At 43.4% G+C, this 72,089-nt stretch overlaps 1 protein-coding gene across 1 annotated transcript; it reads right to left on the reverse strand.

Annotated features, from left to right (window-relative positions):
• Positions 1 to 20,561: 20,561 nt before the first annotated feature.
• On the reverse strand, positions 20,562 to 38,221 carry ZC3H12A (zinc finger CCCH-type containing 12A). Its single transcript, XM_075850534.1, has 6 exons — positions 38,137 to 38,221; positions 36,248 to 36,783; positions 26,568 to 26,707; positions 25,468 to 25,702; positions 24,449 to 24,555; positions 20,562 to 23,399 (listed from the first exon to the last, which is right to left on the reverse strand). The coding sequence occupies exons 2-6, from the start codon at positions 36,736 to 36,738 to the stop codon at positions 22,459 to 22,461; spliced, it is 1,914 nt and encodes a 637-aa protein (XP_075706649.1). The 5' UTR covers positions 36,739 to 36,783; positions 38,137 to 38,221; the 3' UTR covers positions 20,562 to 22,458.
• Positions 38,222 to 72,089: the final 33,868 nt, after the last annotated feature.

The following is a 72,089-nucleotide window of genomic DNA, read 5'->3' on the forward strand; positions in this document are numbered from 1 at the left end:
AGATATCCGGCGCCCTGTCCAAACCTGCATAAAATTGTACGTCTGGTAACAGCCTACACCACAGCATTCCCCGCAGGCCCAACCATCTGACCTGCACTTCTGCGTGATCCATGCCCAACTGCCGTCCGGCCGGACGAACATCAGCACGCACACCTCCCCAGTGTACGTAGGAGTGCCCCATGATCCAAATCAAGCAGGGACCTGCACCTAAAACAACACAAAACAACAACGTAACTACTCCATATCCACCTCCAGCACATCTTATCTCCACCGCCTCAAAGCAAGTGAGGCCGCACATACAACCTATATCTGTCTGACTCCCACCTGCCGATCTTCTTAACCATCGCCGGGGATAAACCCCACCGAGCTGCTTCCGTAGCTGCGCCAATTCTAAATGAATGAGAGCTAAAACCTGCTCCACCTCTGCCTGACAACAGGATACATTTTTTGAACACCTGTGAAAACTGGAATTTTGACAGAGACAGCCCGTCTGCATGAACCAACAAGGATGCCGAGCCCTCAGGCCTCACCGCAACAAACTCCCGAAAACAGCGGACCGGGCACACCCGCGACCCTGGTAACTCATACAAGCGCACCACAAAACCTCTCCCTTCCTGATCTGTCTTAGATCTACGGAGCAAACAAGAAAGGCAGGAGCCATCCAAATCCACATCAGCGTACAATAAACCCCCTGCCACACCCTTACTGGCCGACACCAACTCCGATATCCGGAACGCCCCAAAGAAAGCCAAAGAAAAGGCCAGTGTAAATAGCCGTACTTCAAACGCCGAAACACAAACCTCCCTCAACAAATCACAAATCGCTACCAACAGCTCAAATGACACCGGCTTCCTGAGATCCCTAACTGCGGAACCCCTCCTGAAACCCTTCATTGCCTGCCGCACCAGAAAGGACTTAGTCACGTCCTCCTCACCTTTCTTCTTGAACCAAAAAGCCAAGGCCGACAAACTCCGAGCGACCGTTGCTGCAGACGCCCCTTCACTGTACGCATTTCCTATAAAATACAGCAAACACGCCTGCCGATCTGCAATACCTGCCTGCGCATTTTCCAACAACGCCTCCCATACCTGCCATACCGCACTGTACCTCTGCCACGTGACCGCACTAACCGACCTTTCCACAAGCGACATCGCCATTGTCACACCACCTTCCACAGATGCTCTGGACAAGGCAGGCCATGAGACTCCGCCCCCGGCGCCAGCAGACGAAACCTGTCCCACTGTTGACGAGAAAGGGAATCAGCCACAGAATTCAGCACCCCAGGAATATGCACTGCCACAAAATGCGCATTCAACATCAAACCTCTCAAAACTAAATGTCGCAATAGCCGCACGACTGGCGGAGAATTAGCTGTCTGCGCATTAACAGCCTGAACGACACCCAGATTGTCACATACGAAACGCACTCTCCGGTCCCGCAGACAATCCCCCCACAACTCCGCAGCCACCACAATCGGGAACAATTCCAGCAGAGCCAAGTTACGGACAAAACCACATTCATGCCATGTATCAGGCCAAACTCCTGCACACCACTGCCCTTGGAAATAAGCCCCAAATCCACAAGCACCTGACGCATCAGTATACAGCTCCAAGTCCACACTAGACACCGGCTGATACATGAGCACCGACCGCCCATTATAGGTCTGCAAAAACTCCCCCCACACCCACAAGTCAGCTTTCAACTCCGCCGACAACCTAATGAAATGATGAGGGGAATGCACCCCCGCGGTAGCACTCGCCAATCGCCTGCAAAACACCCGCCCCATGGGCATAATCCTACAAGCAAAATTCAAATGCCCCAACAAGGATTGCAAGTCCCGCAACTGTATCTTCTTCCTGCGCAGCGCACTCGCCACCAACCCTCTCATCTCCAGCAACTTATCATCAGGCAAGCGACACTCCATATTATCTGAATCAATCATGATTCCCAAAAACTTAATGACCGTCGTGGGTCCCTCAGTTTTTTCAGGCGCCAGAGGTACCCCAAAATCCATTGCCACTCTCTCCATAGTGTGTAGCAATCCTGCACACACATAGGTACCCGGCGGACCGATAAACAGGAAATCATCCAGATAATGCAGGGCAGATTGCACCTGCGCCTCCCGACGGACCACCCACTCCAAAAACGTGCTAAACATCTCAAAATAAGCGCATGAAATGGAGCAGCCCATCGGGAGGCAACAATCTACAAAATATTCCTCCTGCCAATAACATCCCAGCAAACAAAAACTATCCGGATGCACCGGCAATAAACGAAAAGCGGCCTCAATGTCAGTTTTCGCTAACAGAGAGCCCTTCCCGTATTTCCGAACCCAAACAACCGCCGCATCAAAGTTAGTGTAACTAACCGCGCACAATGCCGGATCAATGCCGTCATTCACCGACTCGCCTTCCGGATAAGACAAGTGATGAATAAGGCGGAATTTATTCACCTCCTTTTTTGGAACCAAACCTAACGGGGAAACACGCAAATTCTGAACAGGCGGGGAGGAAAACGGCCCCGCCATGCGGCCCAAAGCCACCTCCTTCAGCAGCTTATCCGTAACCAGATCAGGCCGCGCCAAAGCAGACGACAAATTACGGACTACCCCGTCACGTCCAACCGAAAACCTTCTGAAAATCCTAACCACAACAAATCCGCCACTTTCTTATTTGGATAGCCCCTTAAAAACGGGAGCATCCTTTCCACCTTCACCGGCGTCGCCCCTCTTCTGCTCAGCATCTCCCTGCCTGCCCCTATGCTTCTTGAAGCATCTGGACAAACCATGGGCGCCTCCGCAACCGGAGCACTCGTGCTTGTACCTACAATCTGGGCCGAACTTGCAATGCCCCTCATTATACTGCCAGCAACACCCCTTTCCTGAGGATCCTGACCGACCCGCTGCTGACCCCTGACCGCCGGCCGCATCACGAAAGGGCTGCTGCCCCTGTTTTGGCGCAGACATCAGACGCATCCATAAACTGATATCCTTGTGATCCCATCGCAACGACGGGCGCACCGACTTCCGCTGACGAAACTGTTCGTCATACCGCAACCACGCATTACCACCGTATACACGATACGCCTCCCCTACCGAATCCATATAACAGAACAACGCCGAACAGTTCTCCGGCGCCTTCTCACCCACCACACTAGCCAAGATAGCGAAGGCCTGCAGCCAATTCGCAAAAGTCCGTGGAATCAAACGATACCGCCGCCGCTCCTCCTCCTCCTTCTTACTTTCATCCGGTTTCCACCGGTCCAAATTAAACTTCTCTAACGGCAGCAAAGAAAAAATCTCAACATATTCATCTTTCCATATCTTTTCCCTAATCTCCACCTTCAAATGCGCCCCCAGCGGGCCCTCAAAACACACATAAACCTCACCTTTAGCGGCGTCAGCCAAACGCACATCCTCCACCACCTTCTTAGCTGTACTAGCCGCCTCGTCAACCGCTTTTCCCACAGCCACTACGGCACCCACAACCGGCGCCACTTCACTAACACCCGCAATCACTGCCGCAGCTGCACCAGAAATCGCCTCATTAGCAACCGCACTCCCTGCCGCACTAGCAGACGCCTCACTAGCAGCGCCCCATACCCTCGCTGGCGACTGCTCTACGCCTGGCACATTTCTCATAAAATACTCCTGCATCCCTCTAAACAACAATTGCATCTGTGACATTGACAATATCCCCCCCACATCCCCCCCACACATCCCCGGCACCACATCCGTGGTAGACTCACCCGTACGTCCCTGAGGTGACCTCCCAGCGGACGCGTCCATCACTCCAGATAATCCAGGCGTCGGTCGTGACGATCCTAGGGAGTGGTGCTCCTGCACCCCACGCTCCCCGTTGCTCCCCGCACTTCCAGTCGCTGCTGCTCTAGGCTCCGCGGAATGCGGCCCGTCCACGATCCTGCCACCCCCTGGTGGCGTGGCATATTCAGAACGACAGCCCTGCCGATCCAGTCCTTCTGCAGGGCTGTCAAAATAAAATCTTCTTGTAGTCGTCGCTGCCTGTATAGCAGACCGCTGCCCCCCCTCGTCCGGATGGGGCCCGGCGTCACTCCAAGAAGTTGCCCGGGTACCTCCGGTCGCTGTCGCCGCCGCACGCCTCCCTGCTCCTGCAGGAGGCGATCTCGCTCCCCATCTAGATGCCGCCCGCCTCTTCCTGCGGGTCGGCGCTGGTGTCCTGATGTCTGTCCGCTGAGCTCCTCCGGCACCTGGAGCATCGGCGCCGGAGAAAGCCGTCACTTCCGGACCTGCGCGCGCATCCGGCCCCGCACGCACATCCGGTCCTGTGTGCGCATCCGGTCTTGCGCGCGCATCCGGTCCCGCCTCCACTTCCGGCGTTGTTGTTGAAGACAGGAGGGAGGAAGATGGCCGCCGCGGCCCCCCCCCTCCTGTCACCTCCGGTCTCGCCCGCCTGATGGGATTCCTCCCAGACCTCCGTGGACCGTCTCCAGGGTGCAGCTCCGGACCAGCAGGAGGAGGAGGGTCCCTGGAGGGGCTCCCTCGGCGCCGACCAGACCGAGGCGTCTCTGCAGATGAAGGCCTCTCCTGAGGCCTGGAACGCCTGCTGCTGCGTCCCTCACTCTCCTCTCCAGCCGCTGGAACCGGAGGAAGAGCCCCGGCAATCAGCGCATCCAGCCATCCCACGCCGTGCTGCATCGCTGCATCCCGGATCCTGGCCATCGTTGTCTCCATCGCCGCTTCCATCAGGTAAGTAAAATTATTTATCTGTATATTTTTCTTTTTCACTATAATAACAGGACAAAACTTTCTCCTGTTGTCCAGCGGGAAAGAGGGCTGCCTCTTCCCCGCATGGACTTATATACTTTATTCTCCACCCACCACATATAGATACATTTTGCCCCATGCCCCTTTCACATAACCCTCCAATCCCTATAAATATAGCCTAAAGCATAATACCTAGAACATGATAGCCTAGAACTCCCAAACACCTAGTCATGCGCTTCCTTCATTACGGCTGCGCCTACATTACGCTGGGCTTACTGAACCCATGAACGGAAAGTGAACGCTGATGTGAACACAGCCTTAATCTAATTTACGTCTGTGGGAAATGTGCCAAATATATTAAGTGCACACTAAATGGATGGCAACCGGCAGATAAAACCTATTTCCCAACTACCATTAAATGATTGATATCTTTATTAAAGGGAACCTGTCACCAGCATTTCACCTATTAACCCCTTAATGACCAGCCTATTTTAAACCTGAATGACCAAGCCTTTTTTAAGTTTTTCCATCGTCGCATTCCAAGAGCTATAACCTTTTTATTTTTGCGTCGACATAGCTGTATAAGGTCTTGTTTTTTGCGGGACAAGTTGTATTTTTTAATAGCACCATTTTGGGGGACATATTATTTATTGATTGACTTTTATTAACTTTTTTGGGGGGAAATAGAAAAAAACCTGAAATTTTGCCACTATTTTTCGCGTCTTAAATCTACGCCGTTTACCGTGTGATATAAATAACACAATAACTTTATTCAGCGGGTTGTTACGATTGCAACGATACCAAATTTGTATAGTTTTTGTATGTTTTACTACTTTTAGGCTATGTTCACACGGGGTCTTTTGCCGAGTTTTTTGACGCGGAAACCGCGTCGCAAAACTCGGCAGAAACGGCCCGAGAACGCCTCCCATTGATTTCATTGGGAGGCGTCGGCGTCTTTTTCCCGCGAGCAGTAAAACTGCCTCGCGGGAAAAAGAAGCGACATGCCCTATCTTCGGGCGCTTCCGCGTCCGACCTCCCATTGACTTCAATGGGAGGCAGGAGAAAGCGTGTTTTATGCCCGCGGCGCTCAATGGCCGCGGGCGAAAAACGGCGCGATAATTGCTATTCACACGGAGTATTTTGGGGGAGGAATATCTGCCTCAAAATTCCGTTTGGAGCTTTGAGGCAGATATTCCTCCCCCAAAATACTCCGTGTGAACATAGCCTTACACAGTAAAAACGCTTTTTTTTCAAAATTATTTTTTTGTGTCTCCATATTTGAAGAGCCGTAACGTTTTTATTTTTTTGCCGATGTGGTTGTATGAGGGCTTTTTTTTTTTGCGGGAAGACTTGTAGTTTTTATTGGTACCATTTTGGAGTAGATGCGACTTTTTGATCACTTTTTATTACATTTTTTTTAAGTCAGGATTCACAGAAAACAGCAATTTTTCCATAGTTTTTTATTAATTTTTTTACGCCATTCACCGTGCGGGTTAAATAATGTAATAGATTTATAGTCGGGGTCGTTACGGACGCGGCGATACCAAATATGTGTAACTTTTTTACTTTATTTAGTTTTTTTAATAGTAAAGCATTTTGTAAGGGGAAAAGCTGGGTTTTTCATTTTTTTTTCACATTTTTTTTTTAATTAACTTTATTAAACTTTTTTTTTACTTTTTTACTAGTCCCACTAGGGGACTTGAATATGCGATTCTCCGATCGCTATTATAATACACTGCAATACTTTTATATAGCAGTGTATTACTGCCTGTCCGTTTAAAATGGACAGGCATCTGCTAGGTCATGCCTCCGGCATGATCTAGCAGGCATTCGCTCCAGGCAGACCTGGGGGCCTTTATTAGGCTCCCGGCTGCCATTGGAGACACAGACACTCGGCGATCGTATCGCTGGGTGTCGGTGGGAGAGAGAGGGAGCTCCCTCCCTCTCTCCAAAACCACTCAGATGCGGTGCACGCTATTGCGCACCGCATCTGAAGGGTTACACGGGTGAGATCGATACAAATATCGATCTCACACGGCAGAGCAGGGACGCCCCCGTCCCTCAGCTGCCTCCGGCAGCTGAGAGCAGGGAGATTTGACGCTCCCTGCTCTGTTTACTTTATCCTGATGCAGTGCCGTAAAAAGGCATATGCATCAGAATAAAGCCCGTTAGTGGCCGCCGTTAAAAGGCGTATTGGCGGTCACTAACGGGTTAAACCAGCAATACCTGGTGGTAGTGGGTGAAAAATAATTTCTATATAACCTATAATTGTCTTCTTAGTCGGCTCTGTAGCTTTAGCATTCAGCTTTTTAGTGTTCCCACACCGTATGCTAATGAGCATAAAAGAGTCATATCTTCATTTCAAAAGAGTCCAAAATTTGTTTGAAAAAAGTCATATCTTCATTCCTCAAGTCTTTCCGAGTTTACTCCGCCTCCTTACTTCTGATTGACAGCTCCTCGCATTCCCCCAGAACACAAAATCCCGCGCTTGTGCGTGGATGTCCTCTTCTGGTGTGCGCGCACAAAGGGACACTGGATTATTACGATAAAAGGCGCAAAATGTTTGCAGACCGTTATTTACAGTCTGAGGAGGAATTTAGCAGAGGGGATAACGGCAATGAACTTTTGATAGCAGCGGCCAGTGAGGGATAAGTAAAGTTCAATAGGTGAAATGCTGGTGACAGGTTCCCTTTAAGCTATAAAAGCAAACAGACGAACCACATACATGTTTAAAAATAAACATGCATGCTGCAGGATGAGTAATACCATAGGGCAATGCCTATACAGTATACGATGCAAAGTACTAATGAAATGCCGGCGGCTGCAGGACACCGAACTATATCAATAAATGAATCAGGAAATGAATCCAGCAACAAAGCACGTTGTTTAAAAAGTTCCAAAGAGCCTCCCCCCCCACATGTTTCTTCAGGGGTACTGGGGCTATCGACGTGTGTTAAGTACTTGGAACTTTTTAAACAACGCGTTTTGTTGCTGGATCTTTATTAAAGACATAAATCATTTAATGGTAGTTGGGAAATAGGGTTTATCTGTCGGTTGGAATCCATTTAGTGTTGTGTTGTTCTAGTGCCCACCAACTACCAGGGTCATCTCTTCATTATTGTGCAAATATATTAAGTGCACACCTCTTAAGATATTTTGCCAACTTTGGCTGCTTGTGCGACAGAAATACAAATCTAACCCTGCTATGAACTGGTGTACATTTGTGCCATAACTTATCCCTGTTCTTCAGTGAATTATAATAAATCTGTTGTTCTGGCAGAGACCCCACCCCTTTGGCTAATCCTGACCCCTCTCGGCGCCGCTTTCAAAATCTGCAACTTTTTTACACCAGATAACTGACATAAACCTTTTGATATATTTCCCCCATTAAGTGTTGCACCAATTTTCCCTAATGTTGCGTATCTCTTCCAAGCTCTGCACATTAGTCCTTCTTTTTAGTCTCATTTTCCACACTGGAATGAGTAAAAATCAAACACATAGAACCATACAACATGGCCCTATCTCGCGAGCACCTACCAGCCTTGTCGTCTTTTTAGAGCGGTAGGCGGACTGATGATGAGGCATACTTCCCTCTCTCCTACCTTTGCTGACATCAGTGGTATATTCAGCTATAGACCCACTCTACCACTTCACCCCGGTAGTGCCGCTACTTCATTCAGCCTTCCGACAGACAACATGCACACCCAGCAGGAGAAGGTGCCACTCCTTGACACAGAGAATCTGGCTCCATTCATAGCTCCTCTTATACCAGCCAGGAACCCTGAGGAGAAGGTATGGTACCGATCCTCCAGCTACACTCATGCTGCAGCCCATGTCTCAAATATAGAGGGTGATTCTACTAGCCCCATCTCTTTGGCTGATGACTCTGGAGGTGAGGAGGTACTGCAAGCATTTTCTTCTACCACCAGCAGGCACATGCACAGCTGTATTACCTTTCTTCAATTTCTATTCTCACTTTTTCACGATCTCCACCTACTGAACAAGGAGGTGAAGATCGATTCTTCCATAGTTAATGTCTCTGTTCCATTTTAAAGGTGGGTTGGAATCTCTTGCCCAATGCCTTGAGGCCTCAGGAAAATATGAAATGACTAACCTCCACACAAAAGTGTTGGACTTACAAGCTAAAATCACCTCTGTGGAGGAGTCCCCAACCAGGGATGTCAATATTCTAAAAGACTCACTCCAGCACCATACATTCCCCGTCTCTGGCTGTGGATCATTTGGCACCACAACTAAGGAGAAGCAATAGTAAAGAGAGAGGGCTCCCAGACTCTGCAGTCAACTTATCTCTATCTAAATCCTTACAGAATGTATTCAAACATATCTTGAGGGCCTCTGCTTCCCCAAGTTATAAATCAGGACCCTTTTCGTATACCCAGACCTCGCAATGTGACCTCTAAAAGGCCACAAGATATTATTTGCAAGCTGCAGAGTAGTAAACTCTACAATGAGCTGTTGGCCACTGCCATTTCTACTGAGGCTATTGGGTTTCAGGGGGCCACTATTTCCCTGTTCCTAGATCTGTCCAGGAAGATTCTACAACTTCACCCTGCTCTCAAGCCTTTACTTGTCAATCTATAAGAGTAGGGAGGCCACTGCATATTACCTTGCATATGGCTGCTTTGCCTCTACGTAGTATTCATAAGTATTGTTGGTGAGATTTTACCTGTTAAAGGGGTTTTCCAATCCTTTTTTTTTTTTTTTAAATCAATGCAATGTTCCTCTATTAAGATATTAGTGCACTCTGACTATCTTTTTCTTGATGATAAATGGTTTTAGTAACATTACTCCCTATTGTTTACCTTGAGAGGTTTGTTTTGCTCAGTAAGTTCATTCCTCTTCTCTTCCTGTGTTTCTCCTCCCTGCATGCACTGCTCTAGTCCCAGCATGCAATGTGCATGCAGCAGTGCACTTGCTCCGACTACTACACCCAGCTCTACTAACTTCTGCAATCTCAGTCTTCATTTTGGTGCTCTCATTCTATTACTGACAGCACAAGCTGAAATCACTCGATATCTGCGTTTTTAACCTCTTAACGCCGAAGGGCAGATATATCCGTCCTCAGCAGCTGCTAGTTCGCGCAGGAGGACGGATATATCCGTCCTGTAATCGTGCGGGTACTGTCACTGTACCCACGCAATCAGCGGCAGGAGCACGGCTGTTATACACAGCCTGGCTCCTGCTGCAACTGCCGGAATCGAAGCGCGCTCCGATTCCGGCAGTTTAACCCATTAAATGCCGCTGTCAATAGTGACAGCGGCATCTAATGTGTTTGACAGAGGGAGGGAGCTCCCTCTGTCACCCCATCGGCGCCCCCGCAAAGAAATCGCGGGTCGCCGTCAGGTTTCCATGGCAGCGGGGGTCTAACAAAGACCCCCAGGTCTGTCTTCAGCATCTGCCTGTTAGGCGATGCCGGAGGCATGACCTAACAGATTGCCTGTCAGTTTTACACTGACAGGCAATAATGCTTTGGTATACTAAGTATACCAAAGCATTATATATGCGATCAGCACATCGCATAGTGAAGTCCCCTGGTGGGACTAAAAAAAAAAATGTCAATCCGTTAAATAAAGTTGGTGAAAAAAATAAAATAAAATTACAGTGAAAATCAAATAAAACTACTTTTTTTGCCCAAAAAGTGGTTTTATTTTGTAAAAGTGTCAAAACAAATCACACATACACATATATGGTATCCCCGCGATCGTAACAACTTGAACAATAAAATTAACACATTAATTAAACCGCCGAAAGAACGGCGTCCAAAAAAAACGCAAAAAAACAACGGCAAAATTCGCTCTTTTCTCCCATTCCCCCCATAAAAAATTAAATAAAAATTAATCTATAAGTCCTATGTACCCCAAAATAGTACTAATGAAAACTACACATTGTCCCGCAAAAATCAAGCCCACATACGGCCACATCTACGGAAAAATAAAAACGTTACGGCTCTTGGAATGCGGCGATGCAAAAACAAGTAATTTTTTTCTAAAAGGCTTTTTATTGTGCAAACGTAGGAAAACATAAAACCTTTACATATTTGGTATCCCCGTAATCGTGCTGACCCATAGAATAAAGTTAACATGTTATTTACGCTGCATAGTAAACGGCGTAAACTTATAACGTGAAAATCAATGCTGGAATAGCTGCTTATTTTCAATACTCTCCGAAAATAAAGTTAATAAAAGTTAATCAATATATTATAAGCATCTAAAAATGGTACAATTACAAAATACAACTCGTCCCGCAAAAAACAAGCCCTTATACGGCTATGTCGACGGAATAATTTTTTTTTTACGACTCTTGGAATGTGACCGTGAAGAAACAAAAAATAATCCAAAGGTCATTAACGCGCAAAATGGCCTTGTCATTAAGGGGTTAAACGGTTTGAAGAGGTCTTGTGGTACCAAAACAGTGGAAACCCCCAAAAGGTGACCCCATTTTGGAAACTAGACCCCTTGAGGAATTCATTGTAGTTTTCTTGGGGTGCATGCGGCTTTTTGATCAGTTTTTATTCTGTTTTTAGGTGGCGTAGTGACTAAAAAACAGCAATTCTACTATTGTTTTTTATTCTATTTTTGTTACAGCGTTCACCGTGCGCTATAAATGACATATTCACTTTATTCTATGGGGCGATTAGGGCTCATTTACACGAGCGTGTTATACGTCCGTGCAACGCGCGTCGCAGGGACCTATGTTAGTCTATGGGGCCGTGCAGACAGGTGCGTGATTTTCACGCAGTGTATGTCCGCTCCGTGAAACGCACAACGTCCTATATTTGTGCGCTGTTCGCGCATCACACACCAATTGAAGTCAATGGGTGTATGAAAACCACGCATGTCGCACGGAAGCAATTCCGTGGGACAAGCGTGGTTCGCGCAACAGCACTGTAAAGGATGAATGAAAACAGAAAAGCACCACGTTCTTTTCTGTTTACAAACATCCAAACGGAGTGTCATAATGATGGCGGCTGCGCGAAAACCACGCAGCCGCGCATCATAAAGGGCTGACACACGGAGCTGTTAAGTGCCTTTTGCGCACGCAAAGCACCGCGTTTTTTGCTTGCGCAAAACGCACACGCTCGTGTAAACCCGGCCTTACGGTGACACCAGATGTTTATAGGTTTTTTTTATGTCTTATGGCGTTTGCACAATAAAATACGTTTTGTAAAAAATAATTTACTTTTTGTTTTACCTTATTCTAAGAGCCAGAACTTTATTATTTTTCCATCAATAAAGCCGTGCGAGGACTTATTTTTTGCGTAACGAACTGTAGTTTCCATCATTACCATTTTTAGGTAGATGCGACTTTTTGATCTCTTTTTATTCCATTTTTTGGGAGGTGAAGTGACCAAACAATTGTGATTTTGGTACGGTTTATTATTACTTTCTTTTACGGCGTTCACCGCGCGGGATAAATAACTAAACAATTTTGTAGTTCAGGCCGTTACGGACGCGGCGATACCAAATATGTATAGTTTATTTATTTATATATTTTTATTAATAATAAATGACTGATAAGGGAAAAAAAAAGGGGATTTTTTCACTTTTAAAACTTTTATTTTCTTATTTTTACACCTTTTTTTAAACTTTTTTTTAACTTTATTACTTTGTCCCACTAGGGGACTTGAGGGCAGGAGGCCCTGATCGCTATTCTAATACACTGCACTACATGCGTAGTGCAGTGTATTAGAACTGTCAGCTACTCACTGACAGCAAGCATAGTGGGTCCTGACGTTGGGACGCCATTGTTTGGTGTCCGGTTGCCATAGTAACCATCGCCGCCCGGAGATGGTAACTTAACCCCTAAAAAGCCGCGATCTCTATTGAACGCGGCTTTTAAGGGGTTAAACAGCGGGGACACAGCGATCGGTCCCCGCTGTAGGAGCTGCGGCAGCTGCTGTACGAGACAGCAGCTGTCACAGCTCCTGCATCTGTCGGGAAGACGGCCGAAACGGCCGTTATTCCCACAACTTCATATTCCATTGCTAATTTCACAGAGCATGCGCGGCGGAGTGTGTTAACCACGCATGCTCTAATCAGATAAAGAAGCACGTGGTACGGTTACGTCATTTGTGACGTAACCGTACAGTGTGAAAGCCGGAAACCGGAAGTAAGGTAGCAGACCAAATGGACGGGTCTGCACAGGAAGTGCAGATTTTGCTTTACTAAGGGGGCGGTGACGGAAGAGGATATACGATGCTACAGCCATCTGATGAAACGTAAGTACATTGTAAAGTTGTATATTTTTCATTGTTTAATTTAAATGAATGTAATTTTTACTACTGGAAACCCCCTTTAAGTTGCATGGTTCGCGTATATTGCTTGCATACAAGTCTCTCTTTTTGTTTACTTTTTCACTTGACTTAAAACGTGGGTAAATTATTTTTCCTGCTTAAAAATCTTAATAAAAACAGTCTAATTCTCAATATCTTTTTTTTAAAAAAATACTATGTGCCATTAAATTTGATCAACACACGCAAGCTTCAACAATAATGATTGGTAAAAGAGACGCCAAACTAATATAGGTGAGTTCCTTCCCATTGTCTTTGATGTAACTCTCAACAGGCCAATGTGATCACAATGTCACCTTGACGTGGTATCCTCCTATAGTGCTGGTAGGGGAGAACTTGGTCTCCTCGCAGTATTCTTAGCTATAGTCTCTCCTTTTGTTTTCTTTTTCAAATATTTTTCAAATATTTGTAAATATTTTTGTCACGCTTAAAAATCTATATAACAAAAACCTAATTCTCAATTTTTATTTTTATTTTTATTTTAAATTCTTTGTGCCATTAAATTTGTTTAAGACACGCATGCTTTGGCAATGATAAAAAGCCACATGTGGATAATAGGGACGCCAAGCTAATATACTGTAGGTGAGTCCACACCCATTGTCCATGACGTAACTCTCAACTGGCCAATGTGATCACAACCTTACCTTGACGTGACATCCTCCTATAGTGCTTGTAGGGGAGAACTTGGTCTGATATACAGCATTTAATATATTATGGATCCAAAATACTGTTGTGTGCACAAGGCCTAAATCAGTTTTTTTTCCCCTTAATGTTTCAGTATTTAAAGTGACTTTATTGAAATATTCTGTATATTGTTAGACATTGTTTAAAAATGCATTAGCACTAACAGTCCAGTCTACACTCCAACCCTTAATCTTTGTTTTATAGCAGATTGTATAAACAGTTATGCGGATAAGACAAGGCGTTAACATATATTCACATTAGTTAGCAGTTTGTATTTATTATTAAGCGCATTACTGTTTTTACATTTTAAAAATTTTTAGTCGCAATACACGTAAAACAATAACCAAATAGCATAAAACAATGCAAAGGTACAGTAGTAAGAAGTTGTGATATTTAAAATGGCAAATTCTCTCAATAGGCATATTGTTCCTGTCATACTCATAGTAAAGGGATAGCCCATAGGTTACTAGGACTTAATAAGGTTTTCCAGTTTTGGCTTATTGAAATTTTTAATGCTTTGCCACCTTTCTACTGAATATAGGAAACATTATTCATGCTCAGGAATTGACACGATCTGTGGGTATGTGGACCCACTAGGCTGCACAGCCGTAGTGGAGTAGCAGCTTGGCGAACAACCGTGTACCAAACCTATACAAAGTCCAAGCACAAGGGTACCTGTAATAGTCCAGACAATAGCAGAGACTTAGGCACAGATGGTAATTTGACGGCAGGTGATTCAAAATGTGGCAGGAGGTACCAGGCGTAGGCAGATGACACCAGACGTGGTGTATGACAGCAGACATAGCAGACGGCACAACACAACTCCAACACTAGAGAGGGCACAGGAACAAATACAGCACGGGATACAGGATACATGTAGCAGGGCACGGGAACACTGGGAACAGGATACGACTAAGGGACCATTTGCAAAACTAACATAGGAATACAAACAATGCTCAGGCAAGGAGTGAAAGGACAGAGCCCTTTTTATAGTCCAAAGTAATTAGGGCTAGTTAGTAACATTTTTCATGTGCGCACGCTGGCCCTTAAAGGCCGGGCACGAGCGTGCGTGCGCACCCTAGAGGCCACAGCAGAGCAGAGCGGAAGTGAGTGTTGGCGTCTCCTAGGAAGAGATGCTGGCCTGCACTCAGGAGTCTGCGGTCACAGCCTTCATGGGGTGAGTAGGAACGACGGGCCGCGGTCGTTACAGTATCCCCCCTCTTGCGCACCCTCTTCTTGAGACCAGAGCGAGAAAGGAATTTCTTAATGAGGGTAGAGGCATTAAGGTTCTCTTCTGGCTCCCAGGACCTCTCCTCAGGACCAAACCCTCTCCAATCTACTAAATAAAAAGTCCTTCCTCCTACTTTCTTGCAGTCCAGGATCTCTTTTACTTCGAACACATCTGAAGAACCGCTGGGAGCAACTGCAGGACTAAGAGTCTTATTGTAGCGGTTCAGAACCCAGGTTTCAGGAGGGACACATTAAAGGAGTTGGGGATTTTGAGGATAGGAGGCAGCCAAAGCTTATAGGCGACAGGATTAATCTGTTGAAGGATCTCAAAAGGACTGAGGAACCTGGGAGCATATTTGTACGAAGGAACATTCAGGTGAAAATATTTCTTAAAGACAGACAGACTTTGGTACCCAGGAAAAAACTGAGGTGGCTCTCTTCTTCTTGTATCCGCTTTTCGCTTCATGCGATCGACTGCCAGCAGAATAGAGGACCGGGTCTGCTGCCAGATTTGTAGAAAGTCCCCAAATGCAGAGTCAGCTCCGGGTACCTGGGATGTAGCTGAAACAGGAAGAGGGATTTGTGGATGTTGGCCGTAGACAATGAAGAACGGTGCGGAAGCAGTGTATTCACTTGTGTGTTTGTTATATGAGAACTCGGCCCATGGAAAAAGCTTTACCCAGTCATCATGCTGCATGGAGATGAAATGACAAAGATAATTCTCCATGATTTGATTAATCCTCTCGACTTGCCCATTGGACTGGGGATGGTAGGCTGAGGAAAAGTCCAATTTCACATCCAGGAGTCTACAGAGGGCTCTCCAGAATCTTGAGGTGAACTGAACCCTACGATCAGACACGATATGGAGGGCCAAGCCATGCAAGCGGAAGATGTACTGGATGAAAAGATTTGCCAGACGAGGAGCAGAAGGTAGGCCGGTCAGTGGGATAAAGTGTGTCATCTTTGAGAACCAGTCCACCGCCACGCAAATGGTATTGCATCCTGCTGAGAGGGGAAGATAAGTCAGAAAGTCCATTGCAATATGCTGCCAGGGAACATTGGGCATAGGCAGAGGTTGGAGTAGACCGGCAGGTTTGGAGTGAGCAACCTTGTTAGATGCACAGACAGTGCAGGAAGAGACAAAGTCCACAATATCTTTGGGCAGCGTGGGCCACCAGAAATGACGAGTAATCAGATCACGAGTCTTATGAACACCCAAGTGCCCCGCCAGTTTGGAGATGTGTCCCCAGCGAAGAATTCTTCTCCTGTCTGCCAACCGCACAAAAGTCCTCCCCGGAGGGATATCTCTAACTTGCAGAGGAATAGCAGAAACAATGCAGGACGGGCATATGATACATTGAGGGATCTCCACAGTGTCCTCTGTTTCAAACGACCTGGACAGGGCATCGGCCCTCACATTTTTGTCAGCGAGCGCGCGCACATTAGAGGCCACAGCAGAGTGGAGTGGAAGTGAGTACTGGCGTCTCCTAGTGTCTCACGGGAGTCTGCGGTCGCGGCCGTCAGGGGGTGAGTAGGAGCGGTCGCCTGTTACAGGTTTGATGAGGGTAGCAGCTGCTCCACCCCCATTGATCCCTCTGCTATGACATGTATAAATGACATGTCCTAAAAATCCTATAAACCTCTTTATTTCCTATTCTGAGCAGTCAATGTACTTAAAAATATTGTAAGATAGTTGTATTGGTGTAAAGAATAAAGATAATCCAAAGTTTTACTCATTGTCGCACTGGGGTTTCTTCTGCCCACCAGAAAATATTATTCTGAAGGCCCACCCTCCATCTATACAGAACATCTGAACCTCCACTTTCAATTTAATTGTAAACTTTGCTGTTTTCATTGCACACACAGGACCTTTCATCAATTAGGTCCAATAGGTTATGTCTGAGTCAATTCATAAGAAATAGACCATAATGGAAAGTGATTGGTTTCAAAGTCACTTAAAATCGGGTTGTCTTCTGCTGGACCCTTGGGGCCCTGTTATATTAGGGGCTTATTATAGTGTCAGATCCTGGGTCGACTGGAGAATTTTCTGGTACTCTGGTGGGCCAGGCCAACCCTGACTTTACCCCACGTTTAAACTATGAATTAATGTCAAATGATGGCTTATTACTGAAAAGGGCAAAATCTCATCAGCGCACATTTTGTATGGAATAAATAGTAAAAGTAGCATAAAAAGGTTACTTATGATGACAAAGATATGGTGAAGGTCAGTCAATTACAAAAAAAGATTTAAGAAGTAGGGAGAGGCACCAAAAATAGAATAAAACATTGAAGAGGAGGTGTACTATAATTAGGAGCCTTATGCAACTCAGCAAAAACAACGTTAACAGTTGCTTGTAAATAAATAGTACTGAATTGACCTTTATCTCCGGGCACAATAATTTCATAAGTTAAAATATTAATTTTTAGTATGCCACTTACACCAATGATGAAAATTATAGGTAGAGAAGGTTGATAAAGATGGATACATCCACCCAGCCAATACAACCATAGAATCAGCGCAAAAAATAAGCAGACACTACTTAAGTTGCACATCATATCAGGGGTTCTGCCCCTGTTATTTTTTATTTTTTTTATCATATGTATGCTTGGCTCCCTGGCTGTATAACTAAGGACGGGCTGACTAATATAGTGGCACTTAAAAGGTGGGGGGGGGGGGACCCTTTTTCTTGCAGTTGTTATTCGCTGTTGGGCATTGTTGGACAGCTTATAAGGGCGCTGTGGAGGTAGTCTTATGAAAGCATCTCATGTTTTCCAGTACCTGAAATTAACAGCGCAGATCTTCAACTGTTTACAGATGCCGCTGGCTTCATTGGTTATGGTGCCATATTTGTTCTTAAATGGTGCTCTGAGCGATGGCCGAGAGCCTGGAATCATCGTAGTTTTCAAAAAAAATTCAAGTTATAGAATTTCAAACTGTTCAAAAAAATATATATTTTTTTGGTCGAATAATGAGAGTGCAATGGCTGTCTTTAATAATCTAACTTCCTGCTCACTTCTAGTTACAACTTAACATAGTTTTTAGGGCAAACCAAATGCCCACAATATGAGTGTTGTGGCTGACGCTCTTTCTCGTTTACAGTTTCAAAGTTTCAGGGACTTTCATCCTCGAGTGGACCTGGAGGAATACCCTTGCCCTCCTTCCCTGTGAGACTTTGCAACACTCAGTAAATGTCCGTGCCTCAGAAGTCGTTGGCTGCCTCTACATGGTTTTGTCATGGTAAGGCATAAATTCGATGGTTGAAATGTGCTCAGCCTTGTGACATCCTAGACACCAACACCACTAGACATATGACTTTGACATATTTAACATTTCAGCTGCGGCTCTTGTTTTAAAGCTATGAGGTTTTGTGGATGTTACAGAAGACTTTCTGTTTAGTTTGATTTTAAAAGGCTGGAAAAAGTTGCAGACTAAGGTGAACAATAGACAACCTTTATCATTCACCCCTTCTATGCCTTATGTTAGCGGCAGTTAATACAGTATATGCACTTCCAAGGTACTTTTATTACCATGTTCCTTCACTACTTTCTTCTGCGCCCTGCAAGTAAGTGAATTGGTGGCCTTCTCGCGGTCAAAATTGCTCAGCTTACTGTCTGATAATGTAGTTGTCCTCTTAGACGAAATTTAAGTTTGAGTTATTTACAGCATGAATTATGGTTCCTTTTATGTTTTTTTTCAGGTTTGTGTCTACCAAAAGTGTGGTTGATACTCATATGTCTATTGGGCAGCTCACCGGGCGTCTAACCGTCCTGGTGGATTGAACCTTAGTTTTAACAATGCTGACCTCTCATCGAGAGGAAAAAGGGGTTTGAAATTATAACAAGTCCTTCTTAAAATAGTGGCTGTTAGCAAAGTTACTCACACCCCGGCTGTACTACTGATACATGCTGGCAACAACAATATATATTCGGTTAGGCTGGTTGATCTGATTTCTATCATACGTTCTGATATTGATACTTTGCTGCTTTCTTTCATAACTTCATTGTAGTTTGGTCCGGGGTTGTTCCCAGGGTGATTTAGAACAGGGCACATAACCATGCTTCCATAGAGAGAGATAGACATCTTCTCAATATGCGTGTCACATAACGGGTTCATGGGTTGGGTACTTATACGGCACCGGCAGTTAGAAAGGGACAATAGAAGTCTCATGTAACAGGACAACGTGCATCTAAACATTATTGGTCTTGATATCTTTCTCTCTGGCCTTCTGGATGCCATTGAGAGGGCCATTTTCCTGTTGTTAAGTGGGAGTCAGAGCTGAGTGCAGGCTGTAATTTACCTACAGAAGTAGCCGTCTTTACCTTAACTTTTAATGCATTAAATAAACAGTGGATAAATCCCTTATCTTGACTTTTTCAATGACTTTTGAATGGCTTTTGCTGTGTGATATTACACTACAGCAAGTTATCAGAGTCAAGTTAAAGATGGCTACATCTGTAAAACCCTTGCTACTGGACAACAGTTAACCAAATTACCTACCCTACCCATCAGGGATTATTATCTAAATCTTTCTCCACTGGGCATAAAATAATGTAATCTACCCAATCTCCACACTGGGTGAAGAGGAGATAAAGTTTTACTCTCCCTATCAGATACCACGGAACATAACCTATAAGATGTGAAATATTTAAACGACCAATAGTGACCATTCACTTATTATGTTAAAAGATTGTGTCAGTTGGCTTTACGGGAGTAACCTGCCAGTACCTAGGAAGTTGTCCTATTAGGGAGAGCTATATCCCTAATATTATGATACTATTTTATTTGATTTTATTTAATATCTCCCTCTGTTGATACGGGAATAGGATTGCTGCCTCACTAGATGAAAACTTCTATTTGTATAAGACCCAATATTTCATGAAATTAAAACTGGGTAACATATGTATGAAAATATGGTATGACTCCATACATATGTGAGCCAATGTAGAATGTGATCCAATGTAGAATTCTCTATATAAAATTGGAGGCATACAGGGGTACAGTAGAGACCCCATGCACTTAAATGGGAGCTCTATTACAGCTCCATGCAAAATGAAGCCATAATACAGCTGTGTGCATGAGGCCTTAGGGTCCTTTTACACGGGCCAATATGGGCCGTGAAAACGAGCACCGATCCACGAGATATCTCGTTGATCGGTGCTCGTTTGCTCCTTTCACATGGAGGTATGTTTGGGGATGAGCGATCGTTGCAGGATTTGTTCGTCCCCATACACTTCCATCATGTTGGAAGCAAATCTTTCTGTTTACACAGGGAGATGTGCTGCCGACAACGATAATATTTAGTGGTGCATAAAAGAGGCAATCAGCAGATGAACGAGCATTTGCTCATACATCGGCTGATCGTTGCACTGTCTACACAGGGCAATGATGGGGACCGAGCGTTCATGCGAATGTTCGTTTGCCCGATCATTGGCACATGTAAAAGGGCCTTTAGTCTACCTCTGGGCTCAACTTACTAAACCTTCCAATTTTAATTGTAACTCTGTCCTTCTCCACCCCCAGGCTATTTACTAGGTATTACACTGTGTATAAGTTTTGCCAGGCTAGTTTATTAAATAAGGAGAAGGGCACAATTTTTGTGAAAATCAAAATATTTATTCATGCAATCTGTACACAAACAACTGCAGTGCCACCTGCGGGTACACTCTTCCGCAGAATGAAACCTATCAAAGTGATTTCACCCTATATCATATTATTACATAGGTACATAGGTACTAGTATATTATTAAACATTTTATATTACAACAAATAATTAAGAAAGCATTTTGCTTACAATATTGAAACATTACCGCTCATGTAATATTGATAATCAGATAATAAAAGATTTGCATTCCTTGATGGTGAAATGGCACATAGTGTCATTTCAAGAGGTTATACGTATTACCAAGTGCAAGGGTCAACACAGTAACAAATTAAAACAAAGGTCTTCTATGTAGAAAATAACACAGTGGGCCTCATTTATCAAAACTGTCTAACAGAAAATCTGTTCTTGTTAACCATAGCGGCCAATCATAATGAAGCTTTCATTTTTGCAGATCAGTTTATGAAATAAAATCTGGACTGTGATTGGTTGCTATTGATAACAAGAACAATTTTTCTGTTAGACAGTTTTCACAATGTCCACTTAACCTCATACATTTTCAAGTAGACACATTTAGCTAAATGCAAACTGCTCTACCGAAACAACTTCACAGGCTAGAAGTGGCCTTGCCTTTGCCGCCAACTTTAATGATCATTTGCACGCAATTGAGCAAGTTTAAAAAAAAAAGGATGTGTCAACCCCTTAACTCTGTAATTATAAACCAACCACTGGCTTTGTACTCAGGTTATGATACAATATGTATCAACGTGTCAATTGCGCTGTGGCAATTGTTTTGGTTGTTTCTCCATCACAACTATGTTATTATGTTTGCCATACCTATATATAGCTATTTAGCCTTACATTGTGATGTCACTGGTGATGTGCTAGCTTGCTTTGTGCATATAAACTATGGATGCTAAATGTAATGAATCCACAAATAAAGGATTCCACAAAAAGAAAAGCAAGTCAAATCCAAACCCTAAATAACATATTAGAATTAAACAGAAGAGTAATAAATTGTAAAATATTCCCTTATATTAGTTCCTGGAAGCCATAACTCCGTCTTGTGCAATTACATCACACAAAAATCAGGATTCAGGAAGACCTTTGGACGTGAACAAATCCTGAATTGGATCCTGGATTCAGTGCATATAAATAAAACACACTGATACATCTGCACAAGACAAACATATAGGTAAAGAGCGGCTCTATAGTTAAAGAAATACTCCAGCTAAAACAGAAAACAGAAATGTTATGCCTAGTCTGAAGATTGTCTTCTTGGTGTTCTTTAAATTCCTGTGTTATGCACCACCCACTCAGGCCCCGCACTAGACATAACACATTGCATCAGATTTGACAATGTGTTCCTTTAAGAAAGGGATGATGATACCACAGCCCAGTATACATGTGAAAGAAACATACAACGTTTCATTTCAGCTGAAATATTTCTGAATATAAAAACTAAAAATTATACAAACTTTTTTTAGATGACAAAAATAATTAAGAATTAAATCTACCTATATTCTATAAAAACAAGGGTCAAAAATACCTTGTAAAGTACTTCTGCAATGATCAATTCACAGTATTATGAACATACTGTATATTTAAAACTAGAATTACAATGGTGCATAGCCCTTTTACGTAAATTAAGACTGAAATTTGTTACTCAATAATTTCTCAAAAATGAGAACAATTCATTAGTTTATCACTTAAAGCAGAACTTCAGCAGACTTGAGACTGTTCCACACACTCTGCCCTAAGAACAATAATGTATGGTTTGTTGGACGGAACCACTACATAAGTTGGTTAGTTCAAGTACTAGTAATAAACAGTGTGGCTGTACATCCCACATTAATCATGGCTTATTTTAAAAGATTAGGTTATTTTCATTACCTGTTTTGAGCCCTGTAATTTAAAATTTCAGCTGCCAGACTTTGTGGATCCAGCAAATGTGGAAACATGTTCATCACAGAATCTACTAATGAGGGATTAAAGATGGCACAAAGATTGGTGCGCACCCTCAATCTCTCTGTTGTGTGCCGGTCAGAGTTTCCCCATTGTTGAAAATCACTGCTAGGAGGTGGGACAGGGCTGTATAATGGATAGTTAGATTGAGGTCTTCTGGATGAATGAACAATGGGTCCTGGTTCTGACCAATACTCAAGCGAGTGGGTAGGTTTGGGTATATAGTCAGATGGAAGGCTATGACGTGCTGCTGCAGACTCCTCAGACATTTCTCGTCCGTAAATTTGATGTGATGTGTTTTGGGAAGACCATGGAGAAGATGGGTTATATGGGAAATAAGGTGTTGAGTGGCAACTGTGTGGAACCAATTTTTGAGAACTATAGTGTTTACGCGGATCATTTTCCAAATCATTTCTATGTTGACAGCATGGGATCCGTTGATTACAACTGCAATATGTTGCTTGCTTGTGAGAATGGTCACAGAAACTATTTGGAACACTTGCCCATACCTCCACACCAGAATCATAAGAGCTTTGACTATGAGAGTCTTTTGGGCAGACAGCTTGAGAATACCATTCAGATGCTCCATTCCATTGATTTAATTTATTCTTGTCCGATGTCCTAGATTTCTGAGAAGATCCAGTTCTCTCTAAAGGAGGTTTCTGCATAGAAGTGAAGTCTGAATCAACTGTGGATATCTCAGCTACTGACATTTTTCTTGTCTTTTTATCTTCTAAATAAGTATTTCCATTGGTAGGGGACAGCCTGGCATTATCACGCAATTCATCAGCAACCGAACGCTGAGTTTGATTTATTCTCTCTGGGTGATAAAACTTACATTTCATTCCATAGGTGCATTTTTTACCTTCAATAAAAATATGAAGTTAGCTAATATTTTAATAAATTAATTGAAATGGACCTTTGAGTATACATAAACGTTTAGACAACATGTTTACAGAAATGTTCTGTTAATTTGTATTGTTCATAGTTACCATTAAACAAACATTATTTTTTTTACCCCAGAATAGTTAGTCCAGAATTTTAGCTTTCAGAAGGTCCAGACTGCTATCTTATTTCTGAATGACATGATACAGCGTATGTTCAGGCTGAAAAATACGAGGCCGATTTCAAGAATAAACAGACGCTGAAATCCAGGTGTTTTGGAGCTGATTTTCAAAGAATTTTTATTTTTACAAGCATTTATAAAGCTTATTTTGAGGTGTATTTTCAAAGCATTTTTTAGAGTGTCAATAGGAAATGGCATAATCAGCTTGTAAAACACTTCAAGAAGTTAAATATCACCTCTTTTTTACGAAGCATATTTCCACGAGGCATTTTTTTAATCAGCAGTCCTGAAATAAGACTCGTATAAACGACACAGCATATTTCCCATTAAAATCAATGAGAAGCTGTTTGTAGGCGTATTTGTAGTGTATTTTGGAGCGTAATATGAGCATTTTACTCTCCAAAATATGCCTGAGAATATGCCATGTAAACATGGCCTCACAAAATCAGGATGGAGCTGGGAGTGAGGTTTTAAAGCTGTTATAGGAGAATCTGGGTGGATGATGGATGTGCTAGAGTAGCTAGAGTAACTAAACTGTGGGAAACAGTAGATCTATGCACTTGGGCCTAGACTGTGGACCCGTGAGTCAATGTAGCTGATGCACCAATCTGGATTACCTGTTCTTCTAAAAGCTTTTAACATCAAGTGATATAATATCTATTTTTTTTTTTATATAATTTTTTTTAATCAACTGCAGCATTTCAGAAAATCTAAAATCTGCTGATACAGAGGTACTGGTTGCACTTGACAGTTTAATTGTTATATAAAGAACTGTACCAGTACTGTACAAGTCATGATATATGATAATTGATGGTAGAGAGAAAAAAAAAAGAACAATTTTATCTTACCATAAGGACATTGTACTTTTTTGTATTCTGGTCCAATGGGCCGCTTTCTCAGGAAATCATCCAGGTTTGGTCCTTTCCGACCCATAGGATCATCCGGAGGCATAAATCTAATTGAAAAAAAATAAAAGTTCAAAGGTACAGTAAAATGTTTAAAAAAAAATCTTTAACAACTCAAACAACTTGTAAATAACCTGTACATAATTGAAGTAACGATATGTATTAAATAATAAATATATTAAAAATTAATTATGTGAAATAAAACCACTAAGTAAAGAGGGTTTTACACTGAACGATTATCGGGCAGACGAGCGTTCTAGGAACGCTTGTTGCCGATAATTGCCCAGTGTAAAAAGGGGAACGATCAGCAGATAAACGAGCAAACGCTGCTCGATCATCTGCTGGTTGTATCGTTTTAAGAAAGTGAAATATTATCGTTGTCGGCAGCACATCTCCCTGTGTAAACAGGGGAACGATCAGCGGATGAACGAGCAAACACTCATTCATCTGCTGGTCGTATCGTTTTAAAAAAGTGAAATATTGTCTATATTGTGTAAACAGGGAGATGCGCTGCTGACATGATAATAATGTATGGGGACGAGCATTCGGAGTAATGACCGCTCGTCTCGTTGATTGGCGCTCGCTGCACCGGCTGCTTATCGTCCGGTGTAAAAGGGATTAAGGGATAAGATGAATGTTTGGGATTGATGGTTGAAAAAGATAGGTCTTCGCTATTCTTTGGTATTAATAAAAAAAAATATTACTATTTACACATTTGTATAGATTGCTATGCAACCTTCTAGAAGAACATATGTTCTTATTAAAATTAACCATCAAAAATCTGCAAAACAAAAGCAATGGTAGGTTGCTTGAGTCCAACAAAGTGTGTAGGATTTGTATTGAATGTACTACTAAAAAACATGTCAGTATGTGATCTTCTAAAGAAAGACATTTGTACAAGGTGATAACAGAAAAATGACTGTGTGGAAAATATTAGTGAACTGTTCAATGACTTGACTTACAGATCATTAACAAAGGAGTACATGAGAAGCCGTTCTTCTATGAACTTCTTCCATTCTGGCTTTTCACTCTGGAGATCTCTGTATGTATCATTCGAGACAATGACTCCGTCACTTTTGTAGGCCAACTTAACAATAAATCTATCATCATAGCACACCAGCCGTTTCCCATTAACTCGCCGAGAAGGTGTGAACACCAATATCTTTTTCTTTTCAAGATCAGTTAAAATGTGTTGATCTGTATAAAAAACAATGATGTATTTAGCGTTAGCATGGTCTTTTTAGTTGTAGATTATTATTATTATTATTATTATTATAAATTAGAGGTAAAAATTCATAAGTACAGTGAAAGTAGCAGACATGATGCGTTCTATTAATGCTATAAAAATATGTCATGTAATATTGAAGAGGTATAGACTGTAAACTTGCATGAATATAGGTTACATTGAGGAGATAAACACTTCGGCCGATATTTATCAATGTATTTGTCTTTTTTTGGTGCATTATAGTTTAAAATAGTGTTTAATCTGCTGTGCGACATATTCATTAACAACTTGCGCCAACATTTTGTGCCATTGGTACCATCAATGACTGTTTGGAAATTGGGCGTGGTTTACGGTTGATTATTTAGAAATTTAGACAGGATTTAGAAACATTTATGTCATAAAAAAGTGGGGAAAAAAGGTGCAAATGAAAAACAAAAAGTTGCTACTCTTCTACACATTGGTTTTGACACGGTAAAAGTGATGCATGTTAGCCAGTGTAAAAGTTCATAAATTTATCACAACGCCTTACAATAAAGTAGTCTAGCTTTACCTTAGACTTTGCCTAAAATGACGCCACTTTTTATAAATGTGGGCCTTTGTGTGCAGTAATTGATTAACATAACCCTAGGATAACATAAAAGCAACAGGATCACGGTAAGATTCATAGACGCCACGCTGCACCTCTGAATCAATGTGTACATCACTTGGGTATGTATAGGTTACTTGGCTATGTGAATTTAAGAATATGATAAAAAAATCTGTGACTTTTTGAATACTCTGGGAAAACTTTCCCCATCTTTTATATAGCAGTCAATGTCGTGCATTATTCTTACTTACCCGTAATAGGCATGTCAGGCCTAGGCTGCTCCTTTCTAAATGATGGTAAAAACACTGTAATATCTGTATGGCCTCTTTCCAGGAAAAAATTGACAGCAAGCAATATTCCATGGCAGGAAAACACATCCTTGTTTCCATGGCTACCGAGGAGGAAAAATAGAATAAAATACATTTGTGTAATTCTCAGCAACAGACAAAAAAGACAAAATTAAACAGAAGACTAATGCCAAAGAAGGAGAAGAGCCATCATGAATAGTGAGGAAGGTAAAAACATAAAATTGGTGCGCAAGAAATGTATGGGTTGAGGTGACAAAAATATTATGGTAACCCAGTATTGGTAAGAAAGCAACCATCCATTGATCTATGAATTAACCATGTGCAGGTTGCATTTCTGTTTGATTTGTTTTGTATATACACTGCGTTCCAAATTATTATGCAAATGTTATTTTTCGCTGATTTTCCTAAATAGTCGATGCAAATGACAGTCAGTATAATCTTCAAGCCATCAACCGTTGGAGTATAATGCAAATTTTATTGAACAAATGTCCTAATGATAACAGATTTTTTTTTTAGAAGTAAAAAACTCAAAATGCACTGTTTCAAATTATTATGCACAACAGAGATCAAAACATTTTAAAGGTTGTAAAGAGAACTAAAATGGTAATTTGTTGAATTTTCAGCATCAGGAGGTCATATTTACAGAAATCAAAAGCTCTTTCAATCAAAAAAACTTAACAGGCCAAGTTACATGTTAACATAGGACCCCTTCTTTGATATCACCTTCACAATTCTTGCATCCATTGAATTTGTGAGTATTTGGACAGTTTCTGCTTGAATATCTTTGCAGGATGTCAGAATAGCCTCCCAGAGCTTCTGTTTTGATGTGAACTGCCTCCCACCCTCATAGATATTTTGATTGAGGATGCTCCAAAGGTTCTCAATAGGGTTGAGGTCAGGGGAACATGGGGGCCACACCATGAGTTTCTCTCCTTTTATGCCCATAGCAGCCAATGACACAGAGGTATTCGTTGCAGCATGAGATGGTGCATTGTCATGCATGAAGATAATTTTGCTACGGAAGGCACAGTTCTTCTTTTTGTACCACAGAAGAAAGTGGTCAGTCATAAACTCTATGTACTTTGCAGAGGTCATTGTCACACCGTCAGGGACCCTAAAGGGGCCTACCAGCTCTCTCCCCATGATTCCAGCCCAAAACATGACTCTTCCACCTCCTTGCTGAGGTCGCAGCCCTGTTGGGACATGTTGGCCATTCACCAACCATACACTACTCCATCCATCTGGACCATCCAGGGTTGCACGGCACTCATCACTAAACAACATGGTATGAAAATTAGTCTTCATGTATTTCTGAGCCCACTGCAAATGTTTCTGCTTGTGAGCATTGTTTAGGGGTGGCTGAATAATAGCTTTATGCACACTTGCAAACCTCTGGAGGATCCTACACCTTGAGGTTCGCGGGACTCCAGAGGCATCAGCGGCTTCAAATACCTGTTTGCTGCTTAGCAATGACATTTTAGCAGCTGCTCTCCTAATCCTATTAATTTGTCTGGCAGAAACCTTCCTCATTATGCCTTTATCTGAACGAACCCCGTCTGTGCTCTGAATCAGCCACAAATCTTTTCACAGTACGATGATCACGCCTAAGTTTTCTTGGAATATTCAATGTTTTCATACCCTGTCCAAAGTATTGCACTATTTCACGCTTTTCGGCAGCAGAGAGATCCTTTTCCTTTCCCATATTGCTTGAAACCTGTGGGCTGCTTAATAATGTGGAACGTCCTTCTTAAGTAGTTTTCCTTTGATTGGGCACACCTGGCAAACTAATTATCACAGGTGTCTGAGATTGACTACAATGATCTAAAGAGCCCTAAGACACAATACCATCCATGAGTTTAATTGAAAAACTAATAATTAAATGTTTATGACACTTAAATCCAATGTGCATAATAATTTGGAACACGGTGTATATACATACAAAATTCAAGCAAAGAAAGGCCCCATGATGTAGGGCTGAAACGTTGCATGTGGTGAATAAATCCACTTTTTTCACTAACTGAGGAGTGCTGTCTCGTATTTTGGAGGATTTGACTAAGTATCTAGGGACACTGGTCATGTCTCCAAGCGGGAATATTGCACCCTGATTTCATGGATTTGAGAAACGGTGCTGCTTCTTTACTCTATATATATATATATATATATATATATATATATATATATATATTTATTGCCACATTTAGATGAACTGTAATGTGCCTGACATGTACAGCTGAGAACGATAAACAAATGATTCATCAAAGGTCACTGAACAGGAAATCAACATGAATTAAAATAACCTTCTTCTCATATTGCAGTCGACCTTCAACATGTTATTTAAGTACATTTTTAGAGAATGATTTCCTGGTTGAACAAGGCAGATTTTCACAATCACCATTAACTATTTTCCATCAGTCAACCATATTATACAATGTGTTGGAACATGTTGTACACGGCATAAAATGACTTTTATACAATGGCAGTGCTTAAAGGTAAAGGATTATGGCTAGTGAAGTCCTATACAAATGGAAAGGATTCATTAAAACTGAATGAATATAAAGCTTTATACTGCTTTATTATTTCATAGCCTTCAGAGTCCTGAAAACGGAAGTAAAGCTGATTTATGTTAAAGGGGTTCACCGATTTGAAAAATAACTACTTGTTAAAAGGGTCCCTTAACAATGAGCTGATCAAAAGTGTCCCCCTGCTGGGACTCTTAGTGATCAGCTGTCAGGGAACCCTGACAGTAAGTGTTCAATTCCCCTGCTGCGCCACCACAGGAGAAATTAAGCATTACACTGTGTCCTTTAAAATCAATGGGTCGTATGTGTAATACATTAAAGATACTCCAGAGAATGAGAAATTCTTTATAAATGCTCTCAACTCTGGCCAACAGATGAGGATCCTGAACAGGGGACTGGGACACCCCCCTTTAAAATCTCAGAATTTCCTAATAGGGTATATGAAAGTGAGTTTTTATAAACTGGACATGTTTACTGTCACAATTTCCTATACATTACTGGTTTTACTAAGCCAAAGATGCAAAGTGTAAGGTTTCTTGCACATTCCAAGCATGGGGCCATCAAATTATTAATCATAGGGAAACTACAGTTTGTTCTGCATGGTCTGAATATGTTCAGGAAGATAAACCGAAGAGATAAGGTGACATATTAGGATACTGTAGGTCTGGTGGAAATCAATTACTGGTGCAACCAACATTTTCACTCCAGTGCCAGAAGAAGATTTCCCATTGCTAAATCAAGAACATCTCTATAGTTTTTAACATCCTATCTTTGATGGGGACCAGGAATATAAACCAGCAGAGCACATTGTGTTCCAGCATGAATTCCCCTTTTAGGCTTCGTTCACATCTGCGTCAGGGCTCCGTTCTGACTTTCTGTCGGAGCTTCCCGTCAGAACGGAGCCTCGACGGAAACCATAGGTTTACGTTTGCATCACCATTGATTTCAATAGTGACAGATCCGGTGCAAATGGTTTAGGTTTGTCTCTGTTGTGCAAAGGTTCTGTCGTTTTGACTTAAGCAATACTGTAGTCGACTGCGCTATTCATTCCATCAAAATGACGGAACCCTTGCACAACGTTTGTTTCAGTAGGGGCTCTGATGGAAAGCCCTGACGCAGATGTGAACGAAGCCTTAACTGTCAACCTTAACAAGAGTTAAACTTCAGTGCAATAAAATAAGACCAGCATAAGGTTTGTGACATAGAAACAAAAGTCCATCATTTTACCTAAAAACAAACCTACTAATCTCTAATCCTACTAATCTGAAGAATGAAATGTGGAAATTGAGGAAAGTGAGTCAAACATTATATTGTGGTCCATCCAATTTAAAATAGAATTTCAGTGTTTTTATTACAATATAAAGTTATAAAAATATACAATACTGTTAATATTTTTATATTTAGTCGCGATATCACATCTATAAAGATATAGCATTGGCTACCTGGCTCCTTGGATTTGTCCGGCTCTGTAGTGTATTATAAATTAATGTAAAGACAAAGGCTGTAGGGAACGGCAAGAGTCTATATCAGCAGCACACTGACATGATACAGGCTAGTAACATTTATTACTGAAAGAACTGAGCTGCAATACCAGAGACAGCCCATGACAAGAGTGGCGCTGTTTCTGGATCAAAGAAGATCCTTTTTTCTAATCCTGGACCACCCATTTCACCTAAGGAACATATAACTAAAATCAAATAATAACAAAAAATGTGTGGCTATAATTATGAGTATGAGATTGGATAAAGCTGATGACGACTGGTGTACGAGATCTGTTTATGTATCAAGGAAGATGCACTTTTTATACAAACCACAAACCAGCAATGGATACATCAATATATTGGAGATGCAATATGTCCTTACATAAGCCCTTTTGAAAATGAGACATACTTCCTTGTTAAACATTGAAATATGTGTAGTATTTACCCAAGGCTAAAAGGTATTAGTGTTTTAGATAAGAGGTTCCAAATTTTCAAATGCAGAGAAAATTCCCAGGAGGAGGAAAGAGTAAATATATTTACATAAAGTGCATTTGCATAAGACTGGTTGTGAGCTGTTCAGGCAGGCAGGTCTCTGGGCATGTGAATCAGTAAGGAACAATGTAGCAGATTAACCATACAGGAAGCAGCAGAGTGGAAATTCCCTGCTGTCCACCTGACACCAGATTAAACCTTGTACTTTGTTCCGCTGTGTCGTCAAACACGTTTCTTTGACTGGATACAATAAACAGTATCCTTGTATCCAAGAACAATATCTGTAGATAGATGGATTGGTAGATAGATAGATAGATAGAAAGATAGATAGATAGATAGATAGATAGATAGATAGATAGATAGATAGATAGATAGATAGATAGATAGATAGATAGATAGATAGATAGATAGATAGATCTATCTATCGATCGATCGATCGATCGATCTCATATCTATCTATCGATCGATCGATCGATCGATAGATAGATATGAGATAGATAGATAGATAGATAGATAGATAGATAGATAGATAGATAGATAGATAGATAGATAGATAGATAGATATGAGATAGATAGATAGATAGATAGATAGATAGATAGATAGATAGATAGATAGATAGATAGATAGATAGATAGATAGATAGATAGATAGACACATAGATAATGAGATAGATAATGAGATAGATAGATATGAGATAGATAGATAGATAGATAGATAGATAGATAGATAGATAGATAGATAGATAGATAGATAGATAGATAGATAGATAGATGGATAGACACATAGATAATGAGATAGATAGATATGAGATAGATAGATAGATAGATAGATAGATAGATAGATAGATAGATAGATAGATAGATAGATAGATAGATAGATAGATATGAGATAGATAGATATGAGATAGATAGATATGAGATAGATAGATAGATAGATATGAGATAGATAGATAGATGATAGATAGATAGATAGATAGATAGATAGATAGATAGATAGATAGATAGATAGATAGATAGATAGATAGATAGATAGATAGATAGATAGATAGATAGATAGATTTGATTTTAATCTGGCATCTGATAGTTCAGAAATTCAGATTTTCCAGCTAAAGGTTGAAAGATAATCTAGAATTTCAGGAGACTAGAAACAGAAAACTGAGCAGAGAGAGCAAATGATGAAACTCTTCTGACAAAAAGTGATGATCATATATTTTATGTTTGTATTTTATTTTGGCCTGTCTTTTTGGAGGTTGTCTGTCGTTAGGACACTTTTCTATGATAGTTGGATAATCTGGCATCTATAATGGCCCATGAATCCTGGATTAAAGGAATTCCACTGTAGTTATAGATATACATAAAACCAACCTCTGAGACAGTTGCCTCGTCACTGTAGATTACGTCTTCTACTGTATCAAACCTTCTCCATGTGAGCATTTTTCATGAATAACAATACTATTCTTTGGTCGCAGTGAAATTGCTCAGGAAATGCCATTTATGTATTTTGCTAAGTAACTTTCCTCTGGAGACTAAACATAAATGGTCTCAATATTCGTGAATGATTGCATTTGGACTGCACTGGCTCAGTATTAAAGGGATATTCCTAAAATTTACAATTATAACCTATCCTGCGGATAAGTGACAATTGTATGATCGCTGCGGGCTTGGATCCCCGCCGATGGGGAGTGATAGTTTTTGATTCTGGTACAACCCCTTTAAGCCTAGAGGCCATACAGCACTGGAGTACTAGGTGTTATTCTGACCAAAAGTATATATTATTTTTCCCATGCCTATATGGGTATGGTTATGGGATTAAATATGCTTTCAATATATTATTTATAGCCAAATAATTTTTTCTTTAAACTATAGACTGATGAGAATATAGTTTTATGTAGAGCAAAGTCTGCGGTATAAAGGAAAAGTTGTGTGCCATTATAAAAATATGGGTCAGAGGGTTTGCATCTTCTACTGTTCCAATTCTTTGAAATAGGTTTCAAAACCCAGAGAACAAACCCTCTAAACAGGAAATGAATCAGCAGTGAGTCCTGTATAGAAACTTCAAAAACCAGAGCTTTAAGCAGTAGTGCCTCACCTAGAATTTACGCTCAGCCAGAAAAAGCATTTTAATGCTGTTTGCTGTGCAGAATATTACTGTCCTCATTTGTTTAGCTCAGACCAGTAAACCTGTGCCACTTCCCTCATCAATACACTGCTCATATGTATTAAAGGGGTTCTCTATAGCTATAGGCGGTGCTTAATTTTTTAAAGGGGTACACCTAGAATGGACATTTATCACCTATAGACCTATCACCCAGAGGATAAGTGATAATTGTCTGATCGCTGGGACTCCCACCGATCGCGAGAACAGGGGGTGCCGAACCTCCAGGTCCTCTTCATTGCTCGACCACAGCGAATGGACCGGCGGTCAAGCATGGCACTCAGCTGTTTCCGTTAGTCCCATAAACATTGAATGGAGTGGCGGACACGTGATCTGGGGGTTCGGAACTCAATATTCACGATTGCTAGGGGTCCCATCAGACAGCGATCAGATAATTATCACCTAATATGGCCCCTCTGCACTGATCTTGAAGGAGGAAGACGTGGGGGCAGTCTGTTCACATGCACTAGTTACATAGACACTTGGGCAAATTGTGAATTTTAAACCTGCCCAATACAGTATATGTCTAAAATCCTGTGCATTATGTTGTGAGGAGTGCTGTGGGACTGAGACATGGGCTCAGATCACTTCCTATTGGCCATTGATTTGGCTCCTATTCAGATTACAGAACCGTGTACGAAATACATTGCCATATTAGCACCTCGCTGTAAACAACGCGACTGTTGTTCATCTATATTGACTAAATAACTTTACTATATAGTAAACAATACCTAATAGTTCACTTCAGTATCTTGTGTGCAACATCATTTTGGGAAACTCCATATGATGCTACGCACATGCAAACAAGTCGACAAGTTGAAGAAGTTCTAATTTGTTCTTCTCCCCTCTCATTATCAAGAGCAATGTACTTTACCAGTAACAAAAAATTGACAACATATTAATAAAAACATGGACGCTCATCATCACAGCACTGAAACACTGCTCTATTTATCTAACGCCGAAATCTCAGCCCTGAATTTGCATAAGAAATTGAAGGAAAGGATGTAGTAAGCATATGCCAGTCACCACCTATCGAGTTTAAAAGGGTAGTACAGGATTAGGAAAAACATATCACCTGTCCACAGGTTGTATATGATATTGCAGCTTAGCCCCATTCACGTACAAGGAGCTGATCTGCAATACCAGACACCACCCTTTCTACAGATGTGGCGCTGTTTTTGGAAGAAAGCAGCAATGTTTTTCTAATCCTTGACAACTCCTCTTAATATTTTAATACATTTTTAGAGTAATTAAAGGGGGTTGCCTAGTCTTCTATAAATAAAGTTTAATAATTATATAATAACAAGTTATTAAAAAAATAATAATAATAATTATATATATATATATATATATATATATATATATATATATATATATGCTTGCTGTCAGTGAATATAAACATTATTGTTTACATCCAGTGGCTGAAAACCTGTTCTGAACATGTTCAACTGGCAGCAGTGCACAGTTTGTTAAGAAAGTGCGAGGATACACTGAAAGTGTTTTCCCATGCTGCTTGGACTCCCAACGTTTATTTGTTATCCCTTGAATAAGCTGTCGGTAGTGGAAATAAATAATTACACAGCTGCAGTGGAATTCAGTGGGTTAACATGTACTACGTGGCTGTGCTGATTTCTACAGAGCGAGACTGCTTTATGCAATTTCTCTCCGTTCTGGCTAATAGAGGGGGGTCCATAGTATGTAACCCCCTCTATGATAACTATGTACTCTAATAGGGGAAAAAGACAGGAGTTATCATGATAAGACTACCCCTTTATCAAGTCATACACCTCTTTATGTTGGACAGGAACAGAATAGGTTTTTATCCACTGGATACAGTATAATGAATGTTTCTGTTGCCTGACAGCTAGCAGAGATCTTGAATATAATGAAAATGTTCAGGAACTTAATTTACATAAACTAGGCAACCCCTTAAAGTGTAGCTAAACGTTTCACAAACTTCTGACATGTCATAGTAACATGTCAGAAGTTTGGATTGGTGGGGGTCCGAGCACTGAGGCCCCCACCAATCGCTAGAACAAAGCAGCTGAGTTACTCGTGTGAGCGCTCAGCCGCTTCATGTCTGTTCGGCTTTTTCTAAAAAGCCAATGTATCGGAGTATGGGCTCATAGACTTTTCATTGAGTCCGTACACCGATACATTTATTTCCGGAAAAGGCCGAACAGACACGAAGCGGCTGAGCACTCACACAAGCACTTCAGCTGCTTCGTTCTAGCGATTGGTGGGGGTCTCAGTGCTAGGACCCCCACCAATCCAAACTGCTGACATGTCACTATGACATGTCAGAAGTTTGTCAAACGTTTAGCTACACTTTAAGTAATTTTAAAAATTCATATATAACATATATAAACATATCTTCTCAGTGATTGTGTTTTTTGCTATTCATCAAGATTTATTTTAAAGGGATTGTCTGGTTTCAGCAAATTAATGTTATTTTTTTTGTATAATAAAAGTTATACCATTTTCAAATATACTTTATTAATTTCTCACGGTTTTCAAGATCTCTGCTTGCTGTTTTTCAGTAGGAACATTCATTGAATACTTCCATTGTATAGAATTCTGTCCGTGGTCATGTGATGGACACAGCTGCTGGGATCGTTAGAAGACACATCTCTGATACACATACTGTAAATGTAATGATCCCAGCACCTGTGTGCACATCACATGACCATGGACAGAATTCTATCCACTGGAAGTAAACAATGAATGTTCATACTGAATAACAACAAGCAGAGATCTTAAAAAACTGTGAGGAAGTAATACGGAAAGTATATTGCAAAACTGTATAATGTAAGAATGTATTGCAATGTAATTGTGTACAAGATTAATTTTCTGAAACCAGACACCCCCTTTAAATATAAGACATTATTAGAAGAAACTGAATATCATTTACAATAAAGTTAAATCTGAAATACCATGTTGCTGGCATCTAAAAATAAAAGAAGAAAATAAACAAACCTCATAGCCACATTGCTTCCATCAATAACAATTGGACGTAAGTTGTTACTATCATTGTCCTCTGCTGAAGATGTGGATGGCCTTGCTCCTGAGCCTCCTCGTGGGACTAAAACAGAATCACTTGGCTCCTCTGGCACAACTTCCTTTTCTGGGTTCCCTCCATGTTTTACTAACTCTCCCAATACAGTATTTATATCTGCTTCCATACCAAGATTTTGCAGTACTGCATGGATTTCTTCTGAAGAATATCCTAGCTTCCGAAAGAAATCAACTTTCATTTGTGTCTCGGACTGGTCAGCATGGTCAGCTGAACTGGACTTTTCTGGTGACCGGTCACTTCTTGTACCTTTTAGAGACTTATCATAGCTAATGCTTCGAAATCCTGAATCAAAATTGTCGCTCTTCAAATGGTCACCCTCCATGAATTTGTTGGGCTTACTCCAACTTGGAAGATCCAAACAATGACTGAGATCAAAAGAAAGGCTATCCATTTTGACGTCCTCAATCTAGTCTGCGGTGATGACCTCCAGCTTTAGCTGCAAGCAGAAAATAAATAATTGACTAAGGTTAACCTCTATTAACTGCACCTTTCATACCTCACTCCGTTGATTAAAACAGCTCACAAACTTTCCACTAAAGCTACTGATCAATAGAACTATGTATGAATGTAAACGCGTTAGAACAATTACAACACATAAATCAGGTAGACATTTCTGGAAACGTGTTATCGTAATGAACAAATGGTTCTAAAAATGCATGGGTGCTCAAGTTTACTTTAAGGACATCTCCAGCCAGTTTTATTTTTTTTCTATATGTCACTTAGACATGTCAGAAAATGGCATTGGTAGCAGTAAGATTTAGGACTACCATCAATGCCCTCAATGAAAGCATTTCAGCCTCCGTTATAGTAGGGATCCTAGTTCTGAGACCCACGCCAATGTCTTTTTGTGACATGTTTACGTGACAAATATGAAATGAATAAAACTAAAGAACCTGTTTCAGCCTTAAATCATACCTACAAATACAACCATTTAGCATTGAGCTGAAAAACACATAAAAAAGGTATAAAAAACAGTGACATCATAGTTGCGTAAAAAAAATGTTGCACTACGCTGTAACTGTGAAATTCATAAAAATGTGGTTAGACTTCTGCTTTTTACGCTGATTATTATACTCAATAATGAAGTTGTGGGAGAAGTAAGGAGAAGTAGAAACTTAGGCAAGATCAGCTGTAGAAAGAGCAATCTTCCAATAAAAGAGATCAGGTCATCAGTCTTCATACGTAGGTATGTGGGTATTTTACAGAGAGCTAGAGATCTTGTCTTCAGCAATGAACCTTTAAATGTTTTAACTATTTAAGAATGATACATTAGTAAAGCTGTGCTGACACTTGAATTTGTAAACCTAAAGTAACATAGATGGACCTTGCTTTGTGGCATTTTCTATTATATTATATCTATTCTATTAAAGTAACAGCATAAGGGATATATTAATAGTTATAGTTATGGCTAGACCATAACATGTCATCAGAAGCAATCTAAATGCTATATAAGAAACAAGCTAAATGCTAAACAAAATGTAATATAGTACATAATGTACAATGGAAAAACATACTAACTATATATATATATATATATATATATATATATATAAATACATATATATATATATATATATATATATATATATATATATATATATATATATATATATATATATAAAATATGTTCACAATGAATCCATGATACGTGGGTGTTTAACAAGAGCAAGACACTAAAAAAGAAAATAAAACTTTACTTGTCATCGCAACCATTGTCTAAACCATGTTCGGCCCAACATAAGTAGTGAAAAGGAGTAAATCTAAACAGGTCACAATCTCTTTAGCTTACCGGTAGAAGTCTCCGAATAGACAAACAAAATACAAGAGTTCTTGAGGTCTAGAGTATGAGAACCGCAGCTCAGGCCTGCCTCTGACATTTCTTCTGTGTGTCTCAATGTAACAGGAAGTTAAAGTACAGTCAGTCGGGCGTGTACATGTGGGTGGTAATGACAAGGCTTGATCCGGTGATTTAAAGATACATTCACTCAATTGTATAGATCAGGGCAAGAGGAGATGTCAAACATCTCAGTAATGGTATGTTGTCCCTGTCCATCGTCTGTATCTGACAATACGTGAAATCTTTATACTAAACATTTAGTTTAAACACAGTTTTATATTGCATTATATTATATTAGGGTTAGTAAAGTAGAGTTGAAACATTATGTAAAATTTAAGCTGTCACACATATTTTACTACATGTCTGTGTCATGTGTTGTTCTTTATACATTGCTATATATCTCTTTATTTACAGTTACTTCAGCTCAGTACTACGGCCCGAATGCGATATTAGTAGAATACATTTAGAAAAGGACATGTTGCCTCTGATAAAGTTTTCTACTTGAAATAACCTAACCCTATGGAATGTTGAATATTAGTATTAGGGTAAGTTCACACAGAGTTCTTTGGCGCTGATTTTGACATAGAAACCGCATCTGAATCAGTGCCAAAAAACTGCCGAAATGGCACCCCATTGATTTCAATGGTAGGCAGTGACGTTTTTTTCCCCCCCGGTAGCTTGTGACCGCTCGTGGGAAAAAAAAGCGGCATGTCCTTTCTTGCCGTTGAATTAATGGGAGGCAGAAAAAGCCTGTGCTTTCTTTTCTGAGTATTTTTCGCTGCAGTTTTTGCCTGCGGTCTTTGCATTAGCTTTAATGGCCGCGGGTTAAAAACCCTGGAATGCTGAGGCAGATTTTTTTCTGCCTGCAAAAAACTGTGTGAACAGAGCATTACGTTTATTAACTGGTTGCCGACACAGGACAAGTATGCTCGTCCTGAGCGGCGAGCACTTCGCGCATTAGGACGAGCATACTCGTCCTGTGTGACAGCAGTCTCTGCCGTCTCTGTGTGTGTGATCGAGAGTGGGGCAACGGCTGTAATACACAGCCACGGCCCCGCTCTGACAGCGGAGAGGAGAGAAACATCTTCTCTCCGCTGTTAACCCTTTGAACGCCGCGATGACAGCTGATCGCGGCGTTCAAAGAGGGGGGACTGCACATTGATCGCGTCACAGAAAATAACTGTGACGCGATCAAAGCCCATAACTCATATGGCCAGACAGCCCAGGGTCAAGTGAAGGACCCCAGGGCTGTCTGAACATATTTCCTGTTGTTAGGGCATACTGAGGTCTGCCCTAACAACTGCCTGTGTACAATCAGTACACAGGCTAATGTACTGGCATTCAGATCTATGCCAGTACATTGCAGTTACAAATTCAAAATCAAAATGATAAATCCCTTTATGGGATTAAAAAAAAAAGTTAAATGAATGTAAAAAAAAAATAATGGTAAATAAATAAATAAAAAGTAAATAAAATACAGAGAAACACACATTTTTTATAATAAATAAACTTTTTAAAATATAAGTCCCAAAACATGAAATAATATAGACATATTTGGTATCGCCACGACCGTAACAACCTGTACAACAAATGTATAACATTATTTATGATGATCGGTGTATGGTGTAAAAAAAATAATATTAAAACTGCTGCATTTTAATCTAATTTTAATCTATTTTTTTCTGCATTTTAATCTAATTAAAAATTTATAGAAATTAAACGATAATGTATTTGTACCAAAAAATGGTACCTACATAAAGTACAACTCGTCCCGCAAAAAACAAAGTCTCATACAACTACGTCGTACAAAAAATAAAAGCGTTATGAGCGTCGGGATGCAAAGAGGGAAATTTAAAAAAAATTGCTCTGTCCTCAAGGCCAAAATTGGCCGTGTCCTTAAGGGGTTAAAGGGTAAAAAACAAAACAAAAAAAAAAACAGACTTTTCCATTGTAAGTCTTTGAGAGTCTTTCAAGGTAGAGCCCAAATTACTTTTTGTGCTGTCTGGCAACAGGCAGAGGTGACAACACTGATAACTTCATATAAGTGTACAGATACTGCCTGGTAATGCACAGAATTACAGAAGTGCTGGTAACGCGTAGCCCCTGTGATATCCAAGTTCTGGGGAGGACAATAAAAAAATTGTCTAGACAACTATTTTAATGGCGTAACTGCATTTAGTTTGGATACCACTTTCAACAACCTGTGCGTCATTTGTAAATTGTGTCCTAAAAGTTGTCGGGGCTTCAGCGAGTGATTTAGTATTATTCTTCATGACTTTTTTTCTTACAAATTAGTTTTCTACCATGTAGCGAACTCCCCAACTGGAGCACCCCCCCCCCCCACTGAGCATTGTGCCAGCCATTGTATATATCCAATATCTTCCAAAAATGTAAGGAATATAAGAAAGCATTAACGAGTATGATAAGAGTCTTAATACATGGCTTAAATGAAAGACTCTGAATGTCCCAGGTCTGCACATACACACAGTGATTACTGACTAAATCCAATACACACATTAGACTCAGCATTACCTCTAAGCTGTTCACTCTGGAAAGCAAATAATTAAAAGAACATCTTTGCGAGAAATCTACCGTCTATAACTGCTTTCACGCTAGTAGAATATTAGCGAGAAGAGTAGCTAGATTCCTATCGGCAGATCCTTTATTTTTTAGCTGAACCTGAGAATGATTTTTCAGATGCCTACTGCTTAGAGAAATCAGCCATGCTTGGTTTTCATTGCCTCTCCTCCCTGATTCTCTACTGGAATTGACATGTACAACTGGTTGAGCTGAATATACATATTACATTAGAAGACTAACTTCTGTCATCTTAGCACCACATCACCATGCCTAAAATAGATTGTCTAGAACTGATGCCATTATCAGTAATCTGCATAGTTTCAATATAAGGGCCAGTTCACACGTTGCGTAAATACTGTGGATTTTCCATAACGGAATTAGTTGCAGAAAATCCGCAGCAAATATAGTAGCCGCAAAATGGATGAGTTAAAACAAATCTCATCCACACGCTGCGTAAATATTGAGTGGAAATACCGCTCAGAAATTGACCTGCGGTGCGGAAATTCATTCCGCAGCATGTCAATTATCTTTATGTAAACGCTGCTTATATGTTGCGGGATTTCCCCATTGAATTCAATGAGGATGTAAATCCTGCATCAAATAGCAGTTGTTCCGTTCTGTGCTGTGGATTTGCGGCGATCCCACCGCAAAAAACGGAACTAAGAAAAAAGTCTGTGTTTTATCCTCCTGGGATGACGCTTCATCACATGTGACCGTCGCTGCAGCCAATCATAGGCTATAGTGGTGGTGACATGGATTAAACATCATCCCAGGAGGCCGGCCTGGATGACATTAGAGGGCCGGCCTACTGGGATGACGCTTCATCCCATGTGACCGCCGCTGCAGCCAATCACAGGCTGCAGCTGTCTCCTGGGATGAGACGTCATCCCAGGAGGCCGGTCTGCTAGTTTGCCGGCTAAGTGCTGCAGTTTTTTGCAGCGGACATTCCGGGCGAAAAACTGCACCAAAGTTTGGTGCGTTTTTTCGCCCGGAATTCCCTGTGGCGCACAGGGCGGATGCGCTGCGTGCTATTACGCAGTGTATCAGCCCCATGTGAACTCAGCCTAAGGGTACTTTTACACCGGCCAATATGGGCTGTAAAACCGAGCGCCGATCAACGATACAGCTCGTTGATCGGTGCTCATTTGCTCCTTTGGCCTGAAGCTATGATCAGTAATGTATGGGGTTGAGTGATTATTACTACGATCTCTTGTCTCCATGCATTTCTATCATGTTGATAGCACATCTCCGTTTACACAGGGAGATGTGCTGCCGACAAAAATAATATTTCTTGCTGCATAAACGATACGATCAGCCGATGAACGAGCATTTGCGCGTTCATCGGTTGATCGTTGCCCTTATTACACAGGGCCAATGGCGTATTATCATAGGGCGTTACAGTACACTGTCGTTTTGGCACGTTTTTGCCGCGAATCGCGAAACTGCATTGTGTATGTCCTGCAAAAGGATCGGTAGACATTAGGTCACATGACCTTATCTCTGAAGTTCTTACTACTGCTTAGAGACCTGCTGGTCGCATGACCGCAGGATCTTGAGCAGCAGCAAAATTCCACAGAGAAAACTGAGGAGAGCTGCTATGTAAGTATAAGGGGATTGATTTGTTTAAGGAGTCTGTATTTAGGGGGACAGTATTTAGGGGGTCTGGTATGGGGTCTGTATTTAGGGGGCCTGGTTTGGGGACTGTATTTAGGATGTTTGGTGTCTGTATTAGTTTAAGGGGTCTGTTGTTAGGGGGTCTGATCTGGGGTCTGTATCAGTTTAAGGGGTTTAGTGTCTGTATATTTAGGGGTCTGTTTTCGTTTAAGGGTTCTGGGGTTGGTATTTAGGGGGTCTGTAATAGTTTGAGCTCTGGGGTCTGCATTTAGGGCGTCTGGTCTGGGGTCTGTATTAGTTTATAGGGTCTATTTAGGGGGCCTGTTCTAGGGTCTGTATTAGTTTATGGGTCTTTATGTAGGGGTCTGTATTTAGGGGTCTGGTCTTGGGTCTGTATTAGTATAGTCGGTCTGGTCTGGGGTCTGTATTACTTAAGGGAGTCAGGTCTTTTAGTCATTATTAGTGTAGAGGTCAGGTCTGGGGTCTGTATTTAGGGGGTCTATATTAGTTTCAGGTCTGGTGTCTGTATTTAGGGGGTCTGGTCTGGGGTCTGTATTTAGTGGTCTGTATTTGTTTAGGGGTCTTTATTTAGGGGTCATTAGTTTAGGGGGTCTGGTCTGGGGTCTGTATTAAGGGAGTCAGGTCTGGGGTCATTATTAGTGTAGGGGGTCAGGTCTAGGGTCTGTATTTAGGGGTCCGGTCTGAGGTCTGTATTTATTCAGGGTGCTTGTTCTGGGATCTGTACTTGTTTAGGTGGGTCTGATCTGGGGACTGCAATAGTTTAGAAGGTCTGGGTTCTGTATGTATTCTATGATCTAGTCTGTGGTCCAAATTTATTAGTCTTGAGTAAAAGGGGTTGTCCAGGCACATCGATAGGTCATCAGTATAAAAAACGCTCCATGCCCGGACAACCCCTTTAATGTATGGTCCTGGGCCTTGGTGTCTAAATTTGTGTGTTTCTATAGAGGCTGGAAATTGCTCCAGAAGTGATGGGCAAATATGTCTCATCAGGAGAAATCACCATAAGGGTCTGCGTCAGATGGAGAAGAAAAGAAAATGGCTCCAATCAGAGAAGATGTCACTTGTGAGTCACTGGATCTATATAAGATCTGTCACCTCTCCTGACATGTCTATTGCAGGTAATCCTTGTATTCTACATATCTCTGTGTACCCAGGACTAATAGACAAATGCGTGTTACCATTCCCATTGTCAAGAGGTAGTGTCTCTACACAGTGTTATACTGTCAGAAATGGTTGGAGACTGTCAGTATGTAGGGACACAGCCCTTTGACAAGGGGAATCGTAACAACCATTTGTCAATGCTCACACAAAAATGTGGTGTTCACTATAGACACGGCAGAGCGGCGGTGGGGAAGAGGGGCCCAAGTTTGTGGAACAGCCCAGGGCCTATGGTCTACTTAATCCGTCACTGCACAGGGCAGTGATCGGGAACTTGCATTCATACGAACATTGGCCTGTGTAAAAGGGTGTTAACATCTACTGCTTTAGGGATTCATCAGGTATTTAACTTATGGGAAACACATAACACAAATTAATCCGACTCTTCGGTTCTCTATGACACGTTTACATAATATGAGGAATGTATCGCACACCCCTTAACCCGTTAGTGACCGCCAATACGCCTTTTCACGGCGGCCACTAACGGGCTTTATTCTGATGCATACGCCTTTTTACGGCGCTGCATCAGAATAAATAAACAGAGCAGGGAGCCATTAAATCTCCCTGCTCTCAGCTACCAGATGTAGCTGAGGGCTGGAAGCATCCCTGCTCGAACAGGTGAGATCGATGTAAGTATCGATCTCACCAATTTAACCCCTCAGATGTCGTGCTCAATAGCGTGCACCGCATCTGAGTGGTTTTGGAGAGCGGGAGGGAGCTCCCTCTCATCCCACTGACACCTGGCGATAAGATCGCCGAGTGTCTGTGTCTCCGATGGCAGCCGGGGGCCTAATAAAGGCCCTAAGGTCTGCCTGTAGTGAATACCTGCTAGGATATGCCGGAGGCATGTCCTAGCAGATGCCTGTCCGTTTTAAACGGACAGGCAGTGATACACTGCAATTCAAAAGTATTGCAGTGTATTATAATAGCGATCGGAGGATCACATATTAAAGTACCCTAGTGGGACTAGCAAAAAAACAGTTTAATAAAGTTAATAAAAAAAAATGCGAAAAAAATATGAAAAACCCACTTTTTCCCCTTACAAACTGCTTTACTATTAAAAAAACAAAATAAAGCAAAAAGGTTACACATATTTGGTATTTCCGCACCCGTAACGACCCCGACTATATAGCTATTACATTATTTAACCCGAACGGTGAACGCCATAAAAAATAAAATAAAAAACAATGGAAAAATTGCTGTTTTCTGTGAATCCTGACGTAAAAAAAAAGTGATAAAAAGTGATCAAAAAGTTGCATCTACTCCAAAATGGTACCAATAAAAACTATAAGTCGCCCGCAAAAAAAAAGCCCTCATACAACTGCATCGGCGGAACAATAAAAAAGTTATGGCTCTTCAAATATGGAGACACAAAAAACAAATAATTTTGAAAAAAAAGCGTTTTTACTGTGTAAAAGTAGTAAAACATAAAAAACGATACAAATTTGGTATCGTTGCAATCGTAACAACCCGCTGAATAAAGTTATTGTGTTATTTATACCACACGGTAAACGGCGTAGATTTAGGATGCAAAAAAGAGTGGCAAAATTTCAGGTTTTTTTCTATTCCCCCCCCCCAAAAAAAGTTTTTTAAAAGTTAATCAATAAATAATTTGTACCACAAAATGGTGCTATTAAAAAAAATACAACTTGTCCCGCAAAAAACAAGACCTTATACAGCTATGCAAGAAACAAGACCTTAAACAGCTATGTCGACGCAAAAATAAGAAAGTTATAGCTCTTGGAATGCGACGATGGAAAAACGTAAAAAATACCTAGGTCATTAAGGTTTAAAATAGGCTGGTCATTAAGGGGTTAATGACCGCCAATACGACTTTTCACGGCTGTCATAAGGGAGATTCTTATGCCATAGCACCTTTTCATAGGCCTATGACATAAGCGGTAAAGACAGCAGGGCACCTGATTTAACGGGAAGGATCAAAACTAGCACCAATCCCACCCGTTTAAAGAGGTTATCCGGGTTATTAAAATTGATGGCCTATCCTTAGGATAGGGAATCAATATTAGATCGGTGGGGGTCTAACTGTCGGCACTCCCGCCGAACAGCTGCTTGAAGGGGCAGCATTGCTCGTACGAGCCCTGCAGCCTCTTCATTGTTTACATGGTTCACCTCCCCAATCGTACTTCCACGTGCCATTACATTTGTAGCAACAATGCAAGTTATTGCACCACTGACACATTCACTTGAATGGTAGAGTGGTGCAATACCTTGCACAGCTTTCCGGTTCCTTCTGCATTCATCTAAAATGACTGTCAGCTTCTCAGACTACCCTATGCACATTGTACTTTGGTAGTCTGAGACAATCGCCACTGCACTCGGATGGACTAGCAGCGATGATGTGTAAGGGGAAAAGACATGACCCTGGGATTGTAGAGTTCATTCAGTTAAGGACTAAAAACCCATGGCCCATCTATCTTTTACCTCCCCCTCCCCTATGGCCACCATCAAAACCCCCCAGAATTTACCCATCCCATAAAACACAGACATGTTGGATTGGATAAATCTTGGCCACAGCAGCCATTTTCTTAACAAACATAAATAACAATAAACAAATTAGCATATAAAAAATGAACATGGAAAGGGGAGTCCTTGGAGTTACAAAATCTGGCCCCCAACAATTTGCCCATCTGCATATTTACCCCCAGCTGTCTCCCACCAGCTCAGGGGCACTGTTATAACTGCAGTTGGCTGTCCTAAAGTGCCACCACTCCCCAGGACACCACCCAGCAGGAGCCCAAATTGAGCCAGACCACCAATCAATTATGTAATTCGGGAGGGACCATACCCACGATGAATCCCTCCCCACACAATTTACCACCAACTCCAAAGACTCTCAATCCGCCACACGAACAATCCGCCCCACCCAGCAATAAAGCACGTTCCACCCCCTCCTGGATCAGAAGGGCCCAAAGATCAATGCCGAGTGCATTAGGGTGTACACCATCACCCAACAAAAATTCCCCTGACCGTCCTCGAAGTCATAGTAACAAACAAAAATACCCCCGTGCCTCACCACAAACACTGAAACCGCCCAGTTAACTTTAACATGTGACTTGTTGATCCATGCCACGGATCATGCATGCCGCCAAGACTTTCTTGGGACAATTTCTGACCACACAACCACTACCCCTGGAAAAACGGACCACAGGTGGAGAAGGTCATATTAAATATCCCTAATGAGCTCCCTAAAAGGGTGCACCTCTAGATCATTGCCCCCGATATGCAGCACCAGAATGTCAGGGGCCCTATCCAGCTGCGCAAAGCGATGGAAATCAGGGAGAACCCAACTAGAAACCATACCACTGCACCCGAGCCAGCGGACTAAGACCTCAGACCGCGGGAACCGCAACTGTCGCCCCTTAGGGCGGACGTCAGCCCTTACCGTCCCCCAGTGCCTGAGTATCCACACCAGCCGCAGAGAGGAATCTAGAAAGAAAAAGTGGAGGGGGGGATAAGGGGGTGGACAAAACCATAAAAAAACAAACACCGGACAACATAACAGAGGCGCCATTACCTAACAACACCCAACTCACAAAAACTGAGGACGAACATATGACAGTAACCTACGAGAATCCCACCTGCCTATACGCCTAACCACTTTGGGTCCTAATCCCCAGGCCACCGCCTCCGTCGCTGCCCCGATCCGGAACAAATGAGTTGTGAACCGGGACCCATCCAACCCCAAAACCACCAAACAGCGGCGCAACACCCATGTGAACTGATATCACGACAAATAAGAGCCGTCCACATGGCACAAAAACTGCCTACGGACGCCCCATTGAATCGCACTGTAACACGAGAAACACTCCACTGGGCACATCTGAGCCCCAGCCGCCTCCCAAAATACCACCCTCCTGCCACGACCACTCTGATCCATCTTGGAACGCCTAATCCAAAACTCAACCCTCCTGTCCAACAACAACACGTCCTCCGCTCGCAACCCCCAAGCCCCCCTAGTGCTAGGCGCGACTAACTCCCCTATCCTAAGGGCCCCAAAGAACGCCCACGAAAAAGCCAAACGGTACAATGTAACTTCAAAAGGCGAAAAACAAACGCCCTCCAAAGCTCCCCACAGACGCTCTAACAAGGAAAAAGACACGGGGCGCTGACCATCAGGTAAAACTCTACCCTTATGATAACCCCTCAGGGCCTGGCCAATCAAAAAATCCTTTGTGACATCCCTGAAACCCCGTGGCTTAAAATCAAACGTCAGAGCTGCCACAAAACGATTAACCCTGAACACCGACCAGCCCGCAACTGAAGCCTGACCTAAAAACCCTAACGCCACCACCCTACCTTTATCGCCCCCCACCCCGGCAGACCAGCTAGCCACACCTCCCAATCTCTCCAAGCCGACAAAATACTGGGCGCTAGAGAAGACTGGATCAATTGTCCTGAGGCTCGTAAGGCAACTCCCATAGCCATGCCGGGAAAGCGGTCCCCTCCGCGTCCGCCTCCGGAGCCAACTAATTAAACCGATCTCACTGTGAGCGAGAAAGAGCATCTGCTATATCATTCTGAACTCCAGGAACATGCACCGTAATTATCCATGCATTAAGCGACAAACACCACAAAACCAAATGCTGAAGAAGCCACACCAAAGGGGGGGTGGGGGGGGGGTGGGAGCCATAACATTATTAATAGCCAATACCACCCCCATATTGTTGCAATGAAAACACACCTTGCTGTCCTGGGACCTATCACTCCAAATCTCCACCGCTACCAGAATAGGAAAAAGTTCCAAGAGAGCAAGGTTCCTCACCAATCCCAAGTCGACCCACGCCGCGAGCCACCGCAACGCACACCATTGACCCTTGCAAAAAGCCCCGAACCCCACTCCCCTCGCTGCATCCGTAAATAGCTCCCAGTTGAAACTATCCACCACTGGGGACATAATCAGCCATCGCCCATTATACAACCATAAGAACTCATTCCAATCTCCCAAATCCGCCCTATGTTCCCCAGTTAGCTGGACAAAATGATGAGGGGCCCTAAAGCCTGCCGTCGCTCCCGATAACCGCCTGCAGAAAACACGCCCCATGGGCATAATCCGACAAGCTTGCCCAACAGCAACTGCAACTCTCTAAGGCGAATTTTTCGCAAATGCTGGGTCCGGCAAACCTCCGCACGCAGGGCCTCCAGCTTATCACCCAGAAGCCGGCACTCCATGTGAACGGAATCAATCGTGATTCCCAGAAAAACTATACACGAGCACGGTCCTTCCTTCTTGTCGGGGGCCAATGGTACCCCAAACAGTTTTGTCACCCATTCGATCGAGCACAGCAGCGTAGCACACAAAGGAGAACCCACCGGTCCAACATATAAAAAATCGTCCAGATAATGGATAACTGATGAGACACCCGCCACGTCACAAATTACCCACTCTAGGAAGGAGCTAAAAGCTTCAAAATAAGTGCAGGAAATCGAGCACCCCATCTGGAGGCATCTATCTACGAAATAAGCCCCATCCCAATAACAACCTAACAGCCGCTGGCTATCCAGATGCACCAGGAGGAGGTGGAAAGCAGACTCAATATCAGTTTTCGTCATGAGAGAACTTCCCCTCCCATAACGCCGCACCCATTTCACCGCCGCATCAAAAGACGTGTACACCACTGAGCAGAGTTCAGGAACAATCCCGTCATTGAACGACAACCCTCGCGGGTGAGATAGATGATGAATCAACCGAAACTTATGCTCCTTCTTAGGCACCACCCCCCCGAGCGGAGAAAAAACCAGGTCGGGATTAGGAATATCTGCGCAGGGACCCGCCATCCTGCCCAGCGCCACTTCTTTGCTCAACTTGTCCCTAACCACCCCAGGATATAGCCGAGCCGAACGCAAATTCCGCAATGAAAAGGGGACTTCATGAGGGGGAAGGGGAATACGAAAACCAAACCGAAAACCTTCAAACAATAACACCGCCCTCGTCCTATCAGGGAACCTATTTAAGTTTGGTTCCATCCTTTCCCACCTCACCAGAGTCAGGCCCATGACCTTACCCTTACCTTTTCGTAAACATTTAGCGGACCCGTGTGAAGTCCCGCCGCAGGAGGAGCAACTATGCTTGAACTTACAGCCAGGCCCGTACTTACATTTGCCCTCATTAAATTGACAACAGAACCCTGGCTTACTGCCAGATGCCCCCCACTTTGACCAGAGTTTGCAGAGGGGCCGGCAGCACCGGCCCCGTCCTGAAAGTACTGGCCATAACGAACCGGCGCCATCACGCGCAACCACATTCCTATGTCTTTGTTGTCCCACCTGATAATAGGACGGACCGCCTTACGCTGCCTAAATTGCTCATTGTAACTCAGCCACATCTGTCCGCCATAAACCCTATGCGCTTCAACAATAGCGTCCATATATCCGAAGAGGGCGGAACAATGTTCCGGCGTCTTTTCCCCAATAACACTTGCCAATATGGCAAACGCCTGCAGCCAATTGGCAAATGTTTGGGGAATCAACCGATACCAATGCTTCTCCTCGTCCACTTTTTTACTCTCAAAACGCCTCCCTTTATCTAGATTACATTTTTCAAGGTGGAGTAGCGAGAATATCTCCACATATTCGTCCCTCCAAATTTTTTCCCTAAACTCCGATTTCAAATGCGCCCCTAACGCGCCTTCAAAACACACGTAACCTCCCCTTTCGCCTTATCATCCAAGCGCACCCAGTCCACCTCCTTGTACTTCTCAGTCTGCACAGACACCGTCACTCCCGCCTCCCTAGCACCTAATACGACCCCCGCAGGACGACTATCAACCACCGCCCCCTGGCCGGCGGAACCCACACGGGAAGTGGTGATGGGGAACCTGATGAACCCCCACAACGCACAAGAAGCTCCTGGACACAACCAAGCAACTCTTGAACCTCGCCCCGATACTCCTAGCCAAAGCAGGCGCACTACTACTGCCCGAACCTAACGCCGCCGCCCCCCCCTGGGAACCACCCCCCTGCTACCGGGGACCGAAAAATAGCAGGTAATTAAAATGTAGGTGACATCGACTCACCAGGCTGCGTAGGTGCTGTGTCCCCATCAGCCGGGCCGAAGGAATCATCCTGACGTCTCTCTTCTACATCGATCTCCCAATCGGCAGCCGCATCCAGACCGGCCGGACCGGCGCCACATGGCCGGCAACTGTGGTCCTCCCTGGAAACATCTTGGGACATAGACGATATGGGCCTCTCCGCCCGACGGTCCTGGGCAGACATCTCCACACAGCCAGCGGGGCGACGCTCACCAGGATACCTCGTGTCACCGCCGACCGCGACACACACCAGCTTCCAGGCTCATTGACCTCCAGACGTCCGGCGGGCTGTCCGACCGGAGCATCGCCAAGACAGCCCGCCACAGCTCCACGTACTTCAGGATGGGAGACAAGGGACAGTCCCAGAAGCAAGGGAGCCCTACCCCCCATCTCCGCAGAGCCAGGCCGGCTGCTTGGATTCCTCACAGATGGAGCCCGCCGACCGCTAGCAGTGGGGCGGGGGACCTGACCTGGAGGGTCCCTAGAGGGGCTCCGTACCCGTCGCCTGACTCTTGGCAGTGCCTCCGGGCTCAGCCGTTCAGGAGGCCGTGTCCGCCGGGATCGCCGCCTTACTGGGGATGACATCACCGCCTGAGCCCCGGAGGAGCAGGGAGCCATGCTGCCTGTCAGACCAGACAGTCCCTTCCGCTCACAGCTCCCGACCGCTGCTGCCGCCGGTTCCATCTCCAAAGGGCTGGACAGCCACAGCCCTTCTGCCTACCACGCCATCCCTCGTTCAGCAACTGCAGCGCGGAGCTGCACAAGCAAAGTATCCATCAGGTAAGCGGTCAGTGGCCTGAACTCACCATGATATTCAGCCTTTAATGGCACTAAATTCCCCTGCCTCCCCTTATATCACCACTTCCTCGCCCTGTTAACCCCCTGCCCTACTTGCCTCCTCCTCCTCCCCTATGCTTCCTTAATCCTTTCCTACCTACACCCCTGGTCATGCTGGCCTACCCTAAATCCTTTAACCTATGTCCGGCCTGTACTGGATCGACACAGTTCTGGTGTTATCAACACAGGTTCATCTGAGAGCATCTTAGTCGGCGGATCATCCGCAGAAACGCTAAAAGCTAGGACACCAGGTACTATAACCCTTTCAAGACTAATTTTTTAGGACTATACAGATTTTTTAAATCTGGGATGTGTCACTTTATCTGAGAATAATGTGCCGATGGTTTTACATATCTAAGTAATTCTGACATTGTTTTTTTCGTCACTTTTTGTATTTTCTTTTGATGTAACATTTCGGTCAATACAGTTTACATTTATGTATTAAAAACCGCCAAGAATGGTAATGCAAATAGAAGCTATGGTTTCCATTTGGCTTTCCGTTCATCGGTTCTTCCGATAGAAAGGTCGAACGGAACCCATGAACGGAAGCCCAACGCTGATGTGAACACAGCCTTAGACTTTCAGGGCCCAAGTTTCACATAATTGGTTGAACAGCCCTATTTGACCTTTGAAGAGACTCTGAGCCCCCAGAACGATGGAAACCCCCCAGAAATGACTCCCATTTCAAAAAGTATACTCCTCTAAGAATTTATCTAGGAGTGTGATCCCTTTTTTTAACCCCATAGTTTTTTGCAGAATCTTCTGGAAATATGCCGTGCAAAATAACATTTTAAATCTTTTCACAAATTTCTCATTTATAGTGCATATTTTTTTAGACACAAAGCATGCAAGTGAAGAAAAGCACCTCAATATTTAATAGGCTATTTCTTCTGGGTTTAGAAATACCCCCAAATTGGCCTCAATATGCTGCTGCTGGACATATGGCAGGACCTGATAATATTGGAACACCACACGGATTTTGAGGCCTTTTTTTACTTGGATGATTTTTGGACAGATGTCATGTTTGCATAGGCCTAAATTGTGCAGTTACTACACCATATTACAAATCCTAGGTATTTATCTAAGGGTATAATGAGAAAATGTAGTACTCCAGAGAGGTGTGGTATATGAGGAAGCACTCTTTCATACACAGTCCAGGATGGGAGGGACATGTGTCGCACAGGTATGTGGTGTCTTTTCATGTGCCTCTTCTGGCACAGATATGACACCTTTTCCGGGGGAGGCTTGTTTTTTTCTGGGGGCGGCACTTCACCAGGAAAGTTCTGCCCTGGAACTATCCTGGGGACATCACTTGCAGAGGTAGAACTTTGTCCTACCTTTGCCACATTACCAAAGAGAAGGGATTTGATTACCTTCTCCTCGTATTACAGGTATATCCCTCATGACCAGTGTTCCTGTAGATGTCAAAGGAGTTGTACAATGCTATTTGGATAAAGTACACCACCAGTTTTTGTACCAGATTTTAGATTTCTGCATGGCATTGTACGGTTTGAGCATCTGGTCAGACAAATCCACTCCCCCTTATGAATTTATTGTATGCCGTGAAGTGGTGGTGGATGTTGCACCACGTACAGGGACAAGGAAGCAGGTGGTGTCGTGGATGGATTTCAGCATCAAGACATCCTTTTTGTCCCTGTATTTTAAAAAAACATTCCTCCTTCACTATTGAGTGTCCTGCTCTTTCCAATCAGCAGGGTTGGAGTCAGAAGGGTCTTTGCGAGGTGCTTTTGATTTTTGCACACGTCACACACTCATGTACCAGTTGTTAAGGTACAGGTGGTACTCTTGATCAAACAGTGGGTGCATGAGGTCCCACACAATCCTCTCAGTTGTGGTCAGGATGGGGGGGGGACAGCTTGGGGGCTCTATTTGACTGTCTCTTCCCTCATACATTTTTAAATTGTGTGTGTACCCCAACTCCGACTCACACAACTTATCATTTTTATGCCATACCTGCCATGCTTGTTGGGCAAATACTGCCTAAATTTCACCCTCCTCTTGAAATGCACCATGGACTCGTCAATGGCAATTCATTCTTTTAGGGGTATATGAGGACATTTTTTGGGCCAAAATATAAATAAGGGGTCTAATTTTGTAAAGTATGTCAAAATTGGGGTCATCCTGGGGGTGGGGCAAAGGGAATTATCATTATAATGAATGAATATATATTTGAATTGCCTCAAAACGAGCCCTGGGCATTGTGTTGCGGTATAAGGGGCAGTGGCAGATCACATCAGTGGACCAATTGGCCCTCATTGATGGCTTCTTAGTTAGGCCCATATGCAGAACCAATCCCTAGTATTGCAGTATTACTGCTGTATTGGTGGAATGCCACCTGTATGGCCTGACATAAAAAGAACTGGAGTTTGCAGGAATAAATTGTTGGGCACATAAATTTGTCTGCTCAACAATTTTTTCAACAAGGCTGTCAGAAAAGAAGAGCTGGAAAATTATGTATTTGACAACCCTGCTGTCTGTACTTAGACCCCTGCAGCAGCAGTGCAGTCCAGTACTTGGGGGGTATAGGAGGTTGGGAGCAACCAGTTAGGTTCAGGTGCAGATGTAACCTGAACGCTAATCCTCCTGTGACTGCGAGGATTCCTCAGTATCAGTTGCGGAGGAGGACAGAGCAATAGCGGATTCTACATCACTTGCAGTCTCTGTGTCCGATGCGAGCATCTCATACGCCTCTTCTGCAGTGTATGTTCTGTGGGACAGTTATATTCTATATGTACAGAAAATGTATATATGTATACGGTGGAGAGCTGTATACAAATAAATGTATAATATAGAGATTTTTTTTTTACATAAACACTAAAACACTAAGGGCTCATCCGGCCGGGATTACCGGAAATTACCAGAGACAATAGCACAGCATGTTGCACTATTGTGTTCGCTAAAATCACAGACACCCCAACAGAAAGCCGACAGAAACTATTAAAGTCAATGGGTTCCATCGGCAACCGGCGGTGTCCGTTGTGCAACGGAAACATTGCTTCTGTTATTTCCTCTGATGGAGCAGAACAATGGAATGGTACAACGCAGATGTGTACATAGTCTAACACTGACACTAACTGATGCTGATTGACTGACACTCACTGACACTGACCCTGATTGACTGATGCACTAACGCTGACTGACACTGATGCTGCTTGACTGATGCATTAAACTAACAGACTGACACTGACTGGGGGCCTGTTCACATCAGCGTTGGCTTTCCGTTCCGGGGTTCTGTCGGGGGTTTCCGTCGGGTGAACACTGCAACGGAAAGTGAAACTGAAACCACAGCTTTCGTTTCCGTCACCATTGATATCAATGATGACGGAAACATTGCTAATGGTTTCCGTTCATCACCATTCCGGCAGGTTTCAATTTTTAGACCGGAATCAATAGCGGAGTAGACTGCGCTATTGATTCCGTCGGAAAACCGGAAACCTGCCGGAATGGTGACGAACGGAAACCATTAGCAATGTTTCCATCACCATTGATATCAATGGTGACTGAAACGGAAGCTGTGGTTTCACTTTCACTTTCCGTTGCGGTGTTCACCCGACGAAAACCTCAGACAGAACCCCGGAACGGAAAGTGAACGGTGATGTGAACAGGTCCTTAGCAGTTAACCGCTGCTGTGATACAGTGATGTGCGGCGGTTGACATTTAAAATGCGAACGTAACTGCCCCTATAGGTGCACAAAGTTACACCTTTCCTGGATGTGCAGTTACATCAAGGAAGGGGTTAACTATACATTCCCCATATTATATAACATTTTTATGGAGTACCAGAGGGTCTGATATAGTCTGATATATATTTATGCTGTCCTGTCTTAGGCCAGCATAAAGAAGTGACATGCAACCTGATTTCAGCGGTCTTTCATCTAGTTATTATTATGCCATAGATCAGAAAAATTTAGATCTTATGCTTTTGGTGCGCTAGAGGCGATGCAGCCTATGAGTTCAATGATATTCACATATTTGTGTTTCCCCCGCCCCCTATAGCCGCTGATTGACACATTTCTCCTTATGCACAGTAATTGAGAGAAATATGTTAATCAGCGGACTCCCCTCATTTAGGCAAAGCAGAAAGCCGATAAGGAATAGTATCTCCCACTCTGGCAGACTTTGACCGGCCATTGATTACATTGCCCCCCCATTTGAATTTGCACTATTTAGCAATACATTCGCCCATTGGAACTTTCCCCAGAGTTGTGGAGCAATAAAATAATACAGCGGACTCATAGTTATAAGTCCACTGTATTCATGAGGGTAGAGCTCCCCCATATACATAAATGGCACAACAGTTTTTTTGTGCCATTTTGGATAATAGGATACAGATCTGTAGCTATATTACGCTGCTCTACATAGCAGCAGTTTACTAGGAAAACACTAACTAAATGCATTTGAGTCAGGACGCTCTCTATAAAGCGCTCACATATATTCATTCTTTGACAGTTCAGTTGCTGTTTGCTTAGTGATGAAGTGAGGTGGGAACATGTACTCTGACCCTATGCAGTGACAGGAGTTCATAACTTGTGAATTGATCACAAACCCCACCCTGCTCATGTCAAGCACTGATTATCTATATAGTATTAAAGGGGTTTTCCACTAACGTACGTATCCACCGGATAGGTCATCAGTATATGATCGGTGCATGTCTGAGACCCGGACCCCTCACCGATCAGCTGCCTGCGGGCATCGGATGTCATTGCGCACTATGCAGTGTACGGAGCCGGAAGCAGTTGGCTTCGTACATTGCATAGTGGCTGTGCTGGAGAACTGCAGCTCTGCTCCTATTCACTTGAATAGGAGCGGAGCTGCAGTATTGCAGCTCGGCCGCTATTTCGTGACCGGAGCCAACTGCTTCCAGCATGGACGTCCGGTGCCAGAGCAGCTGACCGGTTTGGGATCCGGGTGTCCGGTGGATAGGTCATCAGTTGCCCGGTAGTGGTAAGCCCCTTTAATGATATTAAAGAAAGCTGCCAATACACTGGACTATTTGTGGAACAGTCAAGCACAGTGAGCACTGCTTATACTTTGACATTTAATTATTTCTGAAGTAGATTTACTTTGATATTACAGATTTCTATAAAACAAGGTAGTACCGCTAGTGCTACAAACCTGATTCTGCCAAGTGATGACCATCATAAAATGGGGTGAATGAAATAATACTAATACTGCCATATCACTCTGTGTGTCATTTTAACTATAGTGGCTCACAACTATTGGGGTATTCTCATCTCAATACTCATATTTCAATGTGTTGATGATGTAAAGTTTATTGTATGTAAATACATACATTTTTCTATTCCTTACTGTTTTGGAGATATTCATTCTGTTTAAACCCAGGTCCCTTTGTGAGTTTATTCATTGTTTCTATTGGCAATGACCACCGCTGCGGTTCTGTAGTAGTGTCCACACTTGCGCAGAAGCACCTGTTTTTTTTCTATTGAGCATGGCTGGGTTCTCGGGACTACGCATTTGCAGAGTATGCGCAGTAGCCACCGGCCTGGCCACCTCTCTGTTGCTCAATAGAAGTGAATAGACAGCTCCCGTGCATGCGGAGTAGCTAAAGAGCTGTACTATTTACCTATTCTCTGGCAGTTTGATTGGCCAATGAAGTACTCTCCTGGTAATTAGAAGAATTAGAAGAACAGAAAAAGCATTCTTGTGACTGTGTTTTAGCACTTATGTCTGTTCATCTTCAGTGATGATAAGGTTACTAATGTGTAATTGTATATCATCAAGCGGTTTTGCAGTGCTCCAACAGGGTGTCTAGGAGGAATTATGTACTTCAGTGTGTGCATCTTGACTTCTGGTGATCTATTATTATGTGCTGTAACCAGGCATTATTTATAGAAGGCATTGGGAACTCACGATGCTGCTATAAATTCTATAGGTAGCAACTGCTAGTAACAGTATACATTGCAGCTCCACTTGCTGGTCACCAAATGGAAGTACTTAGAACCACATTGGCAAACGCAGGATTTTTAAAGGGTGGTTTCCAAATGCATACTTATTAAACCAAGCTATTTTTGCCGCTACCATCTGGTTTTTACGCCAGGAGTATTGGCCTTCACATATCCACCAGACTAGCCCTCTATATTACAAGTTCTAATTTAAAGTGCTGGGCTACTGGATATGTGCTGACAACTACTTGTAGCTTAAAAGCCAGTGTAGATAGTGCCACTTTCAGTGCCCACTGTAGATAGTGCCACAGTGCCCCCTGTAAATAGTGCCACACACTGTCCTCTATATATAGTGCCACACACTACCCCCTGTAGAGTGCCACACACTGCCACCTGTAGATAATGACACAGTGCCCATGTAGATAGTGGCACAGTGCCCCTGTAGATAGTGCCATAATGCCCATGTAGATAGTTCCACACATTTCCCCTGTAGATAATACCACTGTGCTCTTGTAGATAATCCCATAGTGCCCCCTGTAGATAGTGCCACAGTGCCCACGGTAAATAGAGCCACACACTGCCCCTGTAGATAGTGCCATTCGCCCTCTGTAGATTGTGCCACAGTGCCTCCTGTAGATAATGCCACACACTGCCCCCTGTAAATAGTGGCACCGTGCCCCTTATAGATAGTGCCCCTGTAGAAAGTGCCACAGTGCTCCCTGTAGAGAGCACTGCAGTGCCCATGTAGATAGTGCCACACACTGCCCCAGTAGATAATGCCACAGTGCCCCCGTAGCTAGTGCCACAGTGCCCCCTGTAGATAATGCTGCATTCTGCCCCCGTAGATAGTGCACACACTTCCAATGTATATAGTGCCACACACTGCCTATGTAAATAATATACACAGATATAGATAGCGCCGCATTCACCTCCCTGCTCCAACTGTGTTCTCCAGCGATGCAGGCCTGGTCTCTTCTGACCTGGCCTGCTCCAGCGGAAACGTCGGAGGTTGTGTGATGATGTCATGCATCACAAGAAAAGTGCTGAATGGCTGGGAAAGGAACTTATGGTTCCCTTGCCTCGCCAGAGCTATAAATTATATCTGAATCCTAAGGATGCGGATACAATTGAGTCCAATTGTATGTGAGGGCCTCTTGGCCCTGGTTATAGGGCGATTTCCGGGCAACTGGAAACCCCCCCTGCATGCGCCACTGTACCGCCCATTAAAGAAATGGGGGTAAGCAAATACTATACAGGAATGGAGTATGTTTAATTTGTGATAACAAAGCTGATTTTTGCATGAAAAATGTGAACAGGAGAGATAAGAATACTTTAACCTTCTTCACTGGCCTAGGCCACCAGCGATGCTATTTTTAACACCTTCTAGCAAGATACATAACAGCAAAAAATATTTTTTACGATATTTTTTTCATTTTAAATATGTGAATTTGTTTGTTCCAAGTATTTTGACAGAAGGGGGCTTATATGCTGTGTTTGCACCTCAGTTGTCTGTGTACACCCCTGCCTGTGTAGCTCCAATATAGTGCTCCCTTGCCTTGTATCTCTTTTGAATTGGCACGAACGGGGCAGCTATCATTTTGTGAAGGGCACAATTTGTGAAGGGCACAAATTGGGTATTATTACTGTGCAGGATACAAAGAAGGGAACTATTACTCTGGGGCACAAAGAAGACATGATTACTTTGTGACGGGCACAATGGGGGAATTATTACTGTGTGAGGACGCAATTACGTTGTGGGTCATTAGTACTGTGTGGGGAAGAAAGGGGGCACTATTACTTTGTAGGGGCACTAAGAGTGGGTAGTAGCAGGATGGGGAGATTGTGTGTAGCAAGTTGTGGCTGAAAGAAATATTCATGGTGGTCTTTGGCCGGACAAAAGTATTCACTTATTACTGTGTAGAACTGGTATCTTATCATTACTTGGAGACTGAAGGTAGAGGTATACTACCATACTGTAATGATACAGGGTGGGGAGACGACAGGTTAGCCCTAATCTACCCGCAACTCAGTCCCTGCCTACTTGCACGGCCCGTCCTAAATGACGGCGTACAACTGGGCGACGGTCCCTACGCTCAGTAAGTGCAAAGACAGACAACACAAGACAAGGGCACAAAGAAGCAAAGGGGAGTAAGGGCAGTTGCTCACGGAAAACCGTGAGCAACAGGCAGTGGTGAACGAGCCAAATCAAACCAGGAGATTACGTAGTAGCAAAACAGAGCAGGAGAATAGTCAGCCAAGCCAGGGTCAAAAAGTTACAGCGGTCAACCAGGTAAATAGCAGGAATAGCAGAGCCAGGAAACAAGAGAATCACAGGCAAGGAACATGCTGCAAGTGAGGGTATAAATAGACCAAGGGCGGGAGCAAGAACCGTCAGGCCAGGCTGTGATAGGTTCTCCCTCTCCTCAGCCTGCAAGCCTGAGTGGTAACAGTTCGCATCACTCTAGCAGACCTTGGAGCTGATGAAGGCTGATTAACCCCGGGCGTCGACAAAGAACCTGTGTCAGGCAAACCCTTTACAGTATCCCCACTTTTATGAGGGACCACTGGACCCTTCCTAAGTGGGCCTGGCTTGTTGGGGAACCGAAGATGGAACTACCGGCGTGAACATCCCGGGCGGGTACCCAAGTCCTCTCCTCAGGCCTGTATCCTCTCCAATGGACCAGGTACTGGAGGGAGCCTTGGACCATCCTGCTGTCCACAATCTTGGCTACCTTGAATTCTACCCCATCAGGAGTGAGAACAGGGACCGGAAGTTTCCTCGATGTAGCCAAGGACGGGGAGCAGCCTTTCAAGAGGGAGGCATGGAACACGTTGTGTATCTGAAAAGACGGGGGTAACTCCAGCCAGAAGGAGACAGGGTTGAGGACCTCAATGATCTTGTACGGCCCTATATACCGGGGAGCAAATTTCTTGGACGGAACTTTAAGGCGCACATTTTTAGAAGACAGCCACACCAGATTCCCGACCACAAATAGGGGTTAGTTGAACGTCTTTTATCTGCCTGAGTTTTTTGGATGCTCTGGGACGCCTCAAGGTTCTTCTGAACCTGGGCCCAGACTGTGCACAGTTCCCGATGATCGACATCTACCTCGGGATTGTTGGAACCACCAGGTGTAACGGAGGAGAACCGTGGATTAAACCCAAAATTGCAGAAGAAGGGGGAGACCCCCGACGAGCTACTGACCCAGTTATTAAGGGAAAATTCAGCGACGGGAATGAAGGAGACCCAATCATTTTGACAGTCTGAGATAAAACACCTTAAGTATTGTTCTAGAGACTGATTAGTCCTTTCCGTTTGGCCATTAGTTTCAGGATGGAAGGCCGAGGAAAAGGACAGATCAATCTCCAGCTTCTTACAGAAAGCTCTCCAAAACAATGAAACAAATTGTACCCCTCTGTCGGAAACAATATTGACCGGAACCCCATGGAGACGCAGGATGTGTTTGATGAACAAGGTAGCTAACGTCTTGACATTGGGTAGTTTCTCGAGGGGTACAAAGTGGCACATCTTACTGAAGCGGTCTACTACAACCCACACCACCAACTTGCCTTGAGATGGAGGCAGATCGGTGATAAAATCTATGGAGATATGGGTCCAGGGTCTCTGGGGAATGGGCAAAGAACATAGTAAGCACGCAGGTCGGGACCTGGGAGTCTTGGACCTAGCAGAAATTTCACAAGTGGCGACGTAGGCCTTAACGTCTTTAAGCAACCCAGGTCACCAATAGGTTCTGGAAATGAGGTGCTTGGTACCCAGGATGCCTGGATGGCCAGGTAGTGCGGAGTCATGATTCTCCCTGAGCAACCTTAGCCTGAATTTCAGGGGATCAAACAGCTTGTTCTCAGGAATGATCTCGGGAGCAGAACCTTGATCAGCCGCAATTTCGGAGGCTAAGTCTGAATCCAGAGAGGATATGATTATACCTGGGGCAAAATACAAGTGGGATCCTCCTCACGACGGAGCATCAGCTTTGATATTTTTTGACCCAGCCCTATAGGTAACCACAAAGTTGAATCTCGTATAAAACAATGCCCATCGAGCTTGTCTCGGGTTTAGCCTCCGGGCAGATTCTAGGAACACCAGATTCTTGTGGTCAGTAAGAACCATTACCTGGTGCCTAGCCCCGTCCAGGAAGTGGCGCCACTCTTCAAATGCCCATTTAATGGCTAAGTGTTAAGGATCTTCCAGGCACATCTTCTGTATCTACGCCCATAGGTAATCAGTCTGCACCTGCTTCTATGTCTGTGACACTGACTCCATCTTCCACCACTCAGGATGGCAGGCTTAGGAGTGGGAGAGCCTATCACAGCCTGGCCAGACGGAGCTAGCTCCCACCCTCTGTCTATTTTGACCTGCCTTTCCTGTTCCTCCTTTGCTTGTGATTCTACTCGTTTGGTTTCCTGGCCCTGCTGCAGCTTCTTGAACTATTTGACCCTCCTTCTTATTGACCCTGGCTTACTGACTACTCTCCTGCTCTGCGTTTGGTACCTCGTACACTCCTGGTTTGACTCGGCTTGTTCACTACTCTCCTGCTCTGCGTTTGGTACCTCGTACACTCCTGGTTTGACTCGTCTCGTTCACCACTCTTGTTGCTCACGGTGTTGCCGTGGGCAACTGCCCCTTTTCCCTTGCTTCTTTGTACCCTTGTCTGTTTGTCTGTCGTGCACTTATTGAGCGTAGGGACCGTCGCCCAGTTGTACCCCGTCGCCTACTGCGGGTCGTTGCAAGTAGGCAGGGACTGAGTGGCGGGTAGATTAGGGCTCACTTGTCTGTTTCCTTACCCCCTTCATTACATAATAACAAGCCCATTTACCTAGTCTACCCTGGTCCCTCACACTACTATGGACCCCCTTGAGACCCTGGCTCAGCAAATGCAGGGTCTCTCCCTACAGGTCCAGGCCTTGGCTCAGAGGGTCAACCAGCCTGATGCTACCATGGTAGTGCCCCTCACCTCACCTCTTGAACCCCACCTCAAGTTGCCTGACCGGTTCTCAGGGGACCAGAAGACTTTTCTCTCCTTTCGGGAGAGTTGTAGGCTCTATTTTCGCTTAAAGCCCCACTCCTCAGGTTCTGAGAGCCAGCGGGTGGGTATAATTATGTCCCGGCTCCAGGAAGGGCCCCAAGAATGGGCCTTCTCCTTGGCTCCTGACACCCCTGAACTTTCCTCCGTTGATCTTTTCTTTTCTGCTCTCGGACTAATTTATGACGAGACTGACAGGACTGCCTTTGCCGAGAGTCAGCTGGTGACCTTACGTCAGGGTAAGAGACCTGTTGAGGAGTATTGCTCTGACTTTAGGAAGTGGTGCGTAGCTTCTCGATGGAATGACCCTTCCTTAAGGTGCCAGTTTAGGTTGAGTCTGTCGAACGCCCTGAAAGACCTGCTAGTTAGCTATCCCTCTTCTGACTCCCTAGACCAGGTTATGGCTTTAGCAGTACGACTTGACCGACGTCTCAGGGAACGACAACTTGAACGTTTTTGTGTTTTCTCCTCTGACTCCCCCATGATGCCTCCCGAGGTTCTGTTGCTTCGTTCTTCCACGGAAGACTCGGAGGTACCTATGCAACTCGGGGCCTCCGTGTCCCCCCAACAACGTAAAGAGTTCCGCAGGAAGAATGGTCTCTGCTTCTATTGTGGGGATGACAAGCATCAAGTGAACACCTGTCCTAGGCGTAAGAATAAGCAGGCGGAAAACTTCCGCGCCTAAGTGATCATCGGGGAGGTCACTTGGGCGCACAGGTATTTCCCGTAAATATGAAACGTAATACAATCTTGCTTCCCTTTCAGGTCTCTTTTGGTGGTAGGTCTGCTACCGGCAGTGCCTTCGTGGATTCAGGGTCTTCTGCTAATATCATGTCTGTGGAATTTGATATGTCTCTAGCTATGCCTTTGATTGATTTGCCTAAACCTGTCCCGGTAGTGGGTATCGACTCCACTCCTCTACATGCTAATGGTTATTTTACACAGCATACCCCTGTTTTTGAACTCCTTGTTGGCTCCATGCATTTGGAGCAGTGCTCTGTACTGTTGATGCAGGGATTATCGTCCGATTTGGTTTTAGGCCTTCCCTGGTTACAGTTGCATAATCCCACGTTTGACTGGAATACTGGGGATCTTACCAAATGGGGTAATGAATGCTTGACGTCATGTTTTTCTGTTAATTCTATTTCTCCCCCTGAGGAGGTGAACACGCTACCTGAGTTTGTTCAGGACTTCGCTGATGTTTTCTCTAAGGAGGCCTCCGAAGTGTTACCTCCTCATAGAGAATACGATTGCGCTATCGATTTGGTACCAGGAGCTAAGCTCCCTAAGGGTAGGATATTTAATCTCTCTTGTCCCGAACGTGAAGCCATGAGAGAGTATATCCAGGAATGCCTGGCCAAGGGTTACATTCGCCCCTCTACTTCTCCGGTAGGTGCTGGCTTCTTCTTCGTAGGGAAGAAGGATGGTGGTCTTAGGCCATGCATTGACTACCGTAACTTGAATAAGGTCACTGTAAGGAACCAGTATCCCCTTCCTTTGATTCCTGATCTCTTTAATCAGGTTCAGGGGGCCCAATGGTTCTCTAAGTTTGGTCTACGGGGGGCGTATAACCTTATCCGCATCAAAGAGGGGGATGAGTGGAAGACTACTCTCCTGCTCTGCGTTTGGTACCTCGTACACTCCTGGTTTGACTCGGCTTGTTCACTACTCTCCTGCTCTGCGTTTGGTACCTCGTACACTCCTGGTTTGACTCGGCTCGTTCACCACTCTTGTTGTAGGGTATGTGCACACGCTAGCTTCCTTTTACGTCTGAAAAGACAGACTGTTTTCAGGAGAAATCAGCTGCGTTGTTTCAGACGTAAAAGCTCCTCCTCGTATTATGCGAGGCGTCTCTGACGCTCGTAAATTTTGAGCTGCTCTTCATTGACTTCAATGAAGAACGGCTCAAATTACGTTGCAAAGAAGTGTCCTGCACTTCTTTGCCGAGGCAGTCAATTTACGTGTCGTCGTTTGACAGCTGTCAAACGACGATGCGTAAATTTCTGGTCGTCGGCACAGTACGTCGGCAAACCCATTCAAATGTTTTACTCGTAGAAAAACGCTCCGTCGGAATAGATCGCCGTTTTCCAATTGAAATCAATGGGCAGATGTTTGGATGCGTTCTGCTTCTGATTTTCGGCCGTTTTTCCGGCGTTTACGACGACGCGTAAATTGACTGCCTCGGCAAAGAAGTGCAGGACACTTCTTTGCAATGTAATTTGAGCCGTTCTTCATTGAAGTCAATGAAGAGCAGCTCAAAATTTACGAGCGTCAGAGACGCCTCGCATAATGCGAGGAGGAGCTTTTACGTCTGAAACGACGCACCTGTTTTCTCCTGAAAACAGTCTGTCTTTTCAGACGTAAAAGGAAGCTAGCGTGTGCACATACCCTTAGCCTCAACGGCTTAAAAAAATGCAAAAAATAAATACATTTCAAAATCTGCTGATTTTTTCTGACTTACAAAAATCACTGTGTGAACATACCCTAAGAGTGTTGTACTTATTTTTAGACGTTTTCTGCCTTTATGGAAAAACATTTTGGTAGGGATGCCCTGAGGAATTCTCTTTTTCATGGGGTGCCTCGAGTCCGAAAAGATTGGGAAACTCTGTACTAGGCTACAGGATCATGCCGGCCTACGCAAGGATCCCGTCATGGAGCAGCTCAGTTAGTCGTGGGAACGGGTCCTAGGTGAGTAAAATTTTTGTTTTGTTTGGGGGCACTGTCTACAAGAGGGAGGTGGAGGGCTGTATCGCACTGTCTACATGGGGAAGGTGGGGGGCTGTATGGCATGATCTACAAGGGGGAGGTGGGGTATTTATGACACTATCTGCGAGGAGGAGGGGGGATTGTGGCACTGTCTACAAGGAGAAGGTGGGGGATTATGGCACTGTCTACAGGGAGGCTGTATGGCACAATCTACAGGGGGGCACTATCTACAAGGTGGTGGGCTGTGTGTGGCAGCCAGGGGAGGGGGGCATTATACTGTGTGGAGGCCACTAAGCGGACATTATACTGTTTAGGGGCACTACAGGGGACAATATACTGTGTGTGGCACTAAGAGGGCATAATACTGTGTGGGCACAATTAGAGGACAAAATACTGTGTCCTTGAAGGGGTTATAATATATTATATTATTAAATATTATTTTTATACTGTATGGGGGCACTAAAGGTGCTTTATACTGTGTGGGGGCACCATATAGGGCATTATACTTTTTTATGGGGCATTTTTTCTATGATGGGAGTGGGGCACCAAAAGATAATTTTGCATGGGGCGCATTCTATCCTAAGGCCGGCCGTGCTTACAAGAGACCAGGAAGCTGAGATCTATGGGGTTTTTCCATCACATGGAAGAGCTGTTTAGCTGTCATTGTACCTGAAGACATATCTAGGGGCGCACAAAAACATTATGAATTTCTTAATCACAGCTGGATTTTTTATACTGAAAAACTACTATGGTGTTATCAATGCAGTTTCACGCATTTGGGAAGAGATCAGTGCTATGTAGTTTCCTCTTCTTTCAATTAACATTTTGATGCTCTGCATTTTGTGGTTCATTCTATTCGAATACCATCCCTCCTGTCTTATTTTCTTGATTTAATACAACCATTTATGTTCCTCTCGTGCATTTCCTTACCGTGAACTGTAGAACTTGTAGTGACTCATGAATGTTGAGCTTTTCAAATAGGTGTGTGCAGAGAAATATGTTGGAGGGCACATGGGGAATAATATCCTTAAAAAGCCAGTTGCTATTTAACTGGACCTGCTCAGGAGGTTTTTCAAGTATAGCATAACAATTTAGACAAAGTTATAATTACATTTATAAGTACATTTCAGTAATAGTCGATTAGTATGTAGCACTATTGCAGTGAAAAACATTAGCAAAGCAGTGACATGACAATATAGTAATGAAAATGTAGATGCTATAATAAACTTAAAGTCACAGAAATAGTTCATACTTACTAATACAAGGGCAGTCCCGATACGTGGGTATGTGGACCCGCGTAGCGGAGTAGCAGCTGGACAAATGGCCCATACAAAGTCCTAGCACAAGAGTACCTGAAATAGTCCAGACAGTAGCAGAGGCTTCGGCACAAATGGAACTTGAAGGTAGATGACACCACACGTGGCGGATGATATCAGGTGTGGCAGATGACACTAGACGTGGTGTATCACAGCAGGAGTGACAGGTGGCACAACACGACTCCAACACTAAATAAGGCTCAGGAACAAACACAACACGGGATACAGGATACAGGTAGCAGGGCACGGGAACACTGGGAACATGGTACTACTAAGGGACCATTTCTAAGACTAACATGGGAATATACAAACAATGCTCAAGGAGTGAAAGGGCAGGGCCCTTTTTATAGTCCAGGGTGATCTGGGGGATAATTAATTAATTACATTTGCGCGCACCCTAGTGGTCATTGCAGGGCAGAGCGGATGCATATGGTGGCGTCTCCGGGGGAAGGGAGTCATCGGCAGGAGGAGAGAGGTCTGCGGTCGTGGCTGTCAGCAGGTCCGCCACCGCGGCCGTTACAGGCAGGTTGAAAAACTAGTTCCCAGCAGGATTCAAATAAGCCTTGTCTGCATCCTGCTGGGAAATGGCACTTTAACCTGCCCTTGTATCAGTAAGTATGGCCTTTTTCTGTGATTTTCTGATGCTATTATTTACAGAGCATGTTTATGGATTATAAAGAATGGAGTAGTTCTTTATTTACAAAGCAAATCTTCTATTCTACTAGTGACCCTACACATTGGATAATAGTTACTGATCCTGACTCCCCCATGACCGAACGTGCATGCTTATTTCATTGCACTGCTGCCCATTTGTTCTAGTGACTGGTGGGGGCCACAGCGGACATTGATGATGAGACAACCCCTTTAATTAAATTTCTAAAACACTAACTACATCACCTGGCATGTCATATACAGTACGTTGCAAATAATCTTAAAAAAAGTTGTTCTCTGTTAACAGACCATACAAAAATGGTCAGTTTAATACAGTTAGAGGATATGCATCTGGGAAATAAGTTTAAAATAAAAAACATTGACAAGATTCATGATTAATTGTGTGAACACATGCAATATTAACACATAACATTAGAAATAATAATGTTAGTACAGATTGTGACCAACAATAACTCTGAGAAAGCTCAATTAAATTTATCTTGTTTTGGGCATCTGCCACTAAAATGTGAGGCAGGAAACGTTTTCTCAGAAATAGCGCCACTCTTAGGTTGTGTCTGGTACTGCAACTCAGCCCCATTTACTTGAATAGGGCTTAGTTGCAACACTAGACATAGATCATGGGCAAGAGGGGCGCTCTTCCTGGAAAAAAGTAGACCTTTTATATGATCTCATAAACCCCTTTAATAATAATAATAATAATAATAATAAAACATTTATAAAAAGTAAAATTAAAAATCGAAGCTGTAAACCAAGTAACATATAGAATGATCAATGGTGATTAGCAGCTGCGAGTACTTTATTTCTGTACAGTACTTCCTAATCTAAAGCTATGTGGATACATTTCCTTGTCATAGCAAGCAGCATACTTAAAGTTCACTTTTGAGAGAATTTACACATTCAGTACGTTATAGTGGAATGTGTTATGATGCCCAAGGCAGTAAAAATATAACAATATCCAAATGGGCAACTACATGTCACTGCAGGAAGCATGAATGAAATGCAAACCACTGATTATTGTTCGAAGAAAACAAGGAAGCAGATAATATAATTTGCTTAACTTGGAGAACAGTACAGTATGTCCTTTATTGGTTTCCAGCTTACATAATGCATGCTATGCTGTTAAAAAATCTCTTGCAAAAACAGTATATTTTCCTTTCCTGAAGTACAATTGTAGTGATAATTGAGAATGCAGTTCCTGATTTTAACCTGTTGGTGATTTATTCAGTGCACAGTGCTGTGAAATAATAATGTATCCTTCCAGATATCCCCTTTTTATTGCATATTAAGTCAAAGTGAATGATGCCCAGTTCTAAACTGCTTTATGGGAGCCGATGAAAAAAATAATAGAATTATAATTTATTTATTGAACAAAGTTATCCAACACTTATATCACCAGTGTTAAAAAGTATCAACCCACATGAATTTATGAACTAGTTACAACATAAATTTAAAACTTCCTTTTAACCTTTTAACCTGCAGCCTAGCCCCATTCACTACAGTTGAGCTGAACTGTAATACCAGACATGGACACGAGTGACGCTGTTTCTAGTAAGAAAGCAGCCATGTTTTTTTAATCCTTGACAACCCATTTAAGGGCCAATGGACTTTTGGCCTTAAAGGCTATGTAAACCTTTGAAGTCAATTTTTTCTTTTCTTATAAAACTATGTATAATGTGATTTTATGCAACTTTAAAATAGGTTTTTATGAAAAAAATGGTTTACTTTTTAAGATACAGCTTCTATGTATCATACATAGAGGATGTATCTTTCAGTCAAAGCCGTATCCGCCAGGTCAGTAGGACTGACGGCTTCGGTGACATCGGGTCCTGCAGGTCTCTGACACGCAGTATCCAGCTGTTATTGATCACATCTAAGTTCATGAACTTATATGTGCTCAATAACAGTTGGATCTGACCAGCTTTCTGCCAAGCCATCAGTCCTGCTGACCTGATGGATTTGGCTTTGACGTCAAAGTACAGCTGCCATGTAAACAGAATACATAGAAGCTGTATATCAAAAAGTATTTTTATTTTTAACAAAAACCTACTTAAAAATTGCATAACATCACATTATACATAGTTTTATAAAAATAAAAAAAAAATACTTAAAAGGTTTACATAGCCTTTAAGGACCTTGGGCATTTTTATGTTTTTACCTCCTTGCCTCCATATTTTGTGTTGTGATGTAATTTTTTTTTACAATCAGTACTTTTATTTAATTATTTTTAACATCTTTTTAGTTCATTAAGGGAGTTTTTTAAAAAAAACAACAAACTGTAATGTACTATCAGATATCTACATGGCATTACACATTGGAGCAGATTTACTAAGCTGTCTAAGATTTAGACAGCATAATCGTATACCAAGCAACTTTATCACAGTGGTATGGTATGATAAATTTGGCACATTTTGTTTAACATGCTAGTGTAATGATGGGGGGTAGGGAAACGGACAAGTGAGCCCTAATCTACCCGCCACTCTGTCCCTGCCTACTTGCAACGACCCGCCCTAGGCGACGGGGTACAACTGGGTGGCGGTCCCTACGCTCAGTAAGTGCACGAGACAAACAGACAAGGGTACACGAAGCTAAGGGAAATGGGGCAGTTGCCCACGGCAACACCGTGAGCAACAAGAGTGGTGAACGAGCCGAGTCAAACCAGGAGTGCACGAGGTACCAAACGCAGAGCAGGAGAGTAGAAAGTAAGCCAGGGTCAGTATGGAGCAGGATCAAATAGTAGAAGCTGTAGCTGGGCCAGGAAACCACACAAGAAGAATCACAAGCAAAGGAGGAACAGGAAAGGCAGGTATAAATAGACAGAGGGCGGGAGCTAGCTCCGTCTGGCCAGGCTGCGATAGGCTCTCCCACTCCTAAGCCTGCCATCCTGAGTGGTGGAAGCTGGAGTCAGTCTCAGAGACATAGACTCAGGTGCAGACTGATTACCTATGGGTGTATACAAGGAAGTTGTGCCTGGCAGATCCTTTACAGTACCCCCCCTTTTATGAGGGGCCACCGGACCCTTTCTAAGTGGACCTGGTTTATTGGGGAAACGAAGGTGGAACTTCCTGACCAATACCCCAGCGTGAACATCCCGGGCGGGTACCCAAGTCCACTCCTCAGGCCCGTATCCTCTCCAATGGACCAGGTACTGGAGGGAGCCTTGGACCATCTTGCTGTCCACAATCTTGGCCATTTCGAATTCCACCCCCTCAGGGGTGAGAACGGGAACAGGAGGTTTCCTCGAGGGAGCCAAGGACGGGGAGCAGCGTTTAAGGAGGGAGGCATGAAACACGTCGTGTATTCTAAAAGATGGGGGCAACTCCAGTCGGAAGGAGACAGGATTGAGGACTTCAATGACCTTATACGGCCCAATAAACCGGGGAGCAAACTTCTTGGACGGGACCTTAAGGCGCAAGTTCCTAGACGATAACCACACCAGATCCCCGACCATAAACAAGGGGTTAGCAGAACGTCTTCTATCAGCCTGAGTTTTTTCTACGCTCTGGGACGCCTCTAGGTTCTTCTGAACCTGGGCCCAGACTGTGCACAGATCCCGATGAACGACCTCTACCTCGGGATTGTTGGAACTACCAGGTGAAACGGAGGAGAACCGTGGATTAAACCCAAAATTACAGAAAAAGGGGGAGACCCCTGACGAGTTACTGACCCGGTTATTAAGGGAAAATTCGGCGAGGGGAATGAATGAGACCCAATCATATTGACAGTGAGAGATAAAACACCTTAAATATTGTTCTAGAGATTGATTAGTCCTCTCAGTTTGGCCATTAGTTTCAGGATGGAAGGCAGAGGAGAAGGACAGATCAATCTCCAACTTTTTACAGAAGGCTCTCCAAAACAATGAAACAAATTGTACCCCTCTGTCCGAAACAATATTGACAGGGACCCCATGGAGACGCAGGATGTGTTTGACAAACAAGGTAGCTAACGTCTTGGCATTGGGTAGTTTCTTTAGGGGCACAAAGTGGCACATCTTACTGAAGCGGTCTACTACAACCCACACCACCGACTTGCCTTGAAATGGAGGCAAATCGGTGATAAAATCCATGGAGATATGGGTCCAAGGTCTCTGGGGAATGGGCAAAGAACGTAGTAAGCCCGCTGGTCGGGACCTGGGAGTCTTGGACCTAGCACAAACCTCACAAGCGGCGACGTAGGCCTTAACATCTTTAGGCAACCCAGGCCACCAATAGTTTCTGGCAATGAGGTGCTTGGTACCCAGGACGCCTGGATGACCAGATAGTGCGGAGTCATGATTTTCCCTAAGTACCCTTAGCCGGAATTGCAGGGGAACAAACAGCTTGTCCTCAGGAAGGTTCCCGGGAGCTGAACCTTGATCAGCCGCAATTTTCGGAGACTAAATCAGAATCAATAGAGGAAATGATTATACCAGGAGGCAAAATACAAGCAGGATCTTCCTCCGAAGGAGGGCTGGCCATGAAGCTACGCGACAGTGCATCGGCCTTAATATTTTTAGACCCAGCCCTATAGGTAACCAAAAAGTTGAATCTGGTAAAAAATAGCGCCCATCGAGCTTGTCTCGGGTTTAGCCTCCGGGCAGATTCTAGGAAAACCAGATTCTTGTGGTCGGTAAGGACCGTTACCTGGTGCCTAACCCCCTCCAGGAAGTGGCGCCACTCTTGAAATGCCCATTTAATGGCTAAGAGTTTGCGGTTGCCAATATCATAGTTACTCTCAGTGGGCGAAAACTTCCTGGAGAAGTAGGCACAGGGACGGAGATGGGTGAGGGACCTGGTACCCTGGGACAAGACAGCCCCCACTCCCACCTCGGATGCGTCAACTTCCACGATAAATGGCTCCATTTGGTTGGGCTGAACCAGCACCGGGGCCGAGATAAAGCACTTCTTAAGGACCTCAAAAGCCTGGACAGCCTCAAGAGGCCAGTGGAGGAGATCAGCACCTTTGCGAGTGAGGTCCGTAAGAGGCTTAGCGATGACCGAGAAGTTA

The sequence above is a fragment of the Rhinoderma darwinii genome, chromosome 2 (assembly GCF_050947455.1).
Source record: "Rhinoderma darwinii isolate aRhiDar2 chromosome 2, aRhiDar2.hap1, whole genome shotgun sequence".
In the NCBI taxonomy this organism is placed as follows: domain Eukaryota; kingdom Metazoa; phylum Chordata; class Amphibia; order Anura; family Rhinodermatidae; genus Rhinoderma; species Rhinoderma darwinii.

Bases quoted from the DNA above. Each gene is read 5' to 3' on its own strand.
- ZC3H12A (XM_075850534.1), bottom strand. From the start codon at position 36,738: ATGGATAGCCTTTCTTTTGATCTCAGTCATTGTTTGGATCTTCCAAGT. The intron at 25,703-26,567 runs GTAAGTAAGAAT...TTTTTTATACAG, and splicing joins GCCTGACATGCCTATTACGG to ATCAACACATTTTAACTGAT. The intron at 23,400-24,448 runs GTAAGATAAAAT...TTTTTATTGAAG, and splicing joins AAAAGTACAATGTCCTTATG to GTAAAAAATGCACCTATGGA.